This window comes from Lissotriton helveticus, chromosome 10 (assembly GCF_964261635.1).
Source record: "Lissotriton helveticus chromosome 10, aLisHel1.1, whole genome shotgun sequence".
Taxonomy (NCBI): Eukaryota; Metazoa; Chordata; class Amphibia; order Caudata; family Salamandridae; genus Lissotriton; species Lissotriton helveticus.
In genome coordinates, this window is record NC_136071.1 from 213,139,847 (window position 1) to 213,211,935 (window position 72,089).

Here is a 72,089-nt window from a genome sequence, read left to right on the forward strand (position 1 = left end):
TTGCAAAATAATACCGGAGGACTGTGTGGTATTAACGTTCAAGACACCCCAGCTAGTGGAAAACATTTTCTGGAGAGCAGGTAATAACACCATAACGACACACGGTATTAACATACTACCACTGGGCTTTTTTTATTAGCCACCCTCTAATCTGGGATTGAGAACCAAAAGGAGGGACACAAATGAAAAAAATCACTACATATACTATGTTACAGTGAAAAATCAATTCAATCCCCTCCCTGCCCTAGACGAGGTAGATTGACTAAACATACTTGCCACAAGTGAAACAACCAGAGAAATAGATTACCCATTAATAGCCCCCGATGTCATTGACCCCAAGTCTAAACAGGAACTTTATATGAATAGGGGCACTTATATGGATCATAGAGATAGTCCAGCAGAAACCACACCCACCAGATCCAATACCCCTATTTATAGGCTGGAGGCAGGACCTATTTGACATAGGCCCGAGACATAAGGTATCCCTGACCAATACTGAATTACTGACAGAACAAATGAATGTTTCAACAAGGTGAACAACATCTATGTATTATTTTGGAACATCGCAGGGCTACAATCTAAGTCCATTTTTCACTTGGCCACTGGATTCAAGATAGCCCGGCTGATGAGGATTATGAATCAGAAACCGGTCCCAGGATGCTTGTTTCCGGTCCAGGGAAGACATGGCTTGGCAGTTCAGGCTGGACTGTTCCCACGAGGCACAGGGTCAGACTGATTTGCATATAGCCATGTCTGAACTGGGGTGGCTGAGTGAACTAAAGATTGATGATGGATTAAACCCAGATCAGTTGACTGGGGGTTAGTGTTTGATTTGTTCAAACGCTCCGTCCATCATCCCCTTTTGTATCGCTTTGTTCGCCCTAAGTGTGGCAGGGTATGCTCAGACGTGAGTCCCTTGTTCACTTGGCCACTGGATTCAAGATAGCCTGGCTGATGAGGATTATGAATCCGAAACCGGTCCCAGGATGCTTGTTTCCGGTCCAGGGAAGACGTGGCTTGGCAGTTCGGGCTGGACTGTTCCCACTAGGCACAGGGTCAGACTGATTTGCATATAGCCATGTCTGAACTGGGGTGGCTGAGTGAACTAAAGAATGGTGATGGATTAAACTGAGTGTTTGATTTGTTCAAACGCTCCGTCCATCATCCCCTTTTGTATCGCTACAAACTTAGCTGACAAATCCCCTCTGGTATGAATTTGTTGGGAAATGTAATATATTTTGTTTGCAAGAAACCTGGGTGGTGGACTCAACTCATATCAACCGCTTTAAGGCCTTTCACACTGGCACAGTTCTGTCTGTACATGGGAGGCCCAAGGGGGGTATTAGTATATATGTGTCAAACATGGTGAATGTATTTAAAATATCATTGATGACAACAGAGACCTACTATCAAATCGTGACCATGTACACGGACAAACAACACTTATTGTACTGATAAACTTCTATAACAATGCCCCGAAGGACCATGTGGTGGTAATTCTGAAAAACTAATGAATGATTTGAACAAAGTCCAGAATGAAAATGTATGGGGCGGGATTTTAACACTGCATTATGCCCATTAAGAGAAGATGGAACTTGTGGATTATCAGATGACAATAACAATATTTTTCCCCACTTTCCTCACTCAATCTATGGAGACTCTTTAAATGAGATCTTATTTGCATTTGATCTAGGTTTTGCTAATGATTTATGTTCCCCACCAATCCCCTTCACTCAGACGTTTAACGGGAGAGGTTTGAACACAATTATAGATTTTATAATTCTATCTAATAGATACTCGACAAGACTTAAGGGCTACAGAACACACAAGAATGCCATGATTGACCATTTCCCACTGAGCCTGATTTTATCCCTCCAGAATAAAGTGCAAAAACCTCAGTGCACAATAGTACACGCGTCAAAGAATATAGTAGTTGACTAAATAAATGGCTACTCTCTAAGGGCCAGATGTAGGTGGAATTGATTTACCGATTCTTAATTACCGAATTTTACCGATTTGGTAATTAAGAATCGGTAAATCAGAGGGGTGGAGATGTAGGTATTCCAGATGTGCTGGAATACCGAATCGGAACAATTCGGTATTTACCGATTCGGTAAATACCGAATCGGTAATGCCCATTCATTCCTATGGGCTTTGAAGCCCATAGGAATGAATGGGCATTACCGATTCGGTATTTACCGAATCGGTAAATACCGATTTTCACAAGGGTGCAGGGGGTGTCTCTTTGACACCCTCTGGTCCCCCCAAAACAGGCTTGGGTGCCATGTGGCAGGCATACATGCCCTAAGGGCAGGTCTGCCTGTCATGTGGCATAGGTGTGCATGCACACATGTGCATGCACACCGGAATCGGTATTTTACCATCAAATTGGATTTGATGGTAAAATACCGATTCGGTAAGGCTTGTGGGACTCAGAAGAGTCCCACCTACATCTCAGATTTACTGAATCGGTAAAAAATACCGATTCGGTATTTTACAGAATCGGTAAATTTACCGAATCGGTAAATTTACCGATTCTGTAAAATAATGCCCCTACATACCATTTCTGAAATACCGGTCGGTAACGGCCGAAAATACCGATTTTCGGCCGTTACCGACCGACCTACATCTGGCCCCAAGTTGGGACAAGTTAGATCCGAACAAGTTTACCAAGAAAGTTGTGGCAAACAGTTATAACTCTCTCTTAACCTGTTTGGATGAGACTACGCCACATGTCGGTATTCTTGAAGCCTACGCACAGATTACAGGTGAAATAAGGAACGCTCTAGGGGTGGAGTCTAATAAAGCACATGCAAACAATCAAGGGTGGTTCGACTCCAGATGTCCAAAAGCTTATTCAACATTAAAACATGTGTTACATTGGCCAGTAAGGAACAGAATCGAAATCATGGAGTGTGGGAAGGAACATAACCATGCTTTGTAACTTCATGAAGGTGAATTAAAAGATAAGGCTTGAGCCAATCTACACAAAGCTAGCCTGAAGAGAGATAGCACAGCATTTTGGCATGCAGTAAAAGCTCCTTGCCTTATAGCCCAAGATACACCCACTATAGAGATCGCTATAGATGAAAGGCAATGGGTGGGGTATTTGTCTAACATGTATAGACCAGAACTGGTGGTGAGTGGCATGGACTCCTCCTTAATGCCGCAGGGAACAATCCCTCCGGCAACCTACCCCATAGCGCTAGTCTTTACCCTAGATGAGATAAACCGTGCTATAAAAGCTAGCAAAGGAGGAAAGGTACTTGGCCTGGATGGAGTACCGATAGATCTTTTTAAATCCAATCTAGATTTATTGGGCCCACTCTTAACGCAGGTCTTAGCAGCCTGCTGTTCAACTGGATTAATAAAGACCTGGTAGGAATCAATTGTGGTCCCAATATACAAAAAAGGCTGACCAAATCCAGCACGTTACCGCCCAGTATCGCTGCTGGTTTCCTTGGTTAAAGTGGCTGGGTAAATAATGCTCAACCAGCTCCAGTATTGGGCAGAAGATAATAATGTTTTATCAGATTTATCAGATTTAAAGTTTGGATTCTGCAAGGGCTTGAGCACAATTGAACAAGGACTAAACCTTAATATCTCACCAGGAAAGTACACGTTGTCAAAGAAGGGAAGATTATAGTTGCCTTTCGTAGACCTTACGGCAGCCTTTGACTGTGTAGTCCATGGTAAATTATGGAACTTTCTAGCCGATATGGGGGTGGAAGCTCCACTAATACACTTTTTGAGGCAGCTCTAAAGTAACGCGAAAGCTATTGTTTGGTATAGAGCCATGGACGAATGTACTGCGTTGTTCAATGTGGAGAAGGGGTTAGACAGGGCTGTGTCCTGGCACCTTTTTATTCACACTCTACACTAATGGTTTGGGGCACACTATGGTAGAGTAGTGCCAGGACTTGCCACAAATAAATAACCACCCTCTTCCTGCCCTTCTGTACCTGGTCAACACAGTACTAATGTCCCAATCACAACTGGGTCTCCAACGGGCACTTGCTATGCTGAGTATATGAAAAGCCTGGGTCTGAGAGTGAACACCACAAAAACTTTCATAATGAAATGCGGGAAAGGCAAGGCAACATCTAAGGACATGTTTATTGACAATACAAAGGTGTAAAATACTATCACGTACCCCTACTTAGGCTTATTATTCGACCACAAGGGATCACAATGCCAGGCTGTAAAGACTAGAAAATGACTTTTTATGAATATTAAGGCAGCTCTAGTCAATTTTGCGAAGAAATTAAGAACAAGACCCCCAGTTGAGGTGCTGCACATTTATCGAGCTAAATGTGTCAGCATGGCCATATATGGTGGCAGCGTGTGGGGATACTGTGATGTAAAACCTATCCAGCGGGTTGAGAACGCCTTTTTAAAATTTCTGCTGGCAGTTCCATGTAGCACTTCAACGTATATGTGCCACGCTGAATCAGGGATCCCATACATTTCAGACCTAATTAAAGCCCAACCGGTTCTCTTATGGCACCGGTTCTGGACCGCAATAAAAATTTCTTTTAACCCAACATTATAAAAGATAGCCTTAAACTTGATCGTGTATTAGAGATTCCCTGGTTAAAATATATAAATGATTTTATGACTGATCTGGGCCGTCCCGAATACTACGACAACCCGGCCTCTATGTGTTCCATCTCCAGAAAGGTTTTTAAAAGATATTGTACGTCACATTGGAGGCAATCAGATCCGCTTCTGAGGCATCACGACCATCAGTACAATCTAATCAAATAATCCTAAGAACTCCCGGTGTTCAACCATATCTATTTATTATACAGAGTGGGTACGATAGATTTGTACTGACTCGCCTTAGATTTGGTGTCTTTCATCGATTGTTAAGCTTCCCCTCAATAAATGACTAATCACAAATACTGAGTAACTGTCCATGTGACCAAACGTCTCAGCAGTCATCAATGCATGTAGTTTTATTCTGCAAATTTTACATTACACAAAGGAGGAGATGGATTTTGCCTATTTTAAAACTGTGGGGTCTGAGAAAATGTCGACCAGCCTTTTTAGCACTGCATCTTTTAGAAAATGAAAGTTTCTCAAGATCAATTGCAATTTTCTTAAAAAGCACAATCAGATGCAGAAAAGCTTTCTGTATATGAATTGCGTAAAGCATACAGGTTGGAATTGTATTGCTTTTTAACCAAATCCTGTTTAATTTAATATCTTGCAAACAACCTTAATTATGTACTGTATATGTGTTTTCAAATTGCACGTCTTTATTTTATTTTATGCAAAAATCGTATAAAGCTTATTTTATGATGATGATGATATGGGTGTGGTAGATAAAAAGTGGGCGAGGTCCTGACAATTGTTTGAATTAACATAGCTTTTAAGGATCAACAAGTGTAAATTATAGCAGCCAAGGACGATTGAGGTAGTATTAATGATGCAGAAACAATAGAATGGACCATAGGACCAACATAGAATAGACACACTACAATTGGGTGTAATAAATTAAATAATTGTAATTTGCAAAATGGTCATATAACTCTCTATAGTATTCTAGAAAGCGACTTAAGAACTGCTCTACACGCCCTTGTACACTCACATCTGGATGGTGGTAATACCCTGCTCTGTGGCCTCCTAGACCCCCCACTGATACCACTTTCGGCATCCTACATACTACAGAATGTTTCATCCAGGACCTGAATAAATATGATTCATCTTGGATGCAAGGACATATTTTGCATGAAAAAACAGCAGCCACTTGCGATCTAGTCATTCTTGTTGATCTCTTGCTCCAGTGCTACATTTTTACAGTGAACAACACCTAGTTATATAATATAGATTAATAGTGTAAACTATGGAATATTGCATATCAAGCAGAATGCAAAATTACCTAAATTATATGAGATTTTGCCAGCATAACAGACATTTCCTCCGGGCCAAAAGAAAACCGGGGCACATTAATCTGAAATCACTAAAATAGTGATTTTTTTAAAAATTGCAAAGTAGCAACTCATTAAAGCCATTTGGTATTCTTGGTCATTCTGTACTTTATACCATACATCTCTGTGCATATATTGCAAACAACTGCTTTTGAATTGAATATAACATTGCAATTGTGTTTGTGCACAACGCCCATGATGTCTTCTGTGCATGAGTTACAAAATAGAGCATGTCTGGAGAACCAGCCTGGGAGGAACATCTTGAAGATAGGGAGGCAATTCAACATTTGCCTCAAACTTCAGATGCTTGAGAGGAATACTATGACTTTTAAAATAAAATAGGTTTATGAAATAATCGTCAGAGAAATCACCAAACAAGGCCTAAAAGGAGAGTTATCATTAGCAGTCAAAGCTATTTGAAAACCCAGACAGAGGAAAGAGATCTGACTAACGTGTGAATTAGAGATAACCCATTTAGCGGCCAGGTGGCATAAATTTCTGTAGAGCACAACCGGGGAACATCCTTTACAACGCACTACCATTACGACGCAACTTTTACAATGCAAGTAATCACAACACATTGCCCTGGGGGGCGCTCTAGGATAGGGAATAGTTTAATTACTATCCAACACCTTCCCTACTATCCACGGGGACTGGAGTTGGAATAGTAAATTAAACTATTCACTATCCAGCGCCCCCCAACGCAAGTCGTTGTAACGACTTGCGTTGTAAAACCTGCGTCGTAGTGGCATGCGTTGTAAAAGCATGAGTTGAAACGTCATACATCCGCACAACCATGCTCATAATTCAACTTTACATTATTAATGAGGTTAGCCCCCTGTCAGCTCATCTTTGTTTTTAACTTTCTTGTGCCATTTCATATCCATCAAACATATCATATCATCACAGGCTCTACCATAACATCTTATTGCACAATTCTAATTTTCTTGTAAGAGGATGTGGCTTAAGGGCTAGATCGGCCACCGTTGAAGATGGGGAACTAGGTTCAAGTCTGGCTGAAGGCTCAAGCATCCTGTGATTCTGGGCAAATCACTTAATCTCCCCGTGCCTAAAAGGATTGTGTCCGTCTGTAATGCAACTTGTGCTCATTTAAAGCTCTCTGATACCTTCGGGTCGAGTTTGTGCTATAAAAAACTACAACAAACAAAACACAAATGGCTATGGTTTTCAAGAGGTGAATCGAAGACGTTCTTGTGATCAGCCTCTCTGTTCAGCTATTTGGTAACTTTGTTTACAGAGAAAAATTGTTTATTTCAAGATAGAAGCCAGATACAATTTTTTTGTGACATTACTAAATTAGTGATTTTGTTAATTAATAGCTACATATATTAATTATTCTTGCAAAACAGAGACAGTGCAGGAGCTTGAATGCTAGACTAATATGTTAGTGTATTATGCTAGAGTCATATGGTTGCATCAGTTTAGGACGATAACTTGCCTGGCTGCTGCACTCTGAATTTATTGAAGCTTTATGATTAAACTCTTTGGAAGAGTTTCCATTAAAATAGCAATGCAAGATAATACTATAGCTGTTAATGTGTGTACCTATGTGGCGATAGCCTATGTAGGGCTGTAAATTCCCCCGGAATTTGCAGAATTTGGGTAATTCTGTGTTCTGCGGACAACGAGGAATTTCCATAAATTCTGCGACCTGCGGCTTCGCGGAATTTTCTGCTTGTTTGCACTTTTAAAATGCGTGTTCGTGAGATATTTCTCCCCGAGCACACAAACAGCATTCGCGAACAGGAAAAAAGCATAGCGAACGAGCAGAACAAGCAATTCCACGTGTTTGCGGAACTTTTGCGTGCTCGCAGAGATATTTACCGTTCGCAGAGCTTTTCGTAGCGCAACAATGCAAATTCCGCCCACCCAATTTGTAGGGACAGATGAGTTGGAATGTTCCCATGGTGTTGAATGCACTTTTGGTCTCATTGCTGACATTATTGCGAAGTTAGACTTTAGAACCGATAATCACACCCGAGTTCTTTCCTCCTGTCGATTTATTAGGTGGATTCCGATCTCTTGATGCTCGCTGTGATCGGTGTTTTGGTTTTCAATAGCACGCAATTTAGGATCTCGGATCTAGGTAGCTTTAAATTTACATGATTTTGTAGTGTTCAAACGTCTACTAACTGAAACATTTGGAGAGTCCAGATGTTTCAATGTCCGTCAGGTTTTCTAATTTAAGAAAAAAATGGGTATCTCCGGAGTAGTCGTAACATATGATTTTGAGGAGCTTGAAAAGCTCAGGGAGTTGAGACAGGGATATCTTGAAGAGAAGGGCACTGTTAGACCTGTCAGCCCTTTGGGTGGTCCCTCCTATTGATTTATTTATTTATTTATTTTCTCCTTTTTGCCTCCTAATTTTCTTTCATTTTTGTGTATACCACATATTTTTGTGGTGTTGTCCCTAGAGTTCTGAGTGCCTCCTGACTCCCTACAACATCCTGAGGCACAGGTGCCTCTTGAAAATGGAGGATAGGGAGACACAAAATGGTGGCTTGTAACTGCCAAATTTTCTACCTCAGGGTTCTGAGCCATAGAACTACATAGGAAAGCTCTAGAACCTTCTAGCCAGTTCCAGTAGCCAGAGCCCAGCCTATAAAAGGTCAGAACTAGGGCGGCCATTTTGGAGTGACCAGAGAGCTTGAGTGGAGCCTGGTGAAGAGCGAAGCATTAGTGTGGGGAGGAAGGCACACTTAGAGGGGTTAGATCGTCCTATGGACCGGCTGCTCTACCTGGCTGACGTGACCCCCTACCTCCTGACTAAGCCCTGCCATCACATTATTTCCAATAGCTCTCTAAACCTGTCAGTATTCCTGTGAGGAGTATAAATAGCTGACCTGGGAATTCAACAGGGAGGACATCTAATTGTAGAGGAGATTTTCCAGCGTTCTTTCCCCCCCTCATGACTCAACCGGAACTGCTTCTCCCGAAAGTGTGGGGCTGGTTACATCACTGCCACCTCTCATAAAGGTTCTCTGTGCCCACACGATCATAGAAATAATCCTTCCTGGTTGCGGCTGGCGGTTGAGGTTCCTGCCACTGGACCACTGCCTCTTATCTGCGGGCCCCCATTGAGAAAGTCCGGCAGGTAGGGCCTGGTTGGTGTCAGCCGGGCAGCAGTTGTGAAAGACGGCATCGGGGAGGCAAGTGACCACGGACGGGTGTGAACCCGGAAGAAGGGGGTGGGAATTGAGAAAGGCTGGCCCGCGTAACACCCTCCCTCTCTGACGAGTGAGGTGAGGGCGGGACGCAGAGCTGTGAGAAACGCCGAGTGAGGCGTGGCGTCGCTCTGGCCCAGTCAGCTGTCAAAAGCAGGCAGCGCTGTGGGCCGTGATTACCCCTGAGCGGAGATAGCGTGATCAGAGGAGCTAGCGCGACTGAGCGAACAGACCAGGATGAACCAATCCAAAACCCGGTAAGGCCGCAAAGTGAAGTGCGGGGCCCCAGGGGCTGAGAGGGCCTCGCTACTGCCGGCGGAACCGTGGAGGGAGGGGAGAGTCTGGCTTACCCGGCATATCAGCCTGAAATAGAATAACTGTCGATCATCGGGAGGGGGCCAAGAAATAATCATCAGACCTTGGGATATCTCCCATCTGTTAAACTGCACCCTAAACAGCACTTCTTCAGTGTGCGACTCTATGAATAAAGCATTTCCTCTGTTTGGTGAATGTAGCCTGAAGGGAAGAGTCTTCTGAATGAGGCTTAATTTTCTGCTCATAGAAGCCGAGGTAACAGGGCTGCTCAGGGAGTAAGGAAGCATTGGTTGGGATTTACTTCTGTATACAGATCAAATAGAGACAAAGAATGTCACAGTAAAAACCTGTTATTGTACTGTGGTTAGAGCAATCTATATAGCTTAATGAGAATGATAAAGTATTCTGCCTGTCTTTACCTAGATATCCAGCTGCTTGAACCGTGGTACTAGTGTGCTATGATTGAAACTGTTGCTGAAACCTGTAACTTCCTGCTTGTAATAACATTGAGACCTCAAGGGTAATGTACAGACTTGACTTATTGTAAGGAGATTTGATATTGCTGTTTACTTGAACTAGAATTGTGGAATATACATTATTGGCTGAATGGGCAGGAGTTACCTCTGAGCTCCTCTCTGTTAGGGGGAGAAAAGTATTATTAATGCTAAGTAAAACGGTGCATATGCCAATAATTGAATACAGAGAAATGTACGTGCTGAATGTAAACTCTACTGAAGAAACAAAGAAACACTATAGATTTTTCATAAAAGCAGACCATATTTTTCTAAACTGGTGTAGAGTCATTCTTTTTGTGGATGGGCGCTGAGTTACTGTGCGTGGTGTGATGCAAGCTTAACACAATTTGCCTCTGAGTTTAGACATACCTACACTGTGCCAGGCTACCCTATGTGGACTGGTAACCCCAGGTCCAACATAGTTGGTGTTCAGTGGTGGGATTAGAGCTTGTGCTTGCATCCACTTAGTAGTAGCTCGGTGTACACCACATACCTACACCTGGATATTTCTCCTGGCGGACTCCCTAATTAACAGTTTTGTTTTTCCAAATTCTTTCCTTGTGGTGGGAGGAGGTAGCCCTTAATTAACGCCCTTCCTTTAATTCTTCCAAGTGGCTGTCTGAGACCCTGTTGGCAAAATTGAATTTGAATTGGAGGAGTTGGAGACCTACACTGCGGCCCAACTCAGGGAATTTTGTCAAAGTAAGGGGGTGTTTTTCAAGCGTGGTGCTAAAAAGGGGGAACTCCAAACCAGCTTGAGAGCATGGGTGGCAGCTCACCCGGATGGGAAGAGGGAGGAGGAAGAGGGGGATCGGGACACTGTCATCGGAGTGGATGTACTGTACCAAACCGAAGGGGGGAACATACTAACAGGTCCTAGGACACCTTCGAGGGAGGGCAGTAGTGTCTCTGTAAGGAGCTTGACTGAAGCCGAATTAGCTGACCGGAGAGAGAAAAGGCAGTTGAAGTGGGAGGTAGCTAGGTTGGAGAAGGAGAGGGAGGAAAAGAGGATGGCTCATGAATTGAGTTTAAAGGAGTTAGACCTCAAGGCCCTGCAAATGGGGACTCCTAGTGTTGAGATGTAACGAAGGTCACTTCAGACGTTTTCTCTTGAAGACGCAAACTCCCAACTCCCTAGAGGATCAACCAACACAATCAGGAAAGAAACTCTGACTATGTTAACTAGTCCCAAAGGGAAAAGGGAAGTGGAGTGAGAAACAAACAACAACAAAACAATTTGCTTCCTGCTGAAGTCTCTCTTAGAAGTGTTCCAGGCCGTTGTTTTTTCTAGCGCAAACTGGACTCACGTAATCCTGTTGTGCAATTAACAATTTTACTATTCAATTTCTTTTAACATTCCTTTAACTAAATGTTTTAAAAAACACCTTAAATACTGACCAAAAGAATTAACGGCCTTTGTTCACACTTTACTGGGAGTAGAGTCAAATGTAGATGGCTGATTAACTTTTCTGACTCCTTAAAATAAAATCAACTTTTGTTCAATCAATAGAACACTTTATAACTTGAAAGTTAGTAGGTTAATCTTGTTAGATTAATTAAACTCTTAACCCATGCATCTATTCATACCTGAAAGTCCCAGTCTTCATCTACTCAATTGGGGTTCTGTATTTTTAAAAGAAAAGGAGAAAGAGACAAACTGCAAACTACTCCTAAATTACTTGCTCATCAATAAGTATGATTTTAACTCCTAGTTAAATCATCTTTCATTTCTAACAATTGTACATTTAAATCTTTTATCCTCCTTAAGGATTAATCAATAGACCAAAACAGACTGCACCATTTGGCTTTATCAAGACTTGTTGTTGTTGGGGAGGAGCCTAGCTCGCGGCCGTGATGGTCGCCCTTTAGCTCGGCTCCCGCAGCCCTCCGTCCTGATTGACTATCCTGTCTTCTATCCTGTCCGAGGACGACACATCTTTTGGGGCATTGAAACATAACGGCTTGTTCGTACTTACCATCCGACCCCGGGGTCTCGGTGTGCAGTGGCTCCGGAGTTGTGGCCTTCGAGGGATCGGGGCCTCTGCGAGACTTGGACCGGGACCTGGCCGGCGGGATCCGACGGCTCTCGGCCCCGGCCGAGAGCGAGAACCAGTGTTGGGAGCCGATGTGCGAAGAGCCCGGCGATCCTGACCCGGGCCTGCCCTGGTGGCCGCGCGGCCGACGTGGGTGAGAGGCCCCGGGACCTGATTCTGTGAAGGGGTCTCCCTCCGCCGCTGCTTGGTCCGGCGGCCCTGGTCCTCGGGGCCCGGACTTCGCTTGTTTGGGGCACCGGGGCTGGTGCTGGCGGAGACCCGTTTTGGGCGGATATCCTTTTGGCATCGAGGCCGCCCTTGCTGGGACCCCCGGAGCTTGTAAAGTCCTACATTTGCGAACTGTTATTTCCGGGGGTCTTGGTGGGCGGCGATTGGGCTGATTCACGAAATGGCGGCCGACCCTCTGGAACGAGAATCACCCTATGGCGGCGGGCCCGTGTTGCCTAATCGTGTGGGGAGCGGATCTGGTGGACGTGAGCCGACGGTCAGAGATATCCTGGAAGCCCTGAGATCCCTACACACTTCCCTGGCCCTGGGAGTCTCGGTGGGTCCGCCACGATCTGCCGCCCTTTTGGGCGGCCATTTCTTCTTGTCGCCCTCTTGTTTCGATGACTTCATTGCCTCGCCCCTCTCGATTGACTTGAGTGTCTCCGCCACTGATCGAAGATCGTGTAGTGCGCCGGTGACTTTGGGGCACCCTGCTTTTCATGGTTCGGACCCCGGGGACTTGGATGCTGTACTGTGACCATGTTCGACATTGTTGCCTGAAACTATTGGTGGACTGCCTCCTGTGCTTGCTTCGACGACTTTGCCTGTGTCTATAATTGGGGCCACCTCGCCCGATCCAGTGGCGCAACTGAACTCCTGTTTTACACTGATCGTGCTGCGATTGTTGATGCATCTACACTTTCGGTTCGGACTATTGCTCCCTCGTGGATCTATCTACCCCCCACGTAGCTATGTTAGTCACCATTCCACTCGACTATATGCTGATTTCGTATTTAGTATGTGGTTTTACATTGCCATGTGGTGGGTGGGGTTTGTCGCTCGAAAGGGTTGGGGGTGAAATGTACGACTTCTGTTTGATTCCCGGTATACGATTTAGTAGCATCATTGTTTTTAATCGTAGAAAGGTGGGCGGTCCCCTACTCTCAATGTTTTATAGCGCGTGATGGGGTGTCGTCCTGGTCTGTTTTTGAATGTGCTTTTCTGGTTGGGCGGAGGGCTGCGGCCGCCCGTTCGGATTATAGTTATTCTGCTCCTCCCTCCTGTCCTTTTTTCTTCGTTTTTGTTGTTTTTTTTTTTTTTTTGTTTTTTTTTGTCTCGTTCTTCTTTCTTACTTCTCGCTATATTTCGGGTTCTGGTTTAGGACGACAGGCACGCTGTCTGAAGGGTAGGCCATAGCCTTCTACAGGGGTGCAGGGTGGGACGGGTGGGTTGGGTACTATTTTTTGTTTGTCCTCTGGTTCTATGGCCCTTTTCTATCTCTTTTTCGTGAGGCCGCGTCTGTCCTGACCTCCTCTGGTGTGTTTCGGGTGGGGTGTGTGGCGTCGTTAATCCTCCTGATAGGTTTCGGCTGTCTTTCTCCCCGATCGCCATACCCCCACTTGGGCCGCTACTCCTTTTGTCTCCTGTCTTCCTGCCTCGGGGGGCCTGGGTCGGCGTGTCTTCTTCCTTTCGTTTTTCTTATTTCTTTATTTCCCTTTGTATTGTCTTATTTTGTCTTCCCTCCGTTTTCCCTTCCCTTCCCCCTCCCCTTCCCTACCTCGTCCCCCCCCCTTTTTCCTCTCGGTGTCCTAGAAGTTATTATGACGAGCTGGTTTTGGTTCATTGTCTTTCCGATCCCTCTGTTCTGGCTTGGTGGTGTCTTGGGTGGCGGGCATGTTACGAGAAGAATGCTCAGGGGCTGATTGTGTCTCACATATCCTGATTTCTTGAATGCATTGTATTATCCCCCCCGATCTTCTGGCCCCATGCCCCCTTATTAATGTTGCAGTTGGTTACGGGATATCGGATGCCTCCGTATTGAAAGTGCGCCTGTCATATGTCTTCTCCCCATATTATAAAATTAAGCCTTATTTACTCCTGTGTTTTAGCCCTTTGGTTCCTGAATTTTTTCTCCCCCTTTTTATGATTGTACGGCCTCTGCTTTGTATTGATTGATTATGTGATATTTGCCTGATGACTCCTGATTGTTTTGTACATTGCGGCCGGCCGGCTGGGTTGTAGGCCTTGACTTGTCTCTCCTTTTTGATTTCAATAAAGGTTTAAAAAAAAAAAAAAAAAAAAAAAGACTTGTTTGTTCTTTCTGTCAACAAACCTTAAACCCAGTTCGTTTCGCTATTGAAACCCTGCGCAGTCTCTGGATGATATTTAAATCAGTCAATATGTTCTTAAATCGTACTGTCCTTTTCCTGGATGAACTCGGGTCGGGTGAAAAGTGCAGCTCCGATCGAAATGAAACGTCGCGTAAGGGAAGCAGCCCCTGCCGCCTGCGCACGTTTCACCTCATGAAGTCTTCGAACGCTTCTTCTAGTGAAACCGGAATATTTTACGGGAATAATATTTCAACAGAGTGACTGGTTTTCCAATCACGGGACTGCTTGAAAGTCTCACACCAATTAGAATGGGAAAGGAAAGGGTTTACTCGAATCCAATTTCTCGGAGGGCTCGGAAACTGAAGCGCTCCTCGTCACGTCAACAACAGACGAAGCGCAGAGCCGTTAACTAGGATCCCTTAAATAGCCTTTGCCCACGTGAAGCTGCGCATGACTCGATCTCTTCACAATCACGCGCTGAGACACTGTCACCAAGTCACCAAGCAGCATACAAACAAGCATTGGCTGAGGCAAACCTACTTTTACATTACACATGAACAGAAATGGCTCTAGTTTCTAATAAATAAACAAATCACTGAAATTTACAGAGTTGTTTACATTTAAACATTAATCATCTAGAAACTAGATGAGCCAAAGCACCTCAGGATTACGTGGGCTGACCAGTTGCGATGGGAGCACCCCTAACAGTTCTCCCCCCAAAGGTCGTCTCACAGGTCTGGGTTTATCTGGATGTAAAGCATGAAAAGTCATAATGAGTCTAGGGGCATGAACATTCTTTTCAGGTTCCCAAGATTGTTCCGAAGGATCATACCCCTTCCAATCAACCAAATAGAACAAAGTTCCTCTAACTCTTTTTGAATCTAGAATAGCTTTAACCTCATACTCAAGATGATCACCAATAATCACTGGAGGAGGTGGGTTATCAGGTCGAGTAGAGGGTTCAAAGGGTTTCAAAAGGGACACATGAAATACGGGGTGTATGGCATAATCATCTGGTAATTTTAATTTCACAGACACTGGATTCAGAATTTTCTCTATTTCAAAGGGACCTAAAAATCTTGGTTTTAACTTTCTAGGACCTTCTAACTGAATATTTCTTGTGGATAACCAAACCAACTGACCCTTTAGATATAAAGGCGAAGGTTTACGATGAGAATCCGCAGTTCTCTTCATTGTTTCCTTACTTTTAATCCACTGTTTTCTAGCCTTATCCTGAATGTCTAACAGAGATGTTAATCTATCTGAAACTGCAGGCATAGTTTGTTGCTCGTCAGGAGGAAGAATAGGAAGAGATCTAGGGTGTTGTCCAGTAAGAAAATAAAATGGAGAGCAACCTAAAGCTGAATGTGTAGTGTTATTATAAGAAAATTCTGCCCATGGTAAAACTTCATCCCAATGACTTGATGAAGTTGCCAAAAGACATCGTAAACCTTGTTCTACATGTTGATTAACCTTTTCAGTTTGACCATCTGTCTGCGGATGGAAAGAAGAGGACAGAGCCAGCTCGATACCAAGTTGTTTACTAAGCTGTGACCAAAACTTTGATACAAATTGAGGACCCCTATCTGAAATTATCTTAGTGGGAAGACCATGAAGCTTGACAATGGTAGATACAAAAACTGTACTAAATTCTGCTGCAGTTGGAATTTTTTGCAAAGGAATAAAATGTCCCATCTTAGATAACAAATCCACCACAACCAGGACTGTTGTATACCCATTGGATTTAGGAAGATCTGTTATAAAATCTAAACTGATTGTATGCCAAGGCTGCGGGGGTATTGCCACTGGATGAAGTAAACCCATTAGTGCTGAGTGTAAGGCCTTCTGACGAGAACAGACTGGACAAGCTTTAACAAACTGCTGGATAGCTGAAATCATATTATTCCACCAAAAATGACGCTGACATAACTCCAAAGTCTTATTAATTCCAGGATGAGCAGCTTTTGCCAAATCATGATTCCATTGCATCACCTTATTTTGTAAGTCTCTTGTAGGAATGAACAACTTACGATTATGAAAGAAAAGGCCCTCTCTAATTGAATTACCTTCCTTAGATAACCACTCTTGAGTATTACAAATCTTTAATTCTATCTTAACAGAATCTAGAAAACCTTCTGAATGAATTTCAGCTGCAATTCTCTCCTTTGGTAGAATACTTTGTGGTTCTTTTATCAAATTGAAATTTCTTTCACAAACTAGTCGCGAGAGAGTATCAGACAACAACTGCTTGTTCCCAGGACGATATGTGATTAAAAAGTCAAATTCACTAAAAAACTGTAACCACCTCATTTGTCTAGGAGTGAAAGCCTTCACTGTAGAATAAAATTGCAGGTTCTTGTGATCTGAATACACAGTGATAGTATGTTTAGCCCCAAGAAGATGATGCCTCCACTCCTGAAATACATCTTTAATAGCTAGAAGCTCTTGTTCAGCAATGGTATAATTCTGTTCTGCAATCAATAACTTCCTTGAATAAAAAGCTATCGGATGAAAATGACCACTTTCAGGATCTTTTTGAAGCAAAACACCCCCTATAGCTGTTTGTGAAGCATCTGCTTCCACATAAAAAGGTCTATCAGGATCTGGATGAACCAAAACAGGTGCAGTGGTAAAAGCCTTTTTCAACTGAGTAAAAGCTTGATTTGCCTCCTCATTCCAAGAATTTGTTTTCCCTTTCTTTAACAACTGAGTGATTGGTGTAACAATTTCAGACAATTTTGAAATAAAACGTCTGTAAAAATTGGCAAACCCCCAAATCCTTTGAGTGTCTTTAATGGAAGTTGGAATTGGCCAAGTTAAAATTGCTTCAACCTTCTTGGGATCCATGTGAATACCCTCAGGAGACAAACAATAACCCAGAAATTCCACTTTGGTGGCATGGAATACACATTTTTCTAATTTGGCAAATAAAGAATGATCCCTCAATCTCTGTAGAACTGACTGAACATGCTGCACATGCTCTTCGGTATTCTTAGAATAGATCAAAATGTCATCGATATATACTAGACAACAAACATCCAACAAATCGTGTAACACCTCATTGATCAAATATTGAAAGGCTGCGGGAGCATTACAAAGACCAAACGGCATGACTGTATATTCAAAAAGACCAAACTTTCTGCGAAAAGCTGTCTTCCACTCATCGCCTTCTTTAACACGAATCAAATGATATGCTCCCCTAAGATCCAGTTTGGTGTAAATACTGGAACCTTTTATTTGATTGAGTAATACTGGAATTAAAGGCAAAGGGTACCTATTTTTGATGGTCGCTTTGTTAACTGCTCGATAATCTATGCATGCCCTCAAATCCCCCGTCTTCTTCGCAACAAAAAAAAGTGGCGACGAGACGGGTGAGGTTGAATGACGAATGAAACCTAGATCTAAAAGTTCATCCAAATATTTCCTTAAGTAATCATTCTCAGGTTCTGTCAAAGCATAAACTCTACTACAAGGTAAAACAGCTCCAGGAACTAAGTCAATCCGACAATCATAGACTCTATGAGGTGGGAGTTTGGTAGCTTCAACTGGGTCAAAAACCTTTGAAGAATTCTGATACTCTTTCGGTAAATTACTAATTTCAGATTTCAGTGTTGCACAATAAAGTGGCATAACTGGATCCTTTGTTTCTTGGTAACAATGTAATTTACAATAGGAGGATCCAAAGGTAACAGTTCTCCTAATCCAATCAATCTTTGGATTATGTAACTCCAACCAAGGAATTCCTAAAATAACTCCAAAGGTTGGAGTGTCAATCAAATCAAAGATTGTTTTCTCAGTGTGACCATTGTCAGTTACTATGGTCAAAGGCTCAGTATTATACCGAATTAGACCTGAAGTCAAAACTGAACCATCAACGGCTCTCACCGGCTCTGGTTCTTTTTTGGGAATAAATTTCAAGCTTAATTTTCGAGCCAATTCCAAATCGAAAAAATTCCCTGTGGCTCCGGAATCTAAAAGTACTGGAATACTATGCCTTTGAAAAGTGGTTAGAATAAAAACCATCCTAATTGTAAAATGTTTTGGAATGAGTGAAGTTACATTAGTAGCATACTGAGAGATCTTAGAAAAAGAATCACTCGAAGAAACAATCTCAACTTCCTTCGATATTCCTAGTTTTCCGACTGTGTTTGAGAAGTGGTCTCAATCACCAAAGCCTTCTTTTTAATTGGTTTTACTGTACAATCTCTAGCAAAGTGCCCTGACTTACCGCAATACAAACACAGATTACCCTTTTGTCTTCGTTCTTTTTCTTCTGGAGTCAAGGATCCCCTGATTCCACCTATTTGAGTTGATTCAACCAAAGAATGCTTTTCCTCTGACTCTTTCTTATCTACTCGATGTTGAGAATTTCTAAATTCACTCCTCGGTTTCTCATTCCTCCGTTCTCCTAACCTATGATCCAACTTAACCATTAGATCCTGAAATTCCTTAAAATCATCAGGCAAGTTGACGATATGTGCAAGTGAATCCTTCAGGTCGTCTTTGAGACCTCTATAAAACAAAGATATTCTTTTCTCCTCAGGCCAATGAGTCTCAGTTAAAAGTCTATTGAAAGTGGTAATATAAGAAATAAGATCCCTAGTTCCTTGACGTAAACTCAGAAGCTCATTATCTGACGCTTGAATAAACGTGTGTTAGCAAATAATTTGGACATGGCTAATTTAAAGTCTTGTAAATTGTGAAGCAATGGATCATTATTATCAACCAATGGCATAGCCCAGTTTGCAGCCACCCCTCCAAGGTAAGAAATAATGAACGCTATCTTGGCTGAATCAGAATTAAAAATCTGTGGTTTACACATAAAATGTAATTGACATTGACTAATGAAAGTAGTGTACCTACTACTATCTCCAGAAAATCTTTCAGGATTCGCTAATGGAACTGGTGTTGGTGTGACTACTGTAACTTGAACAGGTTGGCTACTAGACTGATCTCTTAGTGTGGGTAACTGATGAGAGGTTGTTCCAAACTTAGTTGGGGTAAGGATTGGTTTTCTCTCCTCAGTTGGATCTCTCCAAACCGAAAACCCCGCCCTAGTTTCATCTAACTCTTGACGAAGCGATTGATTCTCCAACCGCATCTTCTCCATTTCCAGGTTCAACTTCTGCACTAACTGAGTCAACTGAGGAACATCCATGAGGGTGAATTTACGAATTCAAGAGGGAACGGTTTTAGTTTTTTAAGGCTTCGTCTTCTATTGAGATGTAACGAAGGTCACTTCAGACGTTTCCTCTTGAAGTCGCAAACTCCCAACTCCCTCAAGGATCAACCAACACAATCAGGAAAGAAACTCTGACTATGTTAACTAGCCCCAAAGGGAAAGGGGAAGTGGAGTGAGAAACAAACAACAACAAAACAATTTGCTTCCTGCTGAAGTCTCTCTTAGAAGTGTTCCAGGCCGTTGTTTTTTCTAGCGCAAACTGGACTCACGTAATCCTGTTGTGCAATTAACAATTTTACTATTCAATTTTTTTTAACATTCCTTTAACTAAATGTTTTAAAAAACACCTTAAATAATGACCAAGAGAATTAACGGCCTTTGTTCACACTTTACTGGGAGTAGAGTCAAATGTAGCTGGCTGATTAACTTTTCTGACTCCTTAAAATAAAATCAAGTTTAGTTTAATCAATAGAACACTTTATAACTTGAAAGTTAGTAGGTTAATCTTGTTAGATTAATTAAACTCTTAACCCATGCATCTATTCATACCTGAAAGTCCCAGTCTTCATCTACTCAATTGGGGTTCTGTATTTTTAAAAGAAAAGGAGAAAGAGACAAACTGCAAACTACTCCTAAATTACTTGCTCATCAATAAGTATGATTTTAACTCCTAGTTAAATCATCTTTCATTTCTAACAATTGTACATTTAAATCTTTTATCCTCCTTAAGGATTAATCAATAGATCAAAACAGACTGCACCATTTGGCTTTATCAAGACTTGTTTGTTCTTTCTGTCAACAAACCTTAAACCAAAATTTAAATCTGACTAGCAATACAATTCAGTTCGTTTCGCTATTGAAACCCTGCGCAGTCTCTGGAAGATATTTAAATCAGTCAATATGTTCTTAAATCTTACTGTCCTTTTCCTGGATGAACTCGGGTCGGGTGAAAAGTGCAGCTCCGATCGAAATGAAACGTCGCGTAAGGGAAGCAGCCCCTGCCGCCTGCGCACGTTTCACCTCATGAAGTCTTCGAGCGCTTCTTCTAGTGAAACCGGAATATTTTACGGGAATAATATTTTAACAGAGTGACTGGTTTTCCAATCACGGGACTGCTTAAAAGTCTCGTACCAATTAGAATGGGAAAGGAAAGGGTTTACTCGAATCCAATTTCTCGGACGGCTCGGAAACTGAAGCGCTCCTCGTCACGTCAACAACAGACGAAGCGCAGAGCCGTTAACTAGGATCCCTTAAATAGCCTTTGCCCACGTGAAGCTGCGCGTGACTCGATCTCTTCACAATCGCGCGCTGAGACACTGTCACCAAGTCACCAAGCAGCATACAAACAAGCATTGGCCAAGGCAAATCTACTTTTACATTACACATGAACAGAAATGGCTCTAGTTTCTAATAAATAAACAAATCACAGAAAATTACAGAGTTGTTTACATTTAAACATTAATCATCTAGAAACTAGACGAGCCAAAGCACCTCAGGATTACGTGGGCTGACCAGTTGCGATGGGAGCACCCCTAACACCTAGTACTCCTGTTGGTGGCAGCATACCCAAAGAAATAACCAGGGAACCCAAACCCTATTTGCCAAAAGATGTAGTCGCCAGTTACGGTGTAGGGGATGATATTGCAAAATGGTTGGCAGCCTATGAGGTCTCACTAAGAGCCCATGGGATATCAGAAAGTCACTGGGGGGGTGGCCTGTACAAATATATGCCTCCAGTAGGGAGGGATGCTCTTCTAGCCCTAGAGCAGGAGGAGCAGACTAACTATCCCACCATGAAAGTGGCACTGATAAGGAAGTTTGGGCTGACTCCTGAGAAGTACAGACAGAAATTCAGGAACAGCCACAAACTGGCTACACAGAACTGGGTGGATTTCCTAGACTATGCCAAGAAGGCCCTTGAGGGTTGGGTGCAAGGCAGCAAGGTGGGGGACTACGAGGGGTTATATGATCTAATCCTAAAGGAGCACCTACTCGAGAAATGTTTTCCAGAGCTGCGACAACACCTGGTGGAGAGCAAGCTGACCAGTACCAGGAAGCTTGCTGAGGAGGCGGACATCTGGGCTAGTACCCGGGTGTCCTCAAAGGGGACTGGAGGGGATTCCCAAAGGACTGGACAGGGCGCTCCCCAGAAGAAAGAGGGGGGTGATAAAAAGAGGGAGTTCACCAAAGGCCTCCAAAACAGTTCCCAAGGAAGGGGATCAGGATTAATTCCTAGGACCAACCCACAGAAAAACCCTTATCCTGACCATAGTCAGCAGCCAAGGGGTGTCCGCTGTTATGAATGTGGTGGGTTGGGCACTATAAAGGAGATGCCAAGTGCCCAAAGAGACCACCCCCTCCCACTGGAGGAAAATCCCCGGGAGTGGCTAGTGTAGTGCTCGGGAGGAGCTGCCCTTAGATAAGGGAGGGGAGTGGGCGGGAGTCACCTTAGTGTCCCTGGGAGATCGGGAGATGGTTCCTAAGATCCAGGTGCCCTCAAATACTACCAAGTATGGGCAGTGGGTCACCATCAATGGCCAAAGAGGGGAAGCTCTGAGGGATACAGGAGCCAGTATGACTATGGTAAGGAGTCATCTGGTGTCCCCAGAGCAGGTGATTCCACACGTACTCCACCCCGCCGCGATGGCTGACGGCAGAATGAGCCACTACCCTGTGGCCGAAGTTCCCTTTGAGTGGGAAGGGCTCCCAGGAACTCTTCGAGTTGCCGTAAGCCCTGCGGTGCCAGTTGATTGTCTGCTGGGGAATTATATGGAGCACAATGCTTGGAAAAAGGTGGAATACCGGACTCACTCAGAGATGCTGTGTACACCTGACTGGGCCTGTGCCAGCACAAGGTCCGCGACTACCCGGAGGGGAAGTTAACCAGGGCTGGAGCCTGGAGCAAAGGCACAGCCAGCTGCCAGAAAGGGAAAGATCCAGCGACAGGAGGAGCCTGCCTCGGCATCCACGCCCCGTGAGATGAATAGGCCACCTGTGGTGGTGGACCCGGAATCCACGGAGGGGGATGTTGCCTCCCTGGAGGACTTACCTATCCCTGCCGAATGGCACGTGGAGGGGGGCCTACCAGGGAAGAGTTTTGTCAGGGCCAGAAGGAGTGCCCTACCCTTGAGGGTCTAAGGCGACAGGCCGAAGCCCAGGCAGCAGGTAACATTGCAGGGAACTACCACATTTACTGGGAGGATGGTCTTCTCTACAGTGTACCCAAGGCACCAGTGTATGGTTCGTCACGGGCCTTGGTTGTCCCTCAATGCTACCGAGCCTTCCTCTTAGAATTGGCTCACGAGATACCCTTGGCAGGACACTTGGGTCAGGACAAGACCTTTGCCCGGCTTGTCCCCCATTTTTACTGGCCTCAAAATAGGGTGGCATCCAACACTTACTGTAGGACGTGTTTGCCTTGCCAAGCCAGTGGGAAAACAGGGGTGAAGCTGAAAGCTCCCCTGGAACCACTACCTGTCATTACCACCCCCTTTGAAAGGGTGGGTATCGACATTGTTGGGCCATTGGATCCACCTACTTCAGCTGGTCACAGGTTTATCCTGGTTTTGGTGGATCATGCCACTCTGTACCCAGAGGCAATTCCTCTGAGGACCATTACTGCACCTGCAGTGGCTAGGGCCCTGATGGGGATTTTTACCCGAGTGGGTTTCCCCAAGGAGGTTGTCTCTGACAGGGGGACCAACTTCATGTCAGCTTACATGCGGGCTATGTGGAAGGAGTGTGGGGTTACCTACCGGTTCTCCACCCCTAACCACCCACAGACCAATGGTCTGGTGGAAAGGTTTAATAAAACCTTGAAAGGCATGATCCGAAGCCTGCCTGAGAGCCTGCGGAGGAAATGGGACGTCCTCCTACCCTGTCTGTTGTTCTCTTACAGGGAAGTGCCACAGAAGGGAGTGGGCTTCAGCCCCTTCGAACTTCTGTACGGGCACCCTGATCGTGGACCTCTCAGCTTGGTGAAAGACGGATGGGAATAGACTCCCAGGAAGCTTCCCCAGGATGTGGTGAGCTACATGCTGGCCTTCCGGAGCCTAATGGCTAAGTTGTGGAAGCAAGCTTCTGACAACTTGGATGCCAGCCAGACAGTGATGAAAGAGTGGTATGACCACAATGCTCACCCTGTGGAGTTGGAGCCTGGCCAGAAAGTGTGGGTGATGGAACCTGGAGAGCTTAGTGCCCTCCAGGATCGCTGGACAGGTCCCTTTGAGGTGATTGAGAAAAAGGGCAAGGCCACATACCTAGTGGACCTTAAGACCCCCAGGCAGCCCCATCGGGTGCTCCATGCCAATCGCCTCAGACCCCACGAGAGGCCCGAGGTCATCTTGATGATGGTGACTGATGGAGCGGAGGAGGAGGAAAGTGAGCCTCTCCCTGATCTATTTTCGTCTCAAGAAAAGGATGGTTCAGTGGAGGGAGTGATTCTCTCCCCATCCCTAACTCCTGAACAGCGGAGGGACTGCCGCCAAGTCCTGGAGCAGTATTCCTCGCTGTTCTTCCTTATCCTGGGAAGGACCCACCTGTGTACCCATGATGTGGACACAGGAGACAGCCCACCTGTGAAGTCTAAGACCTACCGGCTGTCAGATAAGGTGAAGGCCAGCATCCACAGTGAAGTCACTAAGATGCTGGAGCTATGAGTGATTGAACCTTCAAGTAGCCCCTGGTCCAGTCCGGTGGTTTTGGTACCAAAAGCTGCCTCGCCGGGCACCACTCCAGAACTCAGGTTCTGTGTGGATTACCGGGGACTGAATTCAGTGACAAAAACTGATGCTCATCCGATCCCTAGGGCAGATGAGCTCATTGACCGGCTGGGAGCTGCCCAATATTTGAGTACTTTTGACCTCACCTCAGGGTACTGGCAGATCTCCCTTACAGATGGATCAAGGGAAAGGTCAGCCTTCTCCATGCCTGAGGGCCACTACCAGTTCTGTGTGATGCCCTTTGGACTCAAGAACGCTCCTGCCACTTTTCAGCGGCTGGTGAACCAGGTCCTCTCCGGGATGGAGGCCTACTGTGCTGCTTATCTAGATGACATTGCCATCTTCAGCAGCAGCTGGGAGTACCACTTGTGTCACCTACAGGCTGTTCTCCAAGCCCTGAAACAGGCTGGCTTGACAGTCAAGGCCAGCAAATGCCAGATTGGGCAGGGGACGGTGGTGTACCTAGGCCACTTGGTGGGCAGGGGAACGGTGCAGCCCCTCCAGGCTAAGATTGAAGCTATCATGGCCTGGGAGCCTCCCAAGACCCAAACCGAGGTCCGAGCTTTCCTGGGCCTCACAGGATACTACCGACGCTTTGTGAAGGCGTATGGCACAATTGTGGCACCTCTAACTGAACTCACTTCCAAGAAGCAACCCCGACGGGTAGTCTGGACAGAGGCCTGTCAACGAGCCTTTGACACCTTGAAACAAGCAATGTGTGCAGCTCCAGTCCTAAGGGCCCCTGATTTTTCTAAGGAATTCATTGTCCAGACGGACGCATCAGAGCATGGCATTGGGGCAGTGTTATCGCAACTCAATGAAGAGGGTCTGGATCAACCTGTTGTCTTCTTGTCCAGGAGACTACTTCCTCAAGAACAGAGGTGGAGTGCGATTGAGCGGGAAGCTTTTGCAATGGTATGGGCTCTGAAGAAGCTGCGGCCATACTTGTTTGGCTCGAACTTCCTTGTGCAGACCGACCACCGGCCCCTACGTTGGCTGATGCAAATGAAGGGAGAGGATCCCAAGTTGTTGAGATGGTCCATCTCCCTACAGGGAATGGACTTCTGGGTGGAACATCGGCCTGGAGTGGACCACACCAATGCAGACGGTCTCTCTAGGTATTTCTGCCTTAGTGATGAGAACTCCCAAGGGGTTGGGTAGCGCTCCCCACTTTCAGCTGGGGGGACGCTTGTTAGACCTGTCAGCCCTTTGGGTGGTCCCTCCTTTTTATTTATTTATTTATTTATTTCTCCTTTTTGCCCCCTAATTTTCTTTCATTTTTGTGTCCACCACATATTTTTGTGGTGTTGTCCCTAGAGTTCTGAGTGCCTCCTGACTCCCTACGTCATCCTGAGGCACAGGTGCTTCTTGAAAATGGAGGATAGGGAGACACAAAATGGTGGCTTGCAACTGCCAAATTTTCTACCTCAGGGTTCCAAGCCATAGAACTACATAGGAAAGCTCTAGAACCTTCTAGCCAGTTCCAGTAGGCAGAGCCCAGCCTATAAAAGGTCAGAACTAGGGTGGCCATTTTGGAGTGACCAGAGAGCTTGAGTGGAGCCTGGTGAAGAGCAAAGCATTAGTGTGGGGAGGAAGGCGCACTTAGAGGGGTTAGATCCCCCTATGGGCCGGCTGCTCTACCTGGCTGACGTGACCCCCTACCTACTGACTAAGCCCTGCCATCAAGTTATCTCCAATAGCTCTCTAAACCTGTTAGTATTCCTGTGAGGAGTATAAATAGCTGACCTGGGAATTCAACAGGGAGGACATCTAATTGTAGAGGAGATTGTCCAGCGTTCTTCCCCCCCCCCCCTCATGACTCAACCGGAACTGCTTCTCCCGAAAGTGTGGGGCTGGTTACATCACTGCCACCTCTCATAAAGGTTCTCTGTGCCCACACGATCATAGAAAGAATCCTACCTGGTTGCGGCTGGCGGTTGAAGTTCCTGCCACTGGACCACTGCCTCTTATCTGCGGGCCCCCGTTGAGAAGGTCCGGCAGGTAGGGCCTGGTTGGTGTCAGCCGGGCAGCAGTTGTGAAAGACGGCATCGCGGAGGCAAGTGACCACGGACGGGTGTGAACCCGGAAGAAGGGGGCGAGAATTGAGAAAGGCTGGCCCGCGTAACACCCTCCCTCTCTGACGAGTGAGGTGAGGGCGGGACGCAGAGCTGTAAGAAACGCTGAGTGAGGCGAGGCGTCGCTCCGGCCCAGTCAGCTGTCAGGAGCAGGCAGCGCTGTGGGCCGGGATTACCCCTGAGCAGAGATAGCGTGATCAGAGGAGCTAGCGCGACTGAGCGAACAGACCGGGATGAACCAATCCAAAACCCAGTAAGGCCGCAAAGTGAAGTGCGGGGCCCCAGGGGCTGAGAGGGCCTCGCTACTGCCGGCGGAACCATGGAGGGAGGGGAGAGTCTGGCTTACCCGGCATATCAGCCTGAAATAGAATAACTGTCGATCATCGGGAGGGGGCCAAGAAATAATCATCAGACCTTGGGATATCTCCCATCTGTTAAACTGCACCCTAAACAGCACTTCATCAGTGTGCGACTCTATGAATAAAGCATTTCCTATGTTTGGTGAAAGTAGCCTGAAGGGAAGAGTCTTCTGAATGAGGCTTAATTTTCTGCTCATAGAAGCCGAGGTAACAGGGCTGCTCAGGGAGTAAGGAAGCATTGGTTGGGGATTTACTTCTGTATGCAGATCAAATAGAGACAAAGAATGTCATCGTGAAAACCTGTTATTGTACTGTGGTTAGAGCAATCTATATAGCCTAATGAGAATGATAAAGTATTCTGCCTGTCTTTACCCAGATATCCAGCTGCTTGAACTGTGGTACTAGTGTGCTATGATTGAAACTGTTGCTGAAACCTGTAACTTCCTGCTTGTAATAACATTGAGACTTCAAGGGTAATGTACAGCCTTGACTTATTATAAGGAGATTTGCTATTGCTGTTTACTTTAACTAGGATTGTGGAATATACATTATTGGCAGAAGGGGCAGGAGTTACCTCTGAGCTCCTCTCTGTTAGGGGGAGAAAAGTATTATTAATGCTAAGTAAAAGGGTGCATATGCCAATAATTGAATACAGAGAAATGTAACATGCTGAATTTAAAATATGCTGAAGAAACAAAGAAACACTAAAGATTTTTCATAAAAGCAGACCATATTTTTCTAAACTGGTGTAGAGTCATTCTTTTTGTGGATGGGCGCTGAGTAAGCATGGGCGGATTTTGCGAATTGGCAATCCGCGAAATTGCGTATTTACGGATTCGCAATCCGCAAAATCCGGGAACTCTCGCGAATTTGCGGATTTTTTTTTTTTGTGTGTTCGCAAGGATTTCTGCCAGTTCGCGAGGATTTTGTACCAGTTCACAAACGCGAACTTACTTTTCGGGTAGCAACGGTCGCAAACATGTTGTTTCTACATCTGGTTCATCACAGCACCCTCTGTTTCACCACTGCCACCCTCTGTTTCACCACTGCCACCCTCTGGCTCACCCATGCCACCCTCTGGCTCACCCATGCCACCCTCTAGTTCATCACTGTAGATTATGGGTGGAAAAGCACACCTGCCCTGCCTCAACTGACATAAATGAATTAGGGGCTGATTAATGTGTTACTGAATTTGAACTTCCTGGCTGGAACCTGCTTCCTTATCTGTAATTGCTTTCTCTGAGCCTGCTGTGAGGGTCAGAGCAGGGTCATAGAATAGTTGCAAGTAGGCAACTGAACTCTGAAGGGGCCCCTCAGGAAGCACTACAGGGAATGGTTACTAATGATAAGATTGAACTTTTGCACCTGCTGAGTGCTTCCAGGTCAAGATCCAAATCAAAGTGACCAGCACATGAAGAAAGCACTGAGAGGAGCCTGCTGGACAGGAACAGGAAGTTGGAGAGTGTGGGGCACTTCCTTCCTCCCCCCCCCAAAATGGACTCCTTGCAAAAAAAAAGTGCAGGCAAATGTCAACCTGAGGAGTTATTCTGATAAAAATCATAATTTTCAAGGTTTATGCTGCCTGCTGGTGGATTTCTTGTGCGAAATTGCAAATTTTGCAATCTCGCAATTGCGAGATTGTCGCTGCCCGCCGCATCTACGTTTTCGCAAGTGTTTACTCCCGCGAAATTGTATAGTATTCTAGTTGGCAAGTGCGACCAAGCAAAAAAATCAGCTTCGCACGGATTTACGAATTTTCGGTAAGTTCGCGAGAGTTCGCGGATTTACCGAAAATCCGCAAAATCCGCGAGCGGAACGGATTTTACGCCCATGCTTAGCGCTGAGTTACTGTGCGTGGTGTGATGCAAGCTTAACACAATTTGCCTCTGAGTTTAGTCTTACCTACTCTGTGCCAGGCTACCCTATGTGGACTGGTAACCCCAGGTCCAACAGGCACAAATCAGTGAGTCTACAGAGCAGTAGTTGTTGGTCTACATTATGAGAAGTTGGTGAGAGTTCCAGCAAGCAGCTAATGGTGTTTTTTCAAATGAAAAGAGAATCAAGATGTAATTGAAGACATGGGGGATACCATTATGCATATCATCTTTTAATGACACTCCAAGCATTACCTTTAAATAACTTTCAAATCAAAATCTCGAATTAGAACACTGTAGAACAGCATAAATATTTCCTGCATAGAATGTCCTTCATCTTTTAAACGCATTTATGAAAAATCCAGTTCTTCTTCATACTATTTTCCTCTTAATCTCCAAACTTTCCATGAATCTGCCTTTTCTTAATGTGAACCTAGAAGTAATAAATCAGATCACATGTATTGAAATAATCCATAAAATACAAATTAATAAATTAAAACCTGTAACACAAGAAAAAAAGCATGCCTCTCAGTGTCCCTATTTTTCCCCTTCTCTGGAGGGTGCGATAGTGTTAGCCTCTGTGTCTTTAATGAAAACTTGAGTATTGTTTCATTTTATTTGGAGAATCGCCATTTCATTCATTAAAATTCAGTTCTTCTTCCTACTATTTTCCTCTTAATCTCCAAACTTTCCATCAATCTGCCTTCTCTATACTTTTCTTTATGTGAATCTAGAAGTGATAAATCAGACAGCATTTATTGAAATAATCCATAAAATACAAATTAATAAAGTAAAACCTGTAACACAAGAAAAAAGCATGCCTCTCAGTGTCCCTTTTTTCCCCTTCTCTGGAGAGTGGGATAGTGTTAGCCTCTGTGTCTTTAATGAAAACTTGAGTCTTGTTTCATTTTATTTGGAGAATCGCCATTTCATTACAAGACCGGAGGCTATCATTATGCATGCTGAAAGTGCTTCAACGCCACATTCGACATGTGCTCCATTGGTCTGAAATAATGTCTTGCAAAGGTACTTGCATTCGAACAATCTGCAGCCTTCATTATTTTTTCTAACCTTCCGCTGGACAAGAAAGTTTTACTTTCCATAGCACCCCTTGTTGAATGTGTTTTACATTTTTCCACATTAATACCTGCTTTTCCCATAACCCACTTGATCCATCTTGTGATAGTAGCAATATTTATCACTTCAAAACGTTTTACATAAGACAACCATCCGTTCTATGTTTCAGAATTTGACTCTCATAAGTCAATAAGCAATCTACCACACACAACGTCTTACAAATATCAAACCTTGAATAAGAAATAAATTCTGGCATCAATGTTGTTCTTTTCTAAATATCAAAATATATGCCATCAGGTCCATATATCCTAATACTTACCTCTAAGGCTTTCGCATCCAATAATCTCCCACATAATACTAGACATAATAAAGTTGACAACATTACTGAAAGTCTCTTCAAATCTAAATCCTTATTTCTTGGTCAAGATTGGAAATAAGTTATTATTATATTGACATTATATTGACATCCCACATGCACCCATACCTTGCCCTATACAGTCTTCTCAGTCGCATACATTTTGTAAACCTGCAAACCATAATATCTCAACTCACTGATCTTCCACCAACCTGAGCACAACCATCTGAAATCGTTGATCTATAGCAATTCATTGTCCTGTAACTTAGACCCTTTTCAAATTGTTCCACCAAAAAATGTACAAACCTCTACAACATAACAGAATCCTTTCCATGCACCAACATATCCATACTCTCTAAGTTCCTCTATACATGCGTGCAGTCCTTGGTGCCCAAGACTTTTCAAGTAGCTCAACAACCTTACTCGAAAGCTCCTTGACACATTCCACTCTTACAAACAATAAAGTTCAGTAGCATGTTCGGCACCAATGGATGCTTCTCTCCTTCTCCGTTGATTAGCAAACCTTCTGTTGCTGATAACATAAAATATTTCTCACAGATCAACTCCAGCACTGCTGGAAACCATGCCTGGTAAACTCAAAAAGGAGTCAGTAATATCAAGAGACATCTCTCTTTCCATACCTTCAACATAACACTTTGTATCATGGAAACCGGTGGAAACGTGTAGGCCCTCATCTCCTTCCAACTCTGTTGGAATGCATCCACTGTCCATGCTCCTAGGTCACATATTTATCCACTTGAAATGTGAATATGCTTTCAAAAAGGTCTAGCCCTATAGATTCCCAAACTTCTTTTATCTTTTCAAAACTTGTTTGACACAACCTCCAATCACTGAAATCTTTCAGAACGTGCAAATTCCAACCTGCAATCATATTCACCTGCAATGGCAAATACTCTGCTTTTGCAGTTGTGCTACAGGCAAGAATACCTTACTTCCATGGCAAAGTCTGACACACCACTGGATCTTGTCCGTCAAAAAAAGCTTATATATACTACAGCTGACACATTATCCATCTTCAATAGAACTAATTGGCTTTTCAATTGCGTTTTAAAAGTTTGTAAAGCATACAAATCAACTGTCAATTCCAGACAATTTATAGGTTTCTCTCTTTCAAACTCTGCTGGCATCTGTCTCTAAAAGAAAATCTGGGTAACAACCAAAATTTGCCCCGCCATTCCATGCCACAATTTCAACTCTTCATTTGCATCCTGAGTCAATTCTGAACTTACTCCATACAATAGTCCATTTCTCAAGACGTCTGCCTTTGTCCTCTGTAAGGCCCAATAATGTAAAGGACCTGTAAATATGGCCTAAATTGAAAACGAAAGCAAACCTATTGCTCAAGCTAATTCTCTTAGGACTCAATTACAACTTTTTGGCCGAGTAGTGATGCAGCAGTACAAAACACTGTGCCCCTGCTCGCCAGAAGATCGCAGCTGCCGCCTGCCAGATTATGACTTTTCAGTAGTCCGGCAGGCGGGTAGCGTTGCAGTCTCATGGCGGTGCCTCTTTTAAAGGCTGCAGTGTATTTGCAAGAGGCACCACAATGGGACCGCACTACAAGGATCCTGTTCGGCATGGACTCGAAAGTCCATGTAGTGTAGAAACCTATGTTCATGCACACAGGGGGGCACATGTTGCGGGTTTGGAGCACAGGGGGACCCTGTAGGGTCCCCTTTTCTTTCCTCTCCTGCAAGGTTTACTTAGAGGAAGAACCTCCATGTAAACTCCGGAGGAGAGGAAATTCGTAATATCATTGGTGGGACAATGACGGTCCCACCAAGCATATTGCAGCCTCTGACTACCACTCCAATGCCAAGGAACTGCAGTACCCTGGTGGAGTTGGTGATCCCAGGGTGGTCCGACTGACCAACTCGTAGCAGGGCAGTCGGACCGCCGGGGCAGTGGTGGCTGGATTTGCCACTGCCGTGCCGCCACAAGTCTGGACTGTCAGACTCATAATAGGGTCCTAAGTGTTAATGTTGTGTTCCTCTAAACTTGTCCTAGTTCCTTCTTGATCCTTTAACCTTCTTTTCTGATAACTGCAAAACAACCTTCACTGAATCTAGTTGAAATCCGAAAAACTAAATCAGTTGTGAAGGGATAGAAACAGACTGTTCTACATTTATTGTGAAACCCAAATTCTCTAACAGATGCCTCACCATTAACAAATCCTTTTCCACTTACATCCGCTCCTCGGCCCTAATCAATATATCGGCCAGATGTACTATTAACTGTAAACCTCTCTCCCTCAAATAAAACAATTACCACCTTCATTACCTTGGTAAAACATCATGGAGCGGACGAAAGACCAAAGGGTAGACAAACAAACTGATATAATTGTTTCCTCCATCGGAATTGCAAGTATGCCTTACTCTTGAGCTCCATCAGAATTGAAAAAAAGCATCCTTCAGATCCAGTTTCACCAAACAATCGTTTTGCAAAAGAGTGTCTCTCAGAACATGGATTCCATCCATCGTGAAACGACTGCATACCAAAATCTATATAAATTTCTTACATTTATCACCAGCCTCCACTCCTTGTCTTTCCTTTCCACTAAGAAAAGTGTGCTTACATACTGTTTCATATTCTCCTCCACTGTCATGTTTGCACCTTTTAAGAATATTGATTCTACTTTTGAATCTTACATCCCACTGTTCTTGGGTTATTGTCTCCCATTCCTTCACAAAATGTCTAATTTAATCACCCACCTTTTCTTGGAAAAAAACAGAAGTATTCATTATACTTGCCATGATAACTTGAAGAGGTCTGGCCTTGGCCTCAGTTAGCTCTTCTTCTTCCTGCTCTTTCTCTGCTCAAATACACAATTGAACAGGCCTAGTCACCGCTTCCGTATCCTCTATGCTAATAGGAGTACTAGGACCTTTGTCCTAGTACATGTGTGCTAGAGGACCTAAGACACCCAACAATTTGCCTTGGCACTGCTTTAACTATCTTTCAAGCCCTTTCTGAGTATGTTTTCCCATGCAAAATGAAAATGTTATAATCTACGAATCCAAATTTGGGGGCTTATTTACAAGAAAGTGAAACATTTGTACAGATGCGTCAGTTTCCCTGCACCTGCGTGCAAAACCCTAGTGCCACCATAGATGACCTGATTTAAAATATGGCGCACCATAGCACAATGATTGACAGATGCATCAGAAATGTTGATGCATCTGTCGGCCCAAAAGTCACTCCAGCAATGCATGGGAGGCTTATTCCTAATACATTACGTCACTCCTTACGCGTGCTCCAAGCAGGCATAGGGTTTTGACACAGTGGCATCCTAGAATTGGCGCAGTGAATTCTTGTAGATTTCACTGTGTCAGTTCTACAAGGCTGTCCCGCGTGGGAACGCCCGCCCTGCATACATTATACCTCACGCAGGTATAATTGGTGGAGGGCTTTAGAAGGTGAAGCGTCTCCCTAGATGCATCACATTGTAAATGGGCCGCAAAGTGGTGCATTTTTTACGCCGCCTCTGCATCACAAAAAATGACGCACCAGTGGCGGAAAAGTGTTGCAAGGCGGTTGTATATAAGCCCCTTAGAGTACAACACACTTTGTCTTCAATTACTGACCTAGCCAATGCCACCTTTCCTACTCTTCTAACTTCCCTCTCTACTGGCTTTTTAATACATTCTTTAACAAACTTGCACCGTGCACCATTCACCACTCCTAGGATGGCGAATATCATAAGGAGAAAACATCTCTTCCCGGAATGGATCTTTCAATGCCTCCTTTGAACGTGAACCTCCAAAATTCTCCAAATCATCATCAAAATCATCACCTTGATTTAAATCAAAAATATGTTCTTCCATGTCTTTAAATAATCAGATTTTGATCCATTGTCCAATTCCATTCCATTAAAATTCTCATTCATTTTCTCCTTTGTGCCGCTAAGGACACGTGTTCCATTCCTGCAGCTAAGGACAGATCTCCTTTTGATGGTGTTTAAACCATCCTTTCCTGTTTTGGCCATAGCCGATCCCTCAATATGTTTAGTTGTTTGTTTTACTCTTACCGCTTTCTCTGTCCCCTCTGCTTTCTCTGATAAAGACCTAAACTCATTTCCAGACCCCAAGTCTTTCCTTTTCTTTGACATTAACATGTCAATAATCTATTTCACTTGAAACTTCATCTCCTGTGGATAAGCTTTTTTAAGCTATCCTGACCAATGATAAATAATAGCATTCTCCTGATCAGAACCCATACTTCTTCAATAATCCTGTCCTTGATACACTCCCTAATATCTATAAATTAAACCTCTTTGCCCACCCTGCTCCTTGCTGTACTCCTCTAACTGAATATGGGCCACTTTCACCGTTAATATTTAGAAATTACATAACATGGATTTTTGTTTCATGCTTACTATATTAGTAATCCTTCTTTTCTCATGTGACACTTTGTGTGTTTTGATTTTGCCGGGTGGCTTCTTACAACATGAAAAAAGGTGAGCGGATGCGCTGTTGAGAAACAGCTGACGTGAGCACTCGCTCTCACCCCTGCTGCTCACCCAATTTGTGTCGGAAAGGAGCACAACAGCTGAGGTAAGTGCCTCCTCTCACCCCACCTGCACACCTTTCAAGCTACGAGCGCATGCACCTCTGCCTCAGTGCCAGCTACACGCTGCCTTCCGACACATCCTCGATGTGCCGTTCGGAGTGCTAGCATCTCGGGGTAAGCTGGTAATGGCTTACTTCCCTCATAAAATATACATTTTCGCAACTTCCCTCCTTAAATGATGAAGTCAACATTCTAAAAATAGGCTAAGGCGCCTACTTGTTCCCCGTAGATTTTAATTAATATTGAACTCAACTTAATTTAAATATGCATTTACCTTTAAGCTTCTGAAAATTAGAAGCGCATTGCAAACTTCACTCATTTAATTTCACCAAAACCAACATCAAGATATGCAAAATCATTACAAACATTTTCAATCACATATTAACACTCTCTCTCAAGGTACTTATCTTTCTTGAAGCCGCATTTAGAAGAGGAAGGACATTCTATGCAGGAGATATTTATAGTGTGCTGATTCTAGGCTTCATTTAAAAAGTTATTTAAAAGGGTGCTGCTTGGAGTGTCACTGAGAGATGTTATGCATAATGGTAGCCTCCAGTCTTGTAATGAAATCCAAAACAGTCTACAGTGTTATTGAGGTCAGCCAGATTTCAATTATTGCTTGTTCAGTGTCCCTTTAGGGTCAAAAGCCTGTTTATAAGAGAGGATATTGTTTTATTCAAGGAATTTTGAGAACTGAATAAATAGTGTTTTGTTTTCCAAGAAATGTTCCACATGGCATAGGTCTATAATTTGTAGTGTGCACAGGGTGAAGTCCTTTCCGTTTTTGGAATGGCTTGAGGTGTAATGTTTCGAATCCCTGGGACATTTTTTGATTGAAAGTAATTTATTAATGATCGTTTTGGTCTGTAATGCCACAGAGGATGCTTGTAGGATGTGAAATATAATTGAGAGGCATAGATAATTACGTCCACTAACCTTTTGGTGGAATAGCTCCTTTCACGGCGCAGCTCCGCCTGGTAGCTGCTGCTGTCCCATTGCTGCTGGTGACCCCTGGTGAGGAGTTCAAGGGCCTCTGCCACCCGCAGGCTCCTGCCTGTGCCTCACCCCTGGTGGTCTAATGGTAGAGAGCCACTGCTCTTCTGCTTGACTGCCCTTTTTTTCTTTTTTGCTTCTGTCTTTTTTGCTTTTCTTTCCTTTTTTTCCTGTTTTTTGCTCCTTCGTCACCACTGCGTTCCACCGTGACCCGCCCCTCTCCAGTGACCCTTCCTGCGATTTCCCGCCTCCATCTGTCCAGCCCCCACAAAGCACTACATAATGGCAGCCAATGGTGTGCCAAAGGCATGTCACCTGTGCCCGTCCATGCCTGGACTGCGCCCCGTGCCAGGGACCCTGGTTCTTGGACCTTCCACCACTCCGACACAGGCACCCTCCTCGCCCTCGACTCAGGACGCCACACTGCCTGCCACCTAGCGTAGCTGATGGAGCCCCATGGACCCTTCACCTGCTGGAACTGCAGCCACATCTTCACCCACGCCAACATGCCAGCTTCTCTCACCGCCCAGCCGACCAACAGCGCACTCGGCCAGCTCAAGCATCTTCCTCAAGGTGCGATCCCTCCACAAATACACCTAAAAAATCTGGGACCTCCTCAACACCATTTCTCCCGACATCATGGAAACCTGGACCAATCCCAGTTCTGGACCCGACATCACAATTACCATCCCTGACAGCTGCAAAATCACCTGCAAGAACCGCACATACCAACCAGGAGGAGGCATCGCCACAATCTACAATGACATCCTCCTACTGACCACACACTCAAATGACTCAACGACAGCAATGGAACACCTCCACTTCAAGATCCAGACCAACCCAAAACCTCCCTCCACAGCATCCTCGACTACAGGCCCCCTGGCCTCCGCCCGCCCTTCCCCAACACCATCATACACCTCATTGCACCCCGGCTCTCGCAACCACCGAGTACATCCCACTCAGAGACCTCAACTTCCACCTAGACAATCACAGTAACCAGAATACCACCTCCCTCCTGGAGAACCTCGCCAACATCCGACTGAAGCAGCTAGTGACCGCAACGACCCATACAGCCAGACACACACTCAACCACATTTGCGCTGCCAGCGGGGACATCAACTACAGCCACACCACCAAACTCCTCTGGACTGACCACCAATACACACATTGCACCTTCGCCATGCCCACCCTACTCCACCGCCCTCGTCGCCATCCCTGCCAGAGTTGGAACAAGGCCACTAAAGAACGTCTCGTCAACTTCCTTGGCAGTACCACTCCTCCAACGCCAACAGACACCAACACCATAGTTCGCAACCTTCACCTCCAACTGCATAAACACTCTGGCACCCCTCATGAAAACACAAGATAAGCAACACTCCGAGAAAGCCAGCTGAATCACTCCTGCCCTCCACAAGTCCAGACGCACCTGCTGACGACTTGAAAAGAGATGGCGGAACAACAAACCCAGGAAAACCATGTAACCTTCAAGTCCGCCATCAACGCACACCACCTTCTTCTCAAAACTGCAAAGAAAATGGTCTTCCAAGACAGAATAAACCCCAATGCAAACAACAGCAAAAACTCTTTGCCATACTCAAGGATTTTGCCAGGCCCAACAGTGAGACCACAAACATCCTACTCTCCCAAGACCTCTGCAACAATTTCGCCATCTCCTTCCACCTCAAAATTAGGCAGATCTATGACAGCTTCGACACCCAAGACTCTACCACTACGCCCACCACCACTGCATGTAACCAAGCTTCACCCCAACACATCTTGCTCAACTGGACTCCACTCACCATAGATGACACACTCAAGACCATGAAGAGAATCCACTCAGGAGCCCCATTGGATCAATGCCCGTACCACATCTTCTATAGACCAGCCACCTCCATCTCCATCACCCCCCAGCTTTGCCCCACCATCAACTGCTCCATCAAAACCAGCATCTTCCCAAATTGAGGGGAAACAAGCTGCGATCAACACCCTGCGGAAGAAATCTTCCACCGACCGGACAGACCTCAAGAACTTCAGACCTATCTTCCTCCTACCCTTCCTAGCCAAGGTCACTGAGCAGACCATCAACGCCCAACTCTCCGACTTCATCGAAAAGAACTATGTCCTGGAAACCTCCCATGCCAGTTTCCGAAGCAACCACAGCACCAAGACTGCACTCCTCGCCGCCACTGATGACATCCACTCCCTCCTCGATCGGGGCGAAATGGCAGCCCTCATTCTACTGGAATTCTCGGGTGCCTTTGACACCATCTCCTGCCGCACTCTAATCATGAGACTCCATGATGCCAGCATCCGCAACAAGGTACTAAAGAGGGTTGTGGAGTCACCATAGCCTAAGTAGTGCACAGCTATAGACAAAAAATGTCTCTCTCAGTTAATCAACATAAATCCCAAAAATTCATATCAAACATTTACATTTGTTTTATCTCATTGTATATTATAATTACACAATGTGCAGAAAACAACAAATCAACATTCCTGGAAGCTTGTTGCTTCACAATAGTGTGTCTAAACTCAACTACAAAAAACATATACTGTCAAAACAGTGTCTTCTCACATATAAAGTATGTAGATTCTTGTTAATAAGGACATTCCCAATGCATTTCGGGTTTGTGTCTGAACCCTTCGTCAGGGGATAGATGTAGAGTCTGTTGTTTGTGATAACTACTAGTAATGAGGTCCTCCGTTGGAATCTACAACACAATTGGTTACTGGTTACAAAGATGTATGATGAGAATTTGCACTCTACGAGGTAGAAAAGATGCTGACGAAGCAAAAGATTATAGTGTGCTCTTATTGTGAAAAATGTGCAAAGAATGAAAGACAGATTACCAACGTGCATAAGGCGTGTGAAACAAAGATTCTAATGTGTCCCGGAGGAATGCTACCTTCCAGAAACATAGGGATGTGTTGCCACTAGAAAGTGTGGGATATAAAAAAGGAAAGTGGTGTTATAAACATGAGGCTTCAGAAATCTGCTCGTGAACACGCTGGTAAAAAAGAAAAACTAGACAAATAACTCGTGTCTGAGCAAAGATTAAAAAGTGGATGTCCGGCTTACCCAAGCCGGCACGATCACTAGAAAGAAAATCAGGACCCATGAAAAGCGTGTCATGATAATGTATGGAAATACGTACATGACCATAGTGTAGTTTCTCTTACCGTGTAGCCTGAGACAATAAGCAAAGCATGAGGATTCAATAATAAAGTAGAATACCGCGTCGCCTGTGTGTTGGAAATGACATGATATTACACAAAATATAATCCATAAGGAAGCGATAAGAGTTCTACTAATATTGCGATTACACTCATCTCACCACTCACTACTACTCTAATCGAGTATCATAAGGTTAAAAGAATTCCTAGAGGACTACGCATTGCTTTAAAACCAATGTTATATAAATTTAACAAGGATATCATGTCTCGACCTAATCCTCTTAATCATTGAAGAAATAGCGTCCACTCTGGCAGATTTGGAACAAGATATCAACAAATTGAAGGATGATATCTCGCAAAAAATGGATTCCGAGGATTGGAACAAGATTCCATTTCTGCCAGAGAATGCCGGGAAAACGGTGGTGAGCTCTCAGGTACTTTCATCCCTGGATTACGGCAATGGCTTATTCGCGGTATACAGCCTTTACAACGAAACTTTTACAACGAACTACCATTACAACGCAACTTTTACAACGCAAACCATTACAATGCATAGCGCTGGGGGGCGCTCTAGGATAGGGAATAGGTTTAATGTACTATCCAACACCTTCCCTACTATCCACGGGGACTGGATTTGGAATAGTAAATTAAACTATTCACTATCCAGCGCCCAAAAGCATTATGCGTTGTAATGGTATGCGTTGTAAAACTTGCAATGTAAAGGTAGGCGTTGTAAAAGTATGCGTTGTAACGTCATACATCCCTTATTCGCAAATGCTCAATCTCGGGTGGTCGCCAAACTACAACTAATTCAAAATGCAGCCGCAAGACTGCTGTCTGGCACTCCCAAATTCAAACCGATTAAGCAAGTAATCAGGATTTATCACTGGCTAACAGTCAAAAATCGGATCAGATTTAAAACTTTATGCCTTACCTTTAAAGCCTTACATCGTCTTGGGCTGGAGTTTCTTAAACAGAAGCTCATCCTTTATCGCCCTACCAGACCACTTAGATCCGTATACTCGCACCAGTTAGTGGTGCCACGGACTAGGACTGTTACCTGGGGAGACAGATGTTTTACGAACACTGCAGCCAGACTTTGGAATACTCTTCCGCTGGCGATTAGATCTACCCCTTCACTGTTTCAATTCAGAAAACTGTTGAAGACTTGGTTGTTTGACCAATGATTTTCCTCTCTACTTTATCACTTTTTGGATTTCGATATTGTTCCCATTGAGACAATAAGTTGAGGCATAGCTGCCAAGACACCCACTGGTATAAGTTGTGCTTTACAAATTTTAAAAATAAATAAATAAATAAATAAATAAATCTTAATACTAATTTGGAGAAACACGAGAAGGAAGTTCACGAACGTAAAATTCGGAAGTTCCGCAGAGACACCATTTATTATAAACTTGACAAAGTTTACTCTTGGGCAGAGTCATATGCACAAAAGCGTTTTTTTAAGAAACCTAACGCTAATTCCTCTGAAGAAAGTCCAGTCCCTGATCAAGACTTGACCATGCAACGTCCAAAACCAACATCTACACAACCATCTACCAGCTCAACATCACAGGAACAAAATGTTGCATCAAAAACACAACTGTCTTTTTTAGTGGAAGGCCAAACATCCAAGATACCACCCGACAAAAAACCCACAACACAAGGACCTGTACCAAGTAAAAAAAAAGCGCCAGAGGCAGGGAGACCACAGAGGAGCCTAAAGAAACAGAATCAATAGTGATGAATATCTCTTATAGAACCCTAAATAAAGAAGAATTGAGTGTGTTAAATAAGGGTATATAATTCGTACCTACATTTTCCTCAAATGAACTGGAAACAGAGGTCGCGTTATTCAAATTTATGCGTAAATTACTACTACGCTGGTTTTTTTCAACAGTCACTGATACTCAAGATCCCAATCAGGAAATGCAGAGATTCCGGCCTAAAAGCAGATTTATGTCACCCATGACACACAAATCTTTAGATACTTTCAAACATCTGGTGAAGAAGGACCTCAAAGACGGTAGGTACAGCAAACCTAAACACACGAACATGACACCCAAGCAATCTCAAATTCTAAATTCTAATTTTCCGTCTTTCTCTTCCTCCTTTTTCCCCAGTGCTTGTTTTTCCCACTCTTGCTTGATCAATATCTGATGAGGAAAATTAGGTATCAGTCCCCGTAAATGAGTGCCAGTGAACCCCACATTAAACCACCAGTGCAAGTTCACTGCTACTGAAACCACAGGTTTTCGACAAAAATAGAACGAGCTACAGCCTTCTCTTGTATCGCCTTAAGACATGGAACTCTCTGGCACGAGATGTCTGCCGATTTTCATTTACCTCCTCATTTAAAAAAAAAAGTGAAAACAATTCCAAAAAACTGTTTCTGCCCTAAGATACATTATGTGTTATTGTTTATTTACCTGCCTATTATTCTGATGCTCTATATGACTACTACATTGATGTGCAACCATAGATACTAGTTATATCATGCTACTCTCATATATGAGACAAATGTCTATTCTGACAACTGAATCCGACCTACTATTTCATTTAAAGCGCTCTGATACACTCTTGGGTCATGTTCGTGCGATACAAAACTTTATGAATAAATAAATAAATAAAACCAGCTCAAATTAAGCACTGTCCATAGCACAACACAATTCCAGTCAATCCAAAGTTAGTTTAAGATAATACACAATGGGATTTCTGCTCTTCTGTCCCAATGGGGTCGCAAATTGCGACAGCCTCATTAATTTGCATGAGGCATGCAATTTGTGACCCCATTGGCAATCGCAAACAGTGTCTCACATTGGCAATTGCGCCTTGCGAATTGCGACTCGCAATTTGGCACAATTTGCGACTTGCAATTGTCAGTGGTAGAACATCTGGCCCGCTATGCTGCTGTCATACCTGATTCTTTTTTCTGGTAATGCAGTTTTTTACTGTTGTGTCAGGCTTCTTATTGTCATTTTTTGGAGATGTATGTCCAAGTGGAACCACCAACCCTTGCTTTCTGTTTTTTTGATGCTTTAAGGGGATTAACTTTGTGCAGAGTACTGTTGACCCAGTGGACAGTAGTTAGCATCAGACAACAAAGTGTTAGGATACTGTGTTACTGATAGTTCTGTCTAGAAGGTGTCAATGTTGAAGTTCTTCTACTGACTGTTAAGGGGAATGGCATTTGGTAGTGTCAAATTTAGAAAGTTTAAATAGAAGTTATTGATTTGGTAGTCACTTCAAATTATGGGTTGTGTCGCTGTAATTTAGATAAGGTAGCTTGAGGAAAATATGGTGTCAAGAGTATGATCTGAATCATATATAGCTTCAGAGACAAGGGATGCCACAATATAAGGCTTAGTATGTTCATTCTTGATGCCTGAGACAGAGTCCAGGAGGAAACTGGCATAGGTCACATTGTTTGAAGTAGGTCGGTAGATGAGAAAGACTGAAGCACAAGAAGGTGTGGGTGGTCTACATCTAACAAATAAGGGCTCCCAATCAGTTGTTACATGGTGTTTAATTATAGTCCAGGCATCTGAAGGACTCAGCAATCTGGCCTCATCACCGAGGGGTGGTCAGGCGCTGCAGGCTGGGGGACGATGGAACGCAATGGTGTGCAGCGATGCTTACCTCCAACATGGACGCCCAATCTTCCTAATTCTCTGCTCCAGCAGATCATGTTGTGAGATTAGCTAGGCAACAGTCATTAGCCCACGCTCTTGAAACAGGAAGAGCAATGGCAGTGGTGATGTTGGCAGTCTGCAGCTTTCAGCTGGGTTGGCTATGGAGAGTTATTTGGATGGATCTTCTCACATTTGCATGAGTGCCTCACCCTTTTCAGCCCCCAATCAGGCAGTACACTGGTATGCAGGAGAAGGGCGCAGCAGAGTCATTCCTGTTCCTTCTCAGAGAGCTGACAGGGTTTGGACACACAGGTTGAACCTAGCTTGTGATTGCCTATCTCTGGTGCAAAGCAGAAACTCATTCCTTTTTGAATTTTTTTCTCTGGTGGGTAAACGGTAGAGCAAGGGCAGTTGTGCAGGAATCCCTCAGCCAGCACTCAGCAGGCGAGGAGCGTGGGCAGCTGCGGTTGCCTCCCCTACTCTATTCCCCGCTCCGGCAGGTCGTCACTGCTCAGGGGATCAGGAGAGGTAGCATCTATCCCCCGCAGCAAGAGAGGACCAGAGCCTAGGTTGACGTTCACCCGAGAGAGAAACGGACAAAACGGAGAATGCAGGGCAGCTGTCAGCAGTAAGGAGAATCTCCCAGGATTTCTTCGCCACGACCCTCACCCGGACCTCACCGTGTTGCTTTAGGCATTGCTCTTGGCTCCGACTACCGCTGACTTTAACTGTTCGGAGTTGCAAGATTGGTGCTTGCTGTTTCCGGTGGTGGCATTCCAATTGGGAATTTAATTCAGGGATTTACACCGCTATCTGAAGTGAGGAGAATCTCCTGGGCTTTCTCTGCCTCGACACTCATCCTGACCTCGCCGTGTCACCTTAGACATTGCTCGAGGCTCCGAATACAGCTGAGCTGACTTTTTCTATTCGGAGATGCAATATCACCGCAAGATCAGTGATCGCTATTTACGGTGGAGGAGCTCTGATGGGAAGGCTGATTCAGAGATCCTCTGCAGACACCCAACAGAACTTCCCAGGCTTTCTTCACCTCAGTCCTCATTCCGAACCTCACTGTGTCGCCTTGGGTGTTTCTCTAGGTTCCAGGCAGCAGATGATATCATCTGCTCTGGACCTGTTTCTGTTCTATTTTCAATGGCAGCAACTTGTTTTGAGGGCTTTTCCCTGGGATTTATGGTGAAATATTTGATCCCTAGACCAGGAGCTCCTGGCAGGATATATATATATATATATATATATATATATATATATATATATATATATATATATATATATATATATATATATATATATATATATATATATATATATATATATATATATATATATATATATATATATATATATATATATATATATATATATATATATATATATATATATATATATATATATATTGCACAAAGGGTAATAACCAAGCAAATTAGAAAATGGTAAAATATAGAAGGAGAGTAGTCAAGTTTACAGAAGGGCATCATTTTGCACATATATTCTTAGCATTTATGCTGTAAGAAATTTTGATTAATTGTATAATATGTACATTTATTTCAATGTGTATATAGTAAATGGTTTTAAAATTCATTTTAAATTGTTTACAATGCAATGATATATGCCATATTAACTTATTTTTGTAAATTTGCACAAATTCAGTCCATGTTTACCGCTAAGGCATTTATGCTGTTATAATATGTAAAAGCTATAACGACAAATTCAGGAAGTTACACACTACAAATGTGCTTTAGAAGTAACGAAGTAGCCACTCATCCTGTTTCTTATGAGTATGTTCTCACTTTCTATGAATCACGTGGTGTGCTTAGCAAACAGAAAAAAATGAGTACTTAAAGGTCTTCTGTACCACTGAACCGTTATCTGAACAAGGGTAGTCCATACCCCAAACGCGTCGGGCCAGGGAGAAACAAAGGCGATAATAAACTGATCTTGTGTACTGGATAAGCTGTGTGGTGGCCCTTGTGTCCTGCGTGCCGTGCCTGGAGAAGCAGGAAGGAATGGAATAGCAATTGCGGAAGCTCGGTTTCTTCCGCCTCTTGGACCCCGCCCTGAAAGTTGGTGGCCGCCTTCAAACCGGCGTTTGTTGTTGTTTTTTCTGTAAAGGAATTAAGGCTGGTTGAACCCCCTGTGAGCCGTCAGAGAGCACGAGTACCGATAGCGGAAGACGCCGACGCTGGAGTCAGAGGACTCGCGTAGGACTGTTTTTGCTGACTCGGTGAGTGGAAGAAGGCGAATTCATGGGACAGGGCTAACTACAGCTTACAGACACGGTCAGTTTCTCCTTAAAAGCAAAAGCACCGCGGGGCAGAAAATAATTTATAGACTGTTTCTCAACTAAAATGGCAACAATGTTAACGGACGCGGTACGAGACTGTGAAGCCAATGCAGATGCGTTGTATAACAACATAACTAATAAAAGCACAGTGAATGTTAATGTTACCACGATCAGCGAGGATATCAATAAAGATGTGAACCTGCTATTGAAAAATCTGGAAAAGAAGATGAAATCCGAACCCACCAAGTGGTGGGAACACAAATCGCTGAGTAAATATGTAGAGGCGGGTAGAGTTCCGCGTGGACTGCGAATATTGTTAGCCCCAAGCTTTGAGAAACCAAATCCGGCTCTACTGCGCGAATGGGGCGAAAGCAATCTGCACGCATCTGTGAACCTTGTTAAAATGCTCGTGAAGTATGCAGAAATAGATCGCCTAGCATTGGTACAGGAGATTGAGGCAATAGAAAATGAACTCAGCAAATCCGATAAACAGGACTGGATTACAGCGAGAAAGAAAGAGATTAAAGAACGCCTCAAGAAACATGAGGAAAAGATCCAAATGAGAAAGGTGCAAAAGTTTGCTCGTGATTTGGAGGACTATCGCTTGGGACACATATACACATTCGCTAAAAAGTTTGACAGCATACGCAAACAAAAAAGTGAAAATCCAAACAAACCTAACATTTTGCGGGTGGGTCCAGTGAATGAAACAACCAATGGAACAGATACTGACTCTCTCACAAGCGGTTCAAGCATAGATGAGGATAGCAACACCAGCGCGATGAATACAAGGATCTTAAGCCTAGAGGAGGAGGTCGATTTTTTAGTGGCGGAGCGGATGAAAACGCTAAGGCCTCGGACCAAGGCAAATCAGGCCAAAAAAAGCGTGACACCATCAGGCGAACAAGGCGCAGGAAACGTAAGCGGGAAGCCAAAAAAGAAGCGAAATTATTGGCACAAGAAGTAATGGTGGAGGAAAAAACTATTATAACCCTGACGACTCTGACACTTACCAAAGCAGAGGAACAACTCCTAGCTTTAGGGCTCAATTACTGCCCCAACACCAACTTCAATTATGCCTCAACCCGTGTGGATCTATTTTGCTACATTAGGAAACTTAAATTGAAAAAATTCTTTGCGCTCAAAAGTGGGTGGGAAGACAGAAAAAATAGAGAAACTAGTGGAGCAGGTTCAACGTTGACTGTTGAGGTAGTCCCTGCCTTATGGGCCATACTTGAGTTAAGCAATGATGAGCCCAATACATCACAAGTCTCCACACAGATTAAATTGAGAGAGCTGGACCTACTACAAAAAGGCGCGGGTGAAAGCCCATTTAAGCCAAAATCAACTTTCATTCCGCTAATGCAGAAAGATGCAATTGATGTGTTCCACGAACGAGTGATTGAGGATATAAAACAACTTAACATTCAAGTGAACTTTAAAAAGCGGCAAATGGACCAAAAACAAAAAGAGTTCAACCAACTTATGGACAAAATTAGAAAAAATCCAGGGGTCATCGTCAAAAAATCAGATAAGGGCGGGAACATTGTCCTATGGCCCAAAGTAGACTATGAAAAGGAAGTAATGCGCCAGCTCACGAACACAGAATGTTATGAGAAGACAACCATGAAGGCATACAGTAAATCTAAAGATAACTTGAAGAAGGAACTCCTTAAATGGAAAAATGAAGGACTGATTACCTCAGAGGAATATAATTTCATGCATAACGCAAACCCTGAGATACCCTTTATATACTTGTTACCGAAGATACATAAGGGGAAGACGCCAATTCCAGGGCATCCAATCATATCGGCCATCAATAGCATGACAGAACGTGTTGGCCAGTGCATTGACTTCTATCTTCAAGATGTGGTAAGAGCCATGCCATCCTATATAAAAGACACTGGGGATTTTCTCAGACATATTAATGATTTCACCTGGTGTAACGACTTTACTTTAGTGACTCTGGACATTGAGTCGTTATACACAAGTATTCAACATGACTGTGACCTTCAGGGGGTGGCACATTTTCTAAATACTGGATCTGCAGATTATTTAATGCACAATAGAATGTTATTGTCACTCACTGCATGGTGCCTTGAAAACAACTTTTTCTCCTATGTTAAGGACATGTATAGACAGAGGCAGGGTGTGGCAATGGGGGCTTGCTTTTCCCCGAGCTATGAGTGCTTGCACGTTGGGCTCTGGGAGAAGCAAGTCCTCATGGGCAAATACAGGGACATTTTTGAACGTAAGGTCATTGTTTGGTTACGTTTTATTGATGACGTTTTTCTGATTTGGAAGGGTGACAGCATCAGTGCTCAAAATTTTATTGATCAAATCAATGTAAACGAGTGTAACCTACACTTCACATCACACAGTAGTTCTACTACCGTGGACTTCCTGGATGAATGAATACAGATAGTTGATGAAAAACTGGTCACTAGTGCATTTAGGAAGCCCACTGCAGGAAATGCATTGTTGCATGCCACTAGTGCCCATCCCAAGCATCTGATCGCTAGCATTCCCTTTGGGGAATTGCTGCGGTTAAAACGCATATGTAGTACGCAGGAGGAATATGACAAAAGTAAAAATGAAACCTTAAATCGTTTCAGAAGAAGAGGTTACACTGAAAACGTACTAAACAAAATAGTACAGAAAGCTAATGAAAGACCTAGAGAATCCCTACTTCCTATGAATCAAGCAAGCATAATGGAGGAAGGAAATGACATGGAGACACCTAGGCTAGTGACCACCTACAGCATGCAGGAGTGTAAGATTAAGGCTATCTTAACTAAAAATTGGCCCATAGTGCTAACAGACAATGTCCTAAATTACAGGTTACCTGAGAAACCAACAGTGACATTTCGAAGATGTAAAACCATGGAAGCTCATTTATCGAAATCCATGATGGAAGGGACCTCAGTTAAAACATGGTTACCGGCAAAGCAAGTGTTTTTTAAATGTGCAACCTGTCGGGCCTGTAACTTTGGGGTCAACACTTCGAAATATAGCACTCCATTCAGGGAACAAGAACAAACCATTAGAGGCAATTTTAACTGCTGCACGGACTATGCAGTGTATGTTTTCACGTGCACTTGTGGGCTCAGGTACGTGGGCAGCACCAAGAAACAAGTGCACGTGAGAATCTTACAACACATAAGAGCGATCATTAATTGTGATCCGGCTTATCCGGTAGCCAGGCACTTCAAGTCTGTGCACAATAAAGACATTAACTGTTTAAAATACTATGTAATCGATCATGTCCCTATGCCCAGGAAGGGAGGTGACAGGGAAACTCTCTTAAGACAACTGGAGACTAAATACATCCTGAATCTCAGCTGTAAGTTTCCCCAGGGCCTTAATAATATGGAGGATCTACACACATTTCTCTAAAATAACCGATTAATTAGTCATGTATTGATTTATTGATTTATATGACTTATAGCCATGTGTTCACTACCTTCCCTTTATCCTTGCATCCATACTCTTTAGAACTTTGAAAAAGCACCACAAGAAAAGAAAAAGAGGAAAAAAGTCCTTGCATGTATTGGGCACCATTTCAGCAACCCCGTATGACTTTTTTCTGCTCCTTATTACTTTTTGCTCTCTACTGATGACCGGCTAAACCCAAAAACACGTATCTAGAGATAACAGCACTACCTGAACCAACTTTGGTGAAAGACTACAGCAACTTTGAAAGTAAGAGTACTGCATTTACCAGGATGCAATGGGGTGAACTGTGCTGGGATGAGAGGCAGTGTGCTCCCTCCCCCGTCTTCAAATATATAAAATAGTTTTAATGTATTTTAAAATTTAAATGTTAGCATAACTTTGGGGAGGTGCAGATTTGCTTTTCCTACTCCAAACTGAGCAAAGTTGTGGAAAAGCACTGGACTCTGGTGGGGGAATGGGGTGGTATTAACTACTACTCCATCTCCAAACTATAAAACATTGAGGAAAGCATTGGACTCTGGATGGGGGGTTGGTGGACAGATTTAGTATTCCTCCTCCAAAGTAAGCAATACAGCGCAAAGCTTTGGACTCAGGGGTGGTGGAGGTCAGATTTGATATTACCACTTCCAACTAAGAAACACTAGGGAAAGTTTTGAACTCTCGGGTAGGTCACATATACTATTCACATTCCAACCTAAGCAACATTGAGGAAAGTGTTGGATACTGGAGGCGTGGTGGGTCCAAATTACTAGTCCCAAAAACGTTGGATTTAGGAGGGGTCAGATTTACTATTCTCACTCCAAATTAGGTAACATTGGGGGGAAGTGCGTTGGGGACGGGGTCAAATATACTCTTCCATACCATCTCCAAACAATGCAATATTTTAGAAGAGAGTCAGGCTGACAATTTTCACTCAAAATGAAACAAAATTGTGTTAAGTGTTGTCCTCTGTAAGGCCAGATTGACTATTCCTAATCCAAACTAAGCTACACTGGTGAAAGCTTTGGAATCTTGATAGAGCAGATTTATTATTCTACTCTAAACTAAGCAATGTTGAGAAATCTTTGGACTTTGGAAGGGGGTGTCCGGTTTATTATTCTCACTCCAAATGAAGAAACATTTTGAAAAGGATTGTAATGTGGGGGAATCACATTTACTATTTGCACTCTCACCTAAACAACATTGGGGACTCTGGTGGGTCAGATTTAGTATTGTAATCCAAACAAAGCAACACAGGGGAAAGGGTTGGTTGCTTAGGGATTCAGACGTACAATTTCATCTCCAAACCAAACAATGAACTCTGGAGGGGTCAAATTTACTATTCCCACTCCAAAATCAGCAACAATGGGAAAGCGTTAAACTCCGGTGGGTCAGATTTTGTATTTCCACTCCAAAGTAAATACCATTCATGAATGCTTTGGATTCTGGGGTGGAGAGGGGTTAATTTAATAGTGCCACTCCAAACCAAAAAACATTGGGGAAAGTGCTGGGCTGTAGGGGAGAGGGAGGGGCAGGATATGAGTTACTATTCCCATTTCAAACTAATCAATTACAAAAATAACTAAATAATATTATCTAAAAGAAACACTATTAAAGAAATATAAGTATATAAAATACAACAAATGTAATGATATCTGATATATACATTTATATTATCACTATAATTTAATTCACAAAATCTCATTTTTGATTTGAAACAACTAATTGCGTTTTGTTTTCTTAAATCAAAAAATAAAAGGTTTTAAAAATCAGAAATGCATTTCCTAATTAAAACAAATAATTGTTTAAAAATAATAAAACGTGTAAAAACAATTAACCAAAAACATTGACACAAATTTGTAAAATAAAAAATTATAATTTTTACATTTTGAAACGCTACCCACCCAAAACCACGGTATTACCGAAGAACCCTAAACAAAAAACAAAATATCAAGTATTTAAATATTAGTTAACATCAAACAAAAAAATCTATATAATCTACAATTATAATAAAACATTTTTTTTTAAAGACACTCAACTCAAAGCCCCTAAAATACTCATCAACCCTAAAAATACCATTAAACATAAATATTTTTTTCAAATATAAATGCAATAAATAATAAATGCAAGTTAATACACCAACCATTCATTCGAAACACTACTCTTCAAAGACCCTATAAAATCCAGCAAAACAAAAAACATCACAAGTACAAATTTAAATAAATATAAAATAAAATACATAAATAATTACAAAACAGCCCACAAACACACACGATTTAAAACATATTTAAATAAACAAACATGAAATAAATAACAGATTATTAACAGAAACATCAAATGGGTAAAAGCTGCATCAGCAAAGACTGTCTCAGTAAGCAAAACAGTAATATGCATTGTCAGGCAAATTTTACTGGGACAGAACTACCTCAGTATTTTCAAAACAAAAATAAAAACATTGACATTATATTCAGTGAAAAATGTAAATCATTACTTTTATGCAAAAGGGCATCTAATATGACCATTTTTAAAAACTTTGTGTAAGCTGAGGATTGCAGCCTTAGTAGTGGGTCTAGAACACTGCGTACTAGGAAAGATGGTCTGCACAAGTAGTCCATGATCTGGTGTGGCCATAAGGCTGCAGAAATTCCTATTCCAATTTATAAGCCTACTAGCAAATTGCACTTCTATCTCCAACTTACCATTGTATTGAAAGCCATTGAATAATGAATCTCAAAACAGAGATGTGCTTGGCTATATAAATATTTCTTTGACATCTATGTCACATATATATGTGTTGTGCCTGCACAGGGGGATAAATGGACTTCTATTTTTTAGAACCTTAACCATGAACATTAAACATGCCATGGGTGTGATATGTCGAGGACATAATTTACTTTATGTTGATTATCACACAACAGGAACACTCATCATTCAGGACCTCATCTGCGTTGGTGTTTTAGATATTGGTTTTCACCAGGCATGCATCTACCACAAAATGCAGGAAATGGCATCTCGGGAGATAATATTTAAAGCATACTCAAGAGTGGTAGATCTCTTAGAGTGGTGATTCAGGATAAACAGTTTATGCATGAGCATAAGCATTGGCCATAAACATGTATATCATGAAGCATGTTCCCTACCATAAGTCATGGCCTAGGAGTGAGACAGAGTGCAAGGTTACAGTTAGTATGTATATCATGATGCAAGGTGATATTGTATACCGCTGAAGCAACCACTGTGTTTGATTCCAAAGTATAAAGACAATTTCAGGAGACAAATGGCTTGATTTATGATGGTGTGTGTGTGTGCTTGTATGCTCAATTGTACCAATTGTACCCCTGTTGTGGCACAGGGGTGGGATAAAGGAATGGAGTTAGCAACTGCAGAAGCAGAAGGCCTTATATACAAATGATTTAGGAATTGGTAATCAGTCACAATGGCTTTGCGAATGGTAAAATTGCCATTTGCAATGTACTAATGGGCTCCCATGAAGGATTTATTTTTATTTTCACAACAAACCAAAAATCTATTGAATCAATATATTTTTGCAATTCCTTAATACAGATTCTGAATTTGTGAATGCCTATTTGTATGTGTTAAGTATTCCGAACTAGCGAATAGTCTAAAAATATGGAAATTGCATTTGCAAAATAACATCCATTTCAAGCAGCTGGTAACCAGGTGCAAAATATAAAAGTGGGTAAAACTCACGTTCAAAATGGCTGCCCTCTATACTTCAGTGAGGCACATGCACATCCTGGCTGGGAAATGAGGTCAAAGAGGAGAAAAGAAAGTGTTTTAGGATACCTGTAACTTGTTTGGAGCAGTCAGAGGAGGAGTTGTATACTAAATACAGATTGAGCAGACAGGTCATTATGGATTTAGTAGATTAACTTTTTCACATTTTAATGAAGCAGGCACACCATAGCAGGCCATTCAAGAACACACACTTGCAGGTGCTTTGCTCCCTCAACCTTCTCGCTAGCAGATGATAGTGGCGTTTACTGCAGGGATATCACAAAGTGTCTTTTCAAGGATTTTTCACAACTTTCAAAGTGCTATGTGATCAACATTTTATTGCACAGTTCTTCTTCAAGCAACGCAGCAGAACTTAATGCTACAAAGGTTGATTTTTATGCCATTGCTCAGTTTCCACATGTATTTGGATGTTTCAATGGCCCTCACATTCAAATATATCATCCCTCAGAAACTGAGTACTTCCACAGGAATAGAAAAAACTCAACATTACAGTTATTAGTAAGTTTACTATTTTTCAGTATTCACAAACTATGTGCAGAGTTTTATGACTCAGTTCTCCCCATACCCCTATTTATAGCCCTATATTCAGCACCTTGAAAACTCTGCAGTCAGGGAGGAGCACTCTACAAATAAATGTATAAGAATTGCAGTGTCATAAAATTCCACACCAAGGGCCCCAATAGGATGTCGGGCGGATCGCCACCGCCCGCATGGCGGTGGCGATCTGCCCGACATCCTCCCCCACCCCCCACCCATTTTCCCCCCCATATTACTATGGCAGGGGACCACGGCGGACTGAAAGACCGTCCGCCACTTTTCCGCCCGGTTAACAAGTTGACCAGGTGGAAAAGAGTTTAATATGGTGACAGTGTCTGTTAGACACCACCAACCATATTATGACGGGGGCGGACACATGACTTTTCATGGCGGCAATGCCACCACCGAAAGGCATGTAGAAATCACTTGCGGGGGCCCGTTGTGGGCCCCCAGGGATTCTGGGGTTGGGGGTTACACATGGGGGGGGTACCTATGGTACCCCCCTGCATTTCTATATACAAAGTGGCAGGCACCGCGCGGTGCCTGTCACGTTGTACATTGAACTGCTTGACGTACATTTTTAGCATTGCTGCCGGCTGTGCTTTCAGCACCGCCCGCCACAATGTTAAAAATACGGGAGGCACCCACCACTGTGGCAAGCGCATCCTAATGGCCCAAACGGGACCCCCGACCTTATGGCTTGCGGACCCTTTTTGCGTCGGGATGGCGGGCGGACTTACAAGTTTGCGAATTGCAGTTTGTAGTATGTTTTGTAGTATTCTAAAATGTACTACAGTGCAGTTTGATAATCAGATCCCTTATATGGAATATGTGTACCAAAACTCTTATGAGGATTTTTTTATATCTAGGTGACAGTGCATATGCTGCTCCAACATGAATTATGAATAGGGCTCCCGGTTTTATGTTTTTTTTTTACATTTCCATCTGTATTTATCCAAACTTTTGTTATGGCCATCTTTTTGGTATTTATCCATATTTATTTTATGTTTTCACAATAAATCGAATCGTAAAATGGTATATTTCCACATTTATTTAACTTTTAGACATGCACTCATACATGGATGCCTGTGCATTTTAGCAAACTAAGCAGCCACATTACATTAAACAACAATACACTACACCTACAGATACATATTAGTGTTATTCTACAAATATATGTTAATAAATGCCTGTATTTAAGGAACTATGATCCCAATTTGTAACTCCCCAAACTGTCTATCTGCATAGCTTTTGCCTGGAGAACATGAAAGACAACATGGAGAGCTTTCATGAAAAGCACAATTTTCTGTAGTTTTCCACTTTTACAAATAAATACAGAAAGGAAACACATTGTTTTCTGTCTGTATTTATCTGTAAAAATCAGTAAAAACGGAAAACTGGGAGCCTTAATTATGATTAAGGTTCCCTGTTTTCCGTTTTTACGGATGTTTACAGATAAATACAGACAGAAAACAATGTGTTTTCTGTCTGCATTTATTTTTAAAGATGGATAAATACAGAAAGTTGTGCTTCTTTTAGGTGAGTCTCCATGCTGTCTTTCATGAATTATAGGCAAGCAGCTGAGCAGATGGACAGCATGGGAAATAAATAAAACAGGATGACATTTCTTTAAATAACAGCATATGTCAACATACATTTATGATATAATGCTAGTATTTTCCAGTGGATATATTGTCATGTAATATTTGGCATCTTAAATAGCTAAGACACGACAGACATCAAAGTATGAGTGCACGTCTATCTGTTAAATATATATGGAAATGTAGTTTTACAACTTCCTTTATATGCAAAACACAAAATATTTATGGATAAATACAGATAAATTGACCCAAAAATAAATATGGATAAATACAGACAAAAATGGCCCAAAAATAAATACCATAAAACCAGGAGCCCTAATTATGATCCCTCACTTAAATGCAAGAACTCTGTCTACCACAGATGCAACAGCACAGATTAGCGAACCAGGTTGGTAACAGATCACACTTTTGTAATTTTTAAGGGAACATTTTATTTCTTTCATAAAATGAAGGAGCATTGGCATACACACTAGCAACAAGCTGCAGAATTTTTCAATATATGAGAATGACATTCTCATTATACAGCAACCTGAGGATGACAGCTCTGATGACGTTGAAGATCTACCCCCTCACTCAACATAAGCTGGACAACAGCCAACTGTGACTACAGAGAGCTGAGCATTCCAAACTGACATAAATAATCATTTCAAATGTAAGCATTTATATAACAGCGCTAGTAGCGGCCCGTGGAGGGAGAACAGGGGAGGGGCAGGGTGGGGGGGTAGTAAAAACCGGAATTTGGATGAACTGAGGTAAGTAAACAATTAAATAAATAAAACAACTGTTTTTGCGCGCGCTGCATCGCATTTTCGACGCTGCAACGCATTTTAAGATGCAGCGCTAGCAAAGAAATTTGTTTTACTTATTTAATTGTTTACTTACCTCCGTTCATCCACATTCCAGTGTTTACTACCCCTCACCCTGCGCCTCCCCTGTTCCGCCTCACCGCCCCACGGAACTCGCTCCACGGGCCGCTACTGAACAGTGCTAACATATAGAATGAAGAATATTTTACTTTATTTTACCAACATAAAATGTGTTTATTCCCCCCCACAACCACTCCCTCCTAAAATGTTTATAAGGATATGAATTATTTTTCAAGTTCATTACACATTTAGGGGCTCATTATGATCGCGGACGGACTTGAGTCCGTCTGCGACCATAGAGGATGAGGGAACCTCCGCATGGCCTGCAGTGTTCCCTCCTGTCCAATTAGGATGTGACCGCCACCCTGCACCCGCCGCAATGTTAAAAATGCATACATTGCATTTGTATGCAGAAAGCGGCAGGCACCGTGCGGTGCCCGCCGATTACTGCACACAAATGCAGGGGGGTACCATAGGTACCCCCCATGTACACCCCCCACCCCCCCTTCACCTAGGGGGCCCGCAACGGGCCCTTGCAGTGAAGATACACATGCTTTTCCACGGCGGAAAAGCCGCCGTGGAAAAGCATCTCTTTTACGCCATCCTAATATGGCTGGCGGTGTCTGATAGACACCGCCAGCCATGTTACAGCTTTCCGCCGCGGTTATAAATCAACCGCGGCGGAAAAGCGGCGGACCGAAACCAAGACCCACCAGCCATCCTAATGTGGCGGTGGGTCTTTGGTGAGTCGGCAGAGGATTTTCCGCATCCTCCGGGCCGGCGGTGGCTTCCGCCGGCCCGGAGGATGCGGAAAATCCTCCATCATAATGAGCCCCAAAGTGTGGACCCTTGCAATGACTTGTGGTCAATGAAGCCCATATTAGCAAAGAGAATGCCAAGCGATGTTCCAAATGTATATATTTGCCATATACAAAACATTTAGAGTATTCAATTCAGTTAGCAAGTAGACACCGACTCCGTCCTAAATCAAGCGACAGGCCCACCATCACTTGCAGGTTGTTATCACCACACCCAGAGGTCAGCTGCCTGCCTCACCATCCTCTCAAATCCATCACATCACCAGCCGGTGCTAGCAAGGAGGATGGATACTTCATGAACATTTCAATGCGCAGACCTGTGACCTCGCTGCCCACCGTCTCTCTCTCGTTGAACGGGCGCCTCACAAATGTCCTCATCAACAGTGACGCTTCTGCCAATGCACTTAAAGGAAAATCCATGTGTGGGGATAAGATACGCCAATATGCTTCCTAGGGAAGTTCACAGCATCCCTCACGTACAGGGAGTAAAGCAGCACCACTAATTTGTACATTCGAGAGTGCCGCGCTCCTTTTCCCAGGGTCCTGTGCCTGCACAGTGCCACTAGTCTGGGACTTGTGCAAGTACATGCAGGTACCAAAATCATTTATCAGGTACGCCTGCCATAGGCCACGGGCACCTGCCCGGTTGTCTACCTAAACCTGAACGGGCAGCCCACTCCCTTCATAATCGACAGTGGGGCATCGATCAATGTAATGTCCTTCTATCAATTCAATGGACTTGGACCAGTGCCAAAAGTCTTACCTGTCAAAGTTTACTCATGGGCTGCATCCTAACCTCTTCAAACCTGTGGTACCTTCACCACAACCTTATCACACTGCATGAAATCCATCACAGCTCCCATGAAGGTGCTACAAGGCAAGGCATCAGTTGCTTGTCTCCTCAGCTTTGCCACAGCAGCTTTAATGCAACTCATCTCCATCAAAAAATTCCTTGAGACAGTTCCAGACATCACTCTTCACTTTTTTTCATTTCATGAAGCTTTATTCGGTACATAATATACAATGACCATAAAAGCACAGCAAAATCTTATACAGTTATAAATACAGGTATAAAACAGGTGAATATTTAAAATATCAAACTTTTCCTAAGCTGAATTGATTTACATAAAAACATAGCGGTATAAAAACATATGTCCAGAGAATTCATATTAAAAATCAACTTCATGGCATCATCCACATTATAAATACCGTACTTTATAAACATTGGCTTCAAATAAGCAATCCTAACATTCAGATAAAGATTGCATATTAACATAAAGTGCAGTGTGCTTTGTTTCGAATGGCCATCACATGGGCAGGGTCCAGCTGGGTGCTTCTTTGGTTGAGGGAAGGCCACCAAAACGTGAGCCATTCCAAATCTAAGTCTGGTTAAGACAAACCTATGAGCTGGTCTTCATACAAGGATCAAATACAACTGGAAGCCTTCACTTTCGATATGTTTGTTGTAAAAATTAACTGAAGTAAGGCGACCATTAACAACTGGACGTTTTTGGGCTCTGTATGTCATAAAAATATTTTTCATGTCCTGCTTGGAAAAATTTCCGGCGTAACATGGGTCGACCAATATATTGAGTCCATAGATAACCTGGAAACTGTCGACAATATATTTAAGCCAGGGTATCTTAGTATAGTTGTCCAGGTCGAGATAATCCCTAATAACGTGCTGATTAAAGGCTGTCTCTTCCTTGTGCCAAATTGCACGCCAAATCATTAAAGGCCTTAATAAAATGAGGTCACTTAAGTGGGCATTCCCCACTTCCCTATGGGTCAAATCAGTTTAGGCTGAAGTAGGTAGGCATAAAAGTTTTTTGATGAAGGTGTTTTCTTCCCTTTGCAGGGAACCTACGTTGGTGTAGCCCCACAGCCCCACCCCATATAATGCAATAGAAACACTCCTTGCCTTATAAATTTGCATCATGTCCCTGATTTGTCTGTCGCCGATCTTAGAGGTGAATTTAAATATACCATAGGCACTTTTTACCATCTTGTACCTAACATTTACTAGTTCCTGAGACCAACTACCATCGTACGAAAAGATAACACCCAAATAACAAAAATTTTACACCTGCTGTACTTTCACCCCGTCGATAAAAAATGCATGGCTTATGTTGGCACTGGCACCACAGATCATTGTGTGGGTTTTACTCCTATTAATTATCAGCTTCCTTTCTTTAATAAAGTCGGAAAACCGATTCATCAGGCACTGAAGACCTATGGGGGTCCGAGACAGGAGCACAGCGTCATCTGCATAAAGCAGAACTGGCACACCTGACCCATTAACCTGTGGTGCATCGGCTATGACTGTTTTTAAAACTGAATCAACAGCATTAATAAAAAGGGTGAACAACAAAGGGGCAAGGACACAGCCCTGTCGTATCCCGCGCTTAACGCAAAAATTTGGGGTGCATTCCCCACTTGCCCCAAAGCGCACACATGTTTGCATCTTATCATAAAGTCTGGCTAAGAAAAAAATAATAGCCTTTGGTGCGCCAAGTTCCAGCAGGACTGGCCATAGAATCGAGTAGTCTACCAGATCAAATGCGCTGCTTACATCGGCAAAGCAAAGATATAAAAGACCAGGCTTAGCCTTGGTATACTTGCCGATTAATAGTTCTAAATTCAGGCATTGATCTAGTGTTCCTCGGCCCTTCCTGAAGCCATATTGAGAGCTCGCAAGAAACCCACACTCATGCGCCCACTCTTCCAACCTATACAGCAGCACTCTACTCATGAGTTTCACCGATGAGTCGAGCAGGCTAATTGGACGGTAATTACATGCTGCTGACTTGTCCCCCTTTTTATAGATAGGGACAATGATGGAATCCCCCCATGTAGGTGGAATCAGGGTTAAAACTGCAGCATTTAATACCAGGGTAAGTATAGGTCCCCACAGCAGTGGGCCGGTCTTATATACATCAATGGGTACTCCGTCAGGTCCTTGGGCCTGACCCCCCTTACTGTTCTTAATACTATGCTCGACCTCACCCAAAGAGATATCTAAAGGGATAATAGGCCAACATCTTTGTTCCGCATCAGAGGGGCCTGCAGCTTGGAATATAGCTGAAAAATGAGAGACCCAAGCCTCGCTACTAACATTAGATGCAAGTTGTGGGACTTTATCATCCTTAAGGAATGGGGAGTTGACCGTGGACCAAAACAAGCAGCTATCAGAAGTCTCGGCCGCCTGCGACAAGTTATCCCATGCTTCTTGCTGGAGCTCCCGCTTCCTTCTGGATTGTGACATTTTATATTCGTGTCTCAAGTGCATGACTTGATTCTTATCCCTAGGTCTAAGTGCTAGAGCCTGTTTCAGTTGGGAAAGAAGAGCTGTACAGGCGTGGTCAAACCAACCCTTTTCCCGGACAGCCTTGCCATTCCTTCTTCCAGTAAATATGGCATTGATTGTTTTATTGATATTAATAAAATAATTCACAGTGGAAACAGATGCACTACCTAATGTCAGTAAGCCATCAATATCCGCCAAGGATTTTGATATGATGGTCGTCTTTACTGTTGCCGATTTTTCCCCCTCCACCTTAACCTGGTCCCATTTGGCCTACAAGGCTCAACATTACATAAGGTTCTGGACACCCGCTGCCTATCGCAATTCCAGAACTCTGTTCTTATTACAATGCGGTTATGGTCACTTAAGAGTTGAATCCTCGATTACAGAAGTCAGACAACTTGAGACAGTGTTTGATGAAACCATAACATGGTCAATATTAGAATTAGGTTGCCTCCCAATATAGGTGGGGATAGTTTGGCCACCAACATCTTTAGCAGGCTGCAGTAGCTCTAAATCGTAGGTCGACATAATATTGTTTATTGCCTCACCATTGGCATTGTGGAGAAAATGTGAAGTATTGTCACCGCTATTGTTTTGCACCCCACAAGCCCTAGAAAGCGACAATGGACAAATCGGGGAATTAAAATCATCACTCTTCATTTCCCAGCTCTTCTCAATGGGTTTGGCCCACTGAAAGAGGCACAGAAGATCTGAACTCCACCTCCGAGAAGTGGTGGAAAGAGAAATTGAAAATCCACTCAACCTTGATATCATTGAGCTATTCAAGTGCCCCACACCATAAGTGTCTCCTATTATGGTTGTCCAGAAGAAAGACAGTTTAGGGGATGTCTGCATAGGCACTGATATGCTTCAGCTAAACTAGACGATACAGCTAGAGCGATGTCCTAGTCTGCGTATCATGGACATGATCACCCAACTCAGTGGGTCGAAGCCCTTCTCTAAACTGACCCTCAACAAGGGCAACCATCAGATTAAATTGTAGAGATGGTGTTGCTACATCACAACATTTGCCACTCACTTGGACTTCTTTCTCTACAAGAGATTGAACTTTGGCATCTTGTCAGCAGCTGAAATATTTCAGGAAGTCATTCACGAAACCATTCAGCCTGCACTCAATGTACTAAATTAAAGTGACAACATATTCGTTTTTGGGGCAACCCTTGAGGCACATGTTATTGCAGTGGACAAGGTCTGTCATCTACTTTGGGAAGCAGGCCTCATCCACACCAGCAAATGCAAATTTCACAAAATCAAATTGAAATTCTTAGGACACCTATTCTCATAGGAGGGTATGACACCTGAGCCAGAAAAAGTCACTGCCCTTATTTCTGCTAGCCCTCCAAGTGTCGTCCTTATTCTCTGCTCCTTTTTAGACGTGGCCAGTTACTATGCCAGATAAATTCAGCACTATGCCACTATTAGAGCTCCTCTTCAACACTTCACAAGGCAAGGGGTGACTTTCTAGTGGTCTCCAGGCTGTGAACACAGTTTCCAACAAATAAAGATTGCTCTTGCCAAGGCCACTGTCATGGCTTACTTTAACCCCCAATTGAAGACGGGAGTGACTGTTGATGCCAGGCCGGTAGGGCTTGGTCCTATTCTGGCCCAGCACTCTGGAACCCCTGAGGCCAGATTCACATAGTTGCCTACGCTAGCAGAAGCCTCTCAGATATTAACAAATCCTATTCCCAAACTGAGGAGAGTCTTGCAATAGTATGGGCCTGTGAACTCTTCAATTTTTTTTAACATATTTTATTGGGGTTTCAAGTAACACATTTGACATACATTTCGTTACGTTGCCGTAAATATTTTTTTTAAAAATGACATCATGTCAACTATCTTTTAATCTAATTTATATTTATGGGTAAGATTGCATGGTACTAGTGCCAATACTCAACCCTTATCTACCCAGTAAACTCTTCCATGTCTTCCTGTATGGCAAAAGATTCACTATCATAACAGATCACCAGGCCCTCCTGACCATCTGTGGGAACCAAAAGCCAAAATGCCCCCTAGGATTGGACTGTGGTGAATACTCATCCAAGAATATGATTATATCATTGTTGATAGGTCTGGCAAGGAACATAAGCCAGTTGACTACTTCTCCAGACAGCTACTGTGCTCACCAATAAGACACTCATCCATGAGGAATACCTCCAATTCATAGTTAGCATGAGCGTAGCCCCACACTCTCAAATCCTCAAATCCTTAAACAGCAGAAAACACAAGGATGACAGCACTCTGACCCTCAACATACACCTCAATGAGCAAAATAAGTTGAAACACAGTAAAGAATGGAGTGATAATTCTGAGAAAATGTCCCCTTGGATTGAACAGTGGAGAATACTACTCCAAGAATATAACTATATCATCGTTGATAGGTCTGGCAAGGAGCATAATCCAGCCAACTACTTTTCCAGATAGCTGCTGTGCTCACCAATAAGACACTCATCTATGAGAAATACCTCTAATTCATAGTTAGCACAAGTGTAGCCCCGCACTCTCAAATAGCAAAAAAAGGCACACGGGATGATAGCACTGTGACCCTCATTGAGAAAAATAAGTGGAAACACAGTAAAGAACGTAGTGATGATTCTGAGGAGATTAGGGCCTTCCATAACGTCAGGGATTAGATGTCAGTCACTCGAGAGGGACTTGTCCTTAGAGGGTCATCCCTCGTGATCCCTAAGACATTCTGCAAACATACCATGTACCTAGCTCATGAAGCACCCTGGGGGATTGTTGTCAGAAAGAGGGCACTCCAAGACAGACTGTGGTTCCCAGGATTAGATATCATGGTGGAGACGGAGCTGTGGAAATGCCACCTATGCATCTGTCTGGCACCAGTCACATGACCCTTGCTCCTAGTACTGTCAGAAATACCACAAGGGTGTGGGAGAGGGTAGCAGTCAACTTCCTAGGCCTACTTGAGTCTGGTAAATCCTAGGAGAGATCAACAAATACTCCCAATTCCCACTGGTCAAGATGGTCTCCTCCACTACTGTAGCCAAGGTCCGTAATGTTCTGAATGACATTGTCGCAACTGGGAGATCTCCTACGGTTTTGGAATCTGACAAAGGGCTGCCATACACCAGTGGGGACTTCAGAGACTTCTTGATTGCATTGGCATTGAACATCAACGAACATCCCCACTTTGGCCTCAAGCCAATACAATAGTGGAATTGTTCATGGGAACCCTGAAGCGAACTCTGCGGAGAGCCACCAAAGAGAGACTTGTGCTTTAGGAAGCCCTCTGTCAGGTTCTGAGGGCTTACCAGACCACCCCACAGTCAAAAACTGGAGAGCGTCTTGCCACCCTCATGTTTGGCATATCTGTTTGCAATAAGTACCCACAGTGGAATTATGGATGACACATGAGCTCTTACATGGCCAAGGACACTGAATGAGAAAAGAAAGTATGATTAAAGCTCACACTGATGCCAGAAGGCAGGTGCAGGAAGCACTCTTTGAACCAGATGACTGGGTGGTAGTCAAGCAGATATAACAGAAGGAAGCAGACACGCCTTTCAACACCCTGCCGTTTCAATTCACAGAAATTAAAGGAAGCATGGTCATGCCATCTCACCCTGGAAAATCCATAATCCAGAATGCATCACACTTCGGGACCACAAATCCCAGTCAGGACAATGACAACCTTTCCGCGGCGGCATTGAGTACTGAAGCCTCTCCTGGTGTCCCGAGTGATCTGATTTGTCAACATCTCCAGTGATGACCACATCGTCCAGATGAGTTGTGAACAGACCTGGAAGCCTTTTCGAAGACATCTGAATTTTGTAAGGACATCGGGGACATATTTTGAACGGGGGGAGGTGTAGAGTCAGGCTCTTTAGGACCCTGACTCTGCATCCGGCCGGCTGCATCGTCACAGCCTCAGCCGGAGATGGGAGGTTTTAAGGGCAGGCACACAGAAAAGAAAATTCCCTACTACCCAGTATTGTGGAGATAATGCATGTTGCTTGCTCTTGCTATTATACAAATAAAGAAGACCAGAAGTGTAAGAAATGCCACCACAATGGAGCACCATAAGAATAGTCAGGAGGCAGATGGTGTTGTATTGAAAGCCTTGTTTATTTCATATCCAGTCACAAGTCCCAGCATACAACAAATGAATCCTTATGGAAGCCCCTTAATGTATCTATATTTCTGCAACCGTCCACCCCCACGCTACCATGTTTTTAAATACATAGACAGGGCAGTGGAGTAAGCACACATCATTCAAGATTTGCGTTCCTTAGTTACTACACAGATGCCTTATACAAACGAGCATGTCGTTCTCATGTGTAAATTACAGTAGAACATAATAGTGTTATGTGTAGCACACCTTCACCATATTTAGATATATATATATTTTACATTAATTCATAGGGGCACATTAAGATGGCTTTTGTTTGTACGTCATCCTGTCGTACAAAGGGACCGTCCGCCGTAAGGGCGGGGGTCCCGTGGCTGCCATTAGGATGCACCTGCCACAGTGGTGGGCGCATCCAGTATTCCTGACATTGTGGCGGGCGGTGCACCGCCCGCCACAATGCCAGGAAGTCATGTTGTGCACTTCCATGCACAACATGGCAGGCACCGTGGGGTGCCTGGCATGTTGTGCATGGAAGTGCAGGGCCATAGGTACCCCCCATGTGCACCCCCACCCCCCCCCAGAGTCCCTGGGTGCCCGCAACTGGCCCCCCACACAGACTCTGCATGCCTTTCCTTGGCGGCAATGTTTTAAAGATGTAGTGATTGGCTCCATTCCATTAGCCTGGAAGGAGGCAATTGTTGTTCCAGTATATAAGAAAGGTAGTAGGAATGACCCCCCCTGCTACAGGCCAATTTCGCTAATCAACGCCTCTGCTAAGATACTGGGGAGGGTCATTCTTGGGTGACTTGAGACCTGGGCGAATAGTAAAGGGATTGTGTCTAGACTGCAATATGGATTTAGAAGGGGGATGGGCACTACAGAACTGTCACAACAATCAGAGAGAGAGGGGTCATAGGGAAAAAGAGATTAAAGACCTACTACTGGTTCACTTCCCCAGCTACATAGTATGAATAACAAACAAGAACATAGGAGGTCTATGAGCCAAGTATACTGGCCAAACTGGCATGTATTTCACTATGTCAGTGGGTGCTGCAGTCACCGTGAAACAAATTCTAAGGAGCGAGGAAAAAGAGCGAGAAACACGTGTGCAGGAAACACGAACTATAATATCTAGAGCTCACTCAAAAACTGATCAACAAAATCCAGAACATCTTATTTATGGATAACCATCAAACAAACCAAGTGATCAGTCCTATCATTTGGCCGTCCACACTGTGACCTGGCAGGTCCTTTGATCATCTAGACCACATGCCACACAGTAAGTTGTTGGTACTGGATAAGGTCCACAGTAAGCTATGAACCACCAATTGTTGGCCAGTTTATGATGGTTGAAGAAAAGTGGTGGAAACACAGTGCAACATACCAAAAAGTGGTGAATATAAAATAGGGCGATATGTCTAAACAGACTCTTTAATGGGAACAAGGCACATCCCCTAATTAAAAAACAGGAACAGCGCAAACGACAGTATGGAACAAATGACTGTTGCAATTTGGGCCAACATGTTTCTGCCTACCGGGCAAGACGTCCCTTGGCTTTCATCAGGGCCACTGCTCTTAAATAGTTGCTACTGTTATAAATGTGTGAGACCAATATTACACCCACCTAATAAGTGAAAAGGGTATATATAATAGTTGTAGGAACGATACAACCTGTACCTACAGTTATGTACTCATCCTCCTTGTCAATGGATACTCAACGTGATCTAAGGAAAATATATATATGTTACTCATATTAGTGCCAAAATCTTGCATGATTACCAAACACAGGGGCTCTCATCATCTCTTATATGTATTAAAATAATTATAATTTTTGCTCACCCAGAATGACAGGGGACTGGACCTCACCTCACGTGGACCGTGCTCAGGTATACGAGGCCCCGCACTGTGGATCAAATATATGCAAACAGGGGAAGGCATCAAAACTCCACTCTTTATGTAGAATCTAACGGTGCCTATCTACATTCCCTGCTGGATTCATCATATTTGTCCACAACTAAACTCAATGACAGAGCAACCCCCAATATCTGGTTGATACCCCATAGACTAGCATTACAAAAATGCCTGTCTTTCATCTCAACACTACATACTACATCTTAAATCAACAAAGTTGTCTCACTTGAAGGTAGTGAAAAATACTGTTATATTCACTCCTTTGATCTAAAGTTAGTTCTTCAGTCCAAATCATCCTTTACAATCATCAAAGTCAATTAACCACTTCATGTAACAGCTATAATGACTACCCATCTAGCCTGCTGTCTCACCTCTCCGTCGGTGCCACCAAACTGTCCTGAGGAGGTGTGCGTATAAATGCTATTTCATCAAAGGGGACTACTTTTCTTTCGTGTTACTCTGGCCCGTAATGGCTCGTTTATTCAGCTTCTTTTTTCAGTGGTGCAGTAACCCCCACAACACACAACATCAGGTATCATTGTTAATTAGATAACCTTGTTTGGCTCCATAGCGCCGTGGCACCTTTAGATACTCAAAAAGGGGCGCACAGAACCTTCTGCGGAACTACAGAATGACGTCATCGCGGCCATGTCTGTGGTTCCGGAGGCGCGCATGCTCTGAAGAGTGCCGATATTTAGTCTGGAGGAACAGTTTCTATTGCCGTGTTCAGTTGTTCTTCATTAGAAAACATGTTTTGTGTTTCTACTCATACCATGCGCCTCGAAGTGAAAGAAAATGAAAACATTAATTAAAAGTAGAACTAAAACTACAAGATGACCACAAATCGGCCATCTTAGTAGTTCCAGTAATATGCGGTAATACTTAATAGATGTTATCTCTAATGAAAATATATTATCAGACCCCCTGATGTGTTAAACACTAGCCCAATCATAACTGGTCCACTCAGAAAGTGTACATAGCTGCCTAGCAACCTCATTTCAGTCATTGTTTACTATAGCAACGGGTACTCAGGTAGAATCTCGATATGTTTGTGGGTGTCATGAAAGAGGGAAAAGGGGGTACCTGAGTGGAGGCAACTTGGACATCTCAGGTAAATGTCTACATTATTAACACTACTGAGACAACCACCATGAGATGACTTAAGGTGTGTAAACTCAGTATATGGTATACTCAGGTCTGTTCATGTACTGTCTACAGTAATGTAAGGGGGAACTATAGAGCATTCCACGGTATCAGATCGTTGAGTCCAGCTGTATCGGAAGAAAGCTTATAAATCCATTTTTGCTCTCTCAAGAAGAGGTATCTAGAAACATTGTTCACATGGGAAGGTATGAAGGGCTTCTCCAAAACCGTCCATTCAAAATCTGATTCCCCATGTTGTTTCTCCAGGAAATGTCTGGTTAATCGCGTCATAGATTTCTTACAGCGAAACGAGCTCTTATGCTCTAGCATGCGCATTCGCACCTTATGGGTAGTCATTCCTACATACTGAGAGAAGCACGGGCAGGTCAACAAGTAAATAGGGTTGTCACTATTACAGTTGGTAAAGTGAGTTTGTGACCAAGGCCTGTCCGTGCCTATATCTGTCTCAGTAGAGTGTTTCGTTTGTGGGCAGACTGAACAGTTACCACAAGGGTGGTGCACAACTGCAGGTGGTAAATCCCACAGGGTAACCAAAATTCTCCTCGGTGTCTCTTTGGGGCGCGTGTGTACTAAACGATCCCTAATGCTATTTGATCTTTTGAAAGCAAATAGAGGCAGTGCAATCTTATCATTGCAATGGTTAAGGACACGCCAGTGCTTCCTGATGATTTTCTGCAGACTATTACTTCTTGTGTTGAAGGTACTCACAAAAGTTAGTCTTTCAGTGGAAATTTTGGGAACTGGCGGTTCTAGGAGCGCCTCCTGATTGTTGTTGTACGCTCGCTTAAGAGACCGCTTGATAAGTGGTCGCGGGTAATGTCGCTCCACTAATTGTGAAGACAAATCCCTGGCATGAGTCTTGAAGTCCTCCACCCTAGAACAATTCCTCCGGACCCGGAGGAACTGGCCGTATGGTAAATTGTCCCTTAGGGATTTAAGGTGGTGACTATCGTACAGGAGTAACGAGTTTCTTGTCATCGGCTTCCTATATAGCTTGCTCTGCAAGCCTGTTGGTGTCGCATAGATCGAGAGATCCAAAAAGGACAATCTCTCTCTGTGAGCCTCAAAAGTGAATCTGAGGAATTGATTCCTACTATTCAACCAGAGATGGAATTCACTCACGGATTCAAGACTCCCTCTCCACACTACCAACACATCATCGATATAGCATTTCCACCATTTTATCGATGCTTGAAATGGGTTGGTAGGTGTAAGTACGTGCTGTTGCTCGAATTTGTGCACGTACAAATTAGCTAGGCTCGGCACGAAAATGCTGCCCATGCTTGTTCCAGAGGTCTGTAGATATATAGTGTCCTCGAAACGAAAGTAATTATCTTTCATGGCCAGTGTAGCTAAATCCATAATGAAGGCTATCGGTGTAATGGTTTGGCAGATATTATCCCCCAGGATGGATGTAACAACTTCAAGAGTTTCATCCTGGGGGATGGAGGTATATAAAGACTCAACATCAAAAGAGACCAATAGGTCTCTTTCAGGGTCAAAATCGATTTCTGGGAGTACCCTCAACACTTCCTTTGTGTCCTGGAGGTAGGTTGGCATCTTCTGCACGATGGTCCTTAGAAAAAAGTCCACAAAAGTTGAGAGAGGTTCCAGGGCTGAACCTAACCCAGAAATAATAGGTCTCCCTGGGGGGGTCTCTGTGGCTTATGTACCTTTGGGAGGAGGTAGAAATAAGGCATAACGGGAAACTCTGTTATCAAAAATGACCCCTCATTAGGAGTGATCCATCCTTCCGCTAGTGCTTCTTCTACCAAGCATTTAATCCGTTTCATTAAACCCTCGGTAGGATCTTCCTGTAGGGGCAAATACGCATGCCTATCACCCAATTGTCTTAAACATTCCGATCGATAATCGGCAGTGTTTAAAATGACAATCGAACCGCCTTTGTCGGCAGGCTTTATTGTTATTAGCTGGTCACCCGACAAACTTTTCAAAGCCTTCTGCTCTTGTCCTGACAAATTCTTAAAGGACCTATCTTGTGTCTTCCATAGTTTCGAGACTTCATCGCCTACAGCTCTCTCAAAAGCTAAAACCTGTGGGGGAACTGTATCTGCGGGTGGTTGGAATTTAGATTTCACCTTCAGCCCCGTGTTCACTTCATGAGCGCCCTCCAGGTCATCAGATTAGTTCTTGAAAAAATAGTGGAGTTTCAATTTCCTCCAGAATTTGCTCAATTCACATTGAAGCGTGAACGGGTCTCCGTTGTTAGTCATTACAAATCCCAGCCCCTTATTGAGTACTTGTTCCTCCAGTGGGGTTAATACCTTCGTAGAAAGATTCACTACGAGGGTAGATTTGCCGATGTCCCTGCTTTCTGGACATTTTTGGCTGTCTGGCTCCGGGTCCCCGAATGGGGGCCTGTTTGGTCTTCCCACTGGACCCCTGGTTGTTGTGAAGTCCGGCGCCTGCCCCTGGTCCTGCGTGTGCCAAACCCTAAAAAAGGCTGTGTGTTGAATGCATTAGGAAACCCTTGGAAATGTGCCCGTGGTGGTGGGTACACCTGTTGTTGTTGTGGTGGATATCCCCAGGGTGTGGGTGGCCACCATTGTTGAAAGTGGCTGGGTGGTTGATTCCCATATGAAAATCCTCTATTGCCTCGCCCGCGCCCCCTCTGTTGGAATTGCGGTGGATTGGTGTTGTCCGAGTCGCTACCAGCTGAACTGGAGCCTGAATAATTTGACCCGAACCGTTTGCCATTATTCCTAAACATAGGGGGGGTATAACTGTCACTTGTGTAGGGATACACTCGCTCATGCTTGAACTTAGACAGGTCCTTTTTAAACTTGTCAAGCTTAGTCTGTAGAATTATATCTTTGAATTCTGTCATATTTTTATTGGATTTGTCCTGTTGTCTCTTGAATAACGTAGGTGTGATTGTAGCTCTAATTGAAGCTTCCAGGACCTGGATCTCTACTAGGATAGTGTCAGCTATTCTCTTCGGTGTGCTGATAATAAGGATCAGCCAGTCTCTCGTACACCTCCAGGCTATCAAAGACCAATCTTTGAGAAAGGCTTTGTCCTGCAAAAACAGGCGTGGTGCGTTAGCAACAATCAAGCCTGGAGGTGCACAGCTGGCCTTCAAGTATTCAGCCATGGCTATCCCGTGTACTAAAGTACGGGAGTGTGACTTCTTCAAAACTAAGACCTTAGTCCAGTCGTCACCTGAAACACTGGTAGTTGCTGGTACTGATTCAAGCATGCTAGGCATGCTGTCCAGTATGGACTGGTACATGGAATCATCAAAGGCTAAGCCACTTATTTCTGCCATGATGTAGATGAGGAGTTCAAACTGAATAGTATGCGCTTAAAGATATATGAGTGCAACCAATATCAAAGGGGACCGCTCATATCCACTGGATCTGTCTCAATCACAAGTTCGGAAGCACCGTAACTATGAGGACTAATCAAAAAAGTATAGTCTCTTTATAGAAATTGACCCGCAGCCAAGAAGCTGCTCTATACCATCACAACAAACAGAGAGAGAGGGGTCATAGGGAAAAGGAGATTAAAGACCTACTACTGGTTCACTTCCCCAGCTACATAGTATGAATAACAAACAAGAACCTAGGAGCTCTATGAGCCAAGTATGCTGGCCAAACTGGCATGTATTTACTGGTTCACTTCCCCACCTACATAGTAGGTATCATTGTTAATTAGATAACCTCATTTGTCTCCATAGCGCCGTGGCACCTTTAGATACTCAAAAACGGGCGCACAGAACCTTCCGCGGAACTACAGAATAACGTCATCGTGGCCATGTCTGTAGTTCCGGAGGCGCGCATGCTCTGAAGAGTGCCGATATTTATAAAGTCGGGAGGAACAGTTTCTATTGCCGTGTTCAGTTGTTCTTCATTAGAAAACATGTTTTGTGTTTCTACTCATACCATGCGGCTCAAAGTGAAAGAAAATGAAAAAAATAATTAAAAGTAGAACTAAAACTACAAGATGACCACAAATCGGCCATCTTAGTAGTTCCAGTAATATGCGGTAATACTTAATAGATGTTATCTCTAATAAAAATGGCATGGGGTCTAGATTAACAAAGGACCTGTCAGGTCACAGTGTGGACGGCCAAATGATAGGACTGATCACTTGGTTTGTTTGATGGTTATCCATAAATAAGATGTTCTGGATTTTGTTGACCAGTTTTTGAGTGAGCCCTAGATATTATAGTTCGTGTTTCCTGCACACGTGTTTCTCGCTCTTTTTCCTCGCTCCTTAGAATTTGTTTCACGGTGACTGCCGCACCCACTGACATAGTGAAATACATGCCAGTTTGGCCAGTATACTTGGCTCATAGACCTCCTATGTTCATGTTTGTTATTCACACTACAGAACAGTGCCTAAACCTGTCCCTTATTATGGGCAAGTTCATGAAGGCCAGGAGGAGTTCCATCCATCTGCCTTCATGAACTTGTCCAGTGCTTTTGATACAGTTAACCAGGATAAATTGTGGGGACTGATGCAGCTAATGGGTTTTGAAGAAGCTCTTATATCCCTCCTACGTAGGCTTCACACCTCCACAATGGTTGCCGTACGCTATGGTCATAGGGGGGAGAAGATGGGTCCCATCGTCTCCACAGAAGGTGTTCGACAGGGTTGTATTTTAGCTCCATCCCTTTTTTTAGTGTAAACAAATGGTTTAGAGGCTTTTTTAATAGAGAAGGAAATTGATTTCCCTAAAATTGGAGACAAAGCATTCCATTGTTATCATATGCGGACAACACTGTTTTAATGGCCTTGGCAACCAATAGCCTCCAAAAGTCTAATTAAAAGTTAATTTTATTAAAACTTATGTCATGGTCTGTGGCCCTAAAGGTACTGAAACAAGAACATTTGAGGTTAGGGGCAAGACCATTGACAAGCTGACAAATGTTACATACTTAGGGAATATTTTTTATGACTCTATGAAACTGAACCATCTTATCACAGCTAGGGAACAACACACCAGCCGGGTTGTGGAGGTATTATTTCATTTTACCTGCAAGCTAGGCCATAAACCAGTGACAGAACTGTTTACCCTTTATAAAGTGTAATGTTTGCTGGTGAAATTCTATGGGGCGGGAGTCTGGGGCTAATATAATAGCCAACAGTTTCAGGTCCTGGAAAACAAATTTATAAAGAGATTATTATTGGCTCCAAATAGTGCACCCACACATTTTTGCCACCAGGAGCTAAAGTTGGCCTACCTTGAAGAACGAATTGCTATTGCTCCATTGCTCTTATGGGCCAATATTCCATTATCTGAGGACCTAATGTACTCAAAAGGCGTTATCAAAGATTGTACCGACTTAGATAGTGCACTATCTATTCCCTGGCTTCGCTTTGTGAAGAAAAATTTATATGAGTTAGGTTTTGCCACTCTTAAGACAATCCTGCAAGGACTGATATAAATTCGAAAGATGTTATAAAAGAGTCATCTTTTGCCAGGGTCCACCTGCCTCATGCACAATTGGTAGCATCAGATCCCCTATGTTTATCTCCCAGGGAACAGAAATTTGATCTAACCTTTACAGCTAATGTTCTAGCACGATTTTACCTGACTAGGTTTCGATTAAGTGCATTGCACTATATAGTGGAATTTCCTAAACAATCAGGTTGGTTTCACAGTTTTTCACCCTGTCCCTGTGAAAATTTGGTAGCCCAGAGCATGTTGCACTTTATTCTGTTCTGTTCCCTTTAAAAAGATCAGAGGGGGAATTTTAAACCCCATTAATGAGGGGAATAAGGCCATGCACTTATATTGGTGGTTTTAATTTTCTTCTATCTTTGTCTACTTTAACCATCTGCACTGCTGTTTCGAATTTTATTAGAGTTACAATGCCTATAAGAAAACGCTATGAGCTATTATAATTGAAGAAAATCTGAGTAACCCTTTCTTATAAATTAGTTACATGGACTA